Here is a 72,089-nt window from a genome sequence, read left to right as displayed (position 1 = left end):
AATTAAAATATAAGAAAAATATAAGACTTACCCCTCCATCGAAATAGCCATTGTCTTCGACCCCTAATAATACGCCCCACCAAGACCGATCAAGCAACAAATAGATATCATCATTGAGCTTGCATATGTTAGTGAAACACCCCTGGCTTCGCTCATGTAGATAAAAATCAACTGCGGTCTTAGCCCAAAGGGTGTTATCCAGAATTGTGTCCGGTAGTTGTTTCCTCTCCTCTTCAGATACCGGTATGGTACTGGCCGGTAACTCATACGAGAGCCAACTTGAATCCATCATGTCCGGCACGTCAGAGGGTTTCTCAAGAATCCTACATATGACGCCATGTGAATCGGGCTCTTGAATGGTGGGAGGGACCTCTTCAACGATGACAGTGGCCTCTTGAACGGTGGGAGGGGACTCTCGAGGAATGATAGGGGCCTCTTCAACGATAGGAGTGGACTCTTGAGGGATGACAGGCGAGTCGGGCTTCTTCTTGCGGTGTCTTCGCACTATTGGGGTATACGGAGACTTAATAGCACGTGCACGCCGTCTGATGAGTGAACTCTGTCGTGCAAGAAAAACCCGACGTAAAGCATCCATCTTATCGGTCCGCTAAATAATTAAATACAAATATCAGTAAATAAACAGACATGATATTTAAACAGTGAAAACAAAGATAAATATATTTCAAACTTTCAACCAAAAGACAAAACAAAGACAAATACTAACTTCACAGTGTCAAAGTAAAAAGTTTAGCAGTTTTGGCAGCAACCGAATAAATTTACTAAGCAATCTAAGTGAAATGGTTAATTTAAGTGAAATTACGAGTAAATTTATCATCAAGTTAAATATGGAAAATCTTAAACTTACCTCGTTGCGTAGAGTATGAACCTCATTCTGCAACGATACTACCATCTCACGTAGAGCGGCAACCTCACCACGTAAAGTAGACACATCCACACGCCATGCATCATCGTTATCGAGTAGAGTACCGATCTCCTCACGCAAGGCATTGACCTCATCACGTAACTCCCTTGACTCATCCCGTGGAGGTGGAGAATAGGGAGATAGAAGTCGTGGCATCTTTGTCGGTCGCCTATCATGAGGTGATTGTGGAGAAGAGGCTCGATGATGTGACGGGATAGGCGATGGCTCTCGTTGTAGAGGTGTATAGTCGGGTCGATCAGGTGATGGCTCTGGGTGAGGTGATGGCTCTCGAAGTGGAGGAAGTGGAGGCTGCTCATCATTCGTGCCATCAAGAAAACGCTGACTAGCTTGCCACCAATCAGTGGCAAGCTCAGCCTCCGTGGGTGTCAGTCTCATTAATGGAATGTTGGCCTCCTAAAAATATAAAAACTCAAACAAAGTTAAACGTCTACTATTAATAACTTGTTTATATATGATAGTATTTGTGTTAACTTACATTATTTATTGTCGCATATGGTATTAAGTCTTCCCAATCCAACAGACGTTTCCTCTTCCAGGAAATAGCCCTGGGAATATCATTTGAAGTTTTTATTGCATATGTCTTCATGGCGGGAAAGGCCTCGAATATCCAAATCTACAAACAATATAATAACAAACATTAGTAATTGTTAAATAATTAATTATAATTTTGAAAACATTATATAGAAATTCTTACCTTAAAGGCCCAAACAAAGCCTGACAAAGTGTATTTCGACCCATCGCCCCGCAAACTTTTGCGGTCATCAAAGGCAGACGACAACTTAGTCCAGGTAGCTTTCCATATATACGAACCCCACGGAAACAGATTCCATGCATTTAGGTCCTCTACCAATAATATTAGCTCCTGAGGAATAGGTTGTCTGGCCTCTCTGCCTAAAAAGCCGGCATACAAAAGTAGTAGAAGGCATACTCGGACAACATCGACGTCATTCATCCGAGTAAAACCATCTTTCTTATTAAACAATTTCTTCATGTCGTCGACGTGTAAGTTCGGCTTCTCTATTGACTCATCAGGAAAAACCCTGGATAACCATGATGGGCGGGTGATATGACGAGTGTACCGGCCTACATCATCGTGTCCGAATCGTAGACCAGTGATTAAGCATAACTCCTTCCGCCCAAAACAAGTATACGCCGGTGGAAAATGAAACGATATCTCTTCCTCACCACGTTGTATATTGTCGGGTAGATCGCTAGTCATGGTTTGAAGCCACAAATGGGTCAAACTAGCATCTCCACCCGGATGCTGTACTCTCAGCCATGGCCCGAAGCAGGTTTCTTCAAACAATTTTCTTTGTGCAGGTGAAAGCTTCGAAGCAATTGTAGTGGCTAGGCTAACTTTATTCCTTAATGTCAATGAAGCCGAAAAAAATTTCTACAAAAAAACAATAAACATACTAAGTTAGATATACCAAAAACTACACTGTCAAGATATACCAAAAACAATAAACATAAATAGTAGTTTATTCTTGAAACTAAAATTTGCAACACTGTTTTGTCTTTTGGTTGAAATGAAAATCGCAACGAGATAATGAGAATCGCAACGCGGAAATGACTATCGCAACGCGAAATGACTATCGCGACGAGAGAATCGCAACGCGAAATAAAAATCGCAACGCGAAATGAAAATCGCAATGCGATTTTTGTTTCGCGTTGCGTTTTTTATTTCGCGTTGCGATTCTCTCGTTGCGATAGTTATTTCCGCGTTGCGTTTTTCATTCTCGAAACTATTCTTCTTCTGCATTACTTCAACCAAAAGACAAAACAAAGGCAAATACTAACTTCACAGGCTAAACAGTTTAGCAGTATTGGCAGCAATCGAATGAATTTAATAAGAAATCTAAGTGAAATGGTTAATCTATTATTGAAATTACCAGTAAACTTATCATCAATCTCAATATGAAAAAACCTAAAATAATGCAAAATTTTCAAAATAAAAATAAAAAAAAACTAACCCTCGGAGGTTGATTTTCCATTTCTGAATGATTGTGAGGGATTTTTGACTGTAAATGGTTGTGAGGGATTTCGCCGGCGATGGGGACGGAAATCTTCGGAGATGGGGACGGATTTCGCCGTAGAGAGTGAGAGATGGAGATGAGACTGAGTGTTGTGATTTTGGGTTTGAGGTTATGAGTTGCGATTACTGTGGACGGTTCAGTTTCCGATTTATTAAGAAAAAATTCGTGTTTGGAATTTGAAAAAAAAATACGCGTTAATACGAATGGCGCTATGTAAATCGCGTTGCGAAAGTCAGAATCGCGTTGCGAAAGTCAGTATCTCGTTGCGATTTTGTATTATCGCATTGTGATAGTAAGTATCGCATTGCGATAGTCAGTATCGCATTGCGATTTTTCCAATTCGCGTTGCGATTTACTTATTCGCATTGCGAATTGGGAAAATCGCAACGACAGTGTAGACCATCGCAACGCGATTTCCAACTATCGCAACGCGAAATGCAACGCGAATTTGTGATAATGGAGATCGCGTTGCGAATTAGCGATCGCATTGCGATTTTGTTGGTCATTTTGGCAAATCCGAAAAAAGTTGGTTAAAATCGTATATCATAAGGCATTTTTGGTCACTGAGGCGATTTTCTCATTTTGTTATTATTTTTTTTAATATTTCCGGTAAAAATTTACCTAAAACATTATTATTTCTACCGAAAATATTATTAGGCGTTTTACTGAGCTTGATAATATATCTTATAAAGTGTTACCTAAAATATTATTTTTTTATTAAATATATTTTCAAACCCATTAAATCATCCAACAATAATATTTTCGATAATTTTTTATCAATTTTATTAAAAAACTAATAACAAATTGATAACGTTTTACTTAACAGTATATTAGACACTTTCTTGTTGGAAAACAGACAGCTCCGTCTATTTTAAACAAAAAGCAATGGGCTCTTCACCTGAGCTTAATTTGCTCCCCTCTTCCCTTAACCTTTACCTTTTCTTTTTCTCTCCAGAAAACTAGAAATCTCTTGAAAAAATTATAATAATTTGGTGGAAAATTTCGGAATCTAGGGTTACAATAAAAGGAAGATGGGGTCTTCGGTGGATTCTAATTCTCATGGGAACCTCGACGAGCGGATTGTGCAGCTGATGCAGTGCAAGCCCTTATCTGAGCAAGAGGTATTGCTTCTTTTTGTCACTTTCTTAATTAGTTGAGAACGGATCTGTTTGGAATTTATTGTTTTACGTCTTGATCTGGGCCTTCTTTTTGCTGCCGATCCATTTTTTATGTCGTATTTTGTTGATATTGGATCAGGTCTGTTTTATTTTCTGGATATTGGATCTTTTTGGATTCAATTTTTTTTATTTCCTAAACTGATCCATTTTTTTGTCCGTGTTCTTGCTTGGTTTTCATTTCCGGAATTGGAAGTTTAGTAGTAGTAGATGTAGCCGTTGGCAATTAGCTAAAGAAATTGGTTTTGAGACTTGGACTTGATTGCCGTTGAATAATTGAAGTTCATGGTTATCAGCTGTCTCTTTTGATATATTTGGTTATCCTTGCACAAAAAGGCCTTGATTATCTACCTCCAAAAGTAGCCATATTGGCACAAAGTGGGTGGGTTTCGTCCTTCTTCAAAGGACAAGGTGCAATAATTTGGATTGTTGTAAATTTATTTCTTGCTTTTAACTTGTATCTTATTTGGATGACTTTCTTGGCAGCTAAGCAGCCTGTTTAGGGGACAAAGCAGTGTATTAATCTAGCAAAAACAAACCTTTATTGGCTCACATATCTATTGTGCCTATGCATACACCTTGAAAGGCTGCTTCTTCAATATTTTATCTTTATGTCAGAACTCAGGTGCATTTTCAATCAAGAAAAGAAGAAAATTGATGCTTTTTTTCTACCTGTTGTGATGGAATTGTGCGGAACTTCTTGGTAGAGTGTAATAATATTATCAATGCTTGATCTTCTTGATATATTTGGCGATGAAGTGGAGTTAACATTTCAAACTATGCCAAGAGAATTGTTGCTTACTAGAACTCATTGTTACTCACATCTCCTTTTAAATGATAATGAATTTTCTTTTGAAGTTATTGTTACCTGATGTTATTCTGGATGTCTTTATGAATTAGGTTAGGGTGTTATGCGATAAGGCTAAGGAGATACTGATGGATGAAAGCAATGTTCAGGTGTGCCTTAGCATCCATTACCTCTGTCAACACTCACTTTTATTCTATTTGTTCTATCTCAAGATAGTGTTTCTTTAATGGTGATGTGTGCCTTTTGATTTGTTATTGTCAGCATGCATTTCTGAGTTTATGCACATAAATCCATTTTGTTTTCATATTTGAGTTTCCTAATACATTTTTCCTCAAATATATGGTTAGAAATTAGTTGGTTTACTACAGATTTATGTTGTCTATTTTCTTATTCTGATAAAGTTTTGTTTCTACTGATGGTAAGATGTATGTTTTCTTTTACTGAATTCAGAAATGTATGGTCTCTTATTTTTAGTCTCTGCTTTCTTATATGATGACTTATTACACAAGAGTAGTTTGTGCTATGGTTGATAAACTGATTATGATTTGAATGTTCTTATGTTTGGTGAAAGACAGCCTGTTAAAAGCCCTGTTACAATATGTGGTGATATTCATGGGCAGTTTCATGATCTTGCAGAGCTTTTTCGAATTGGAGGGAAGGTAATTTTTCTGGTTCAGATTGTGATTTTGTGTTTCAAATGTGATGCCGCCTGTGCTGAACTATTTGCAATGCATGTTGTATTTTATTCTTTCTGGTCTGCAGCAGACATTCATAGAATACAATCACAAGTATCATGCACATCCAATTATAAATATGTGCAATAGATTTCCATACTTTGTGGGATGGGGTTAAATGGACTGGCATTATGTTTCAGAGATTTTTTATTTTCAATATTTAGTTTTTGCTGCAATTTTTTTTATCAGTGTCCAGATACAAATTACTTGTTCATGGGAGATTATGTTGATCGTGGTTACTATTCGGTTGAAACTGTAACTGTAAGTATGAGCTTCTATCTTTGATTTCCATCTTTTTAGATGGTTTCTATTCAGTTGAAACTGTAATAGTTCTATATATGAAACCTTAGCATATCAACCCTTTTCTAATTAATTTAAGTCAGTTATGTTTTGTTGTGGTTGCAACTCATGATTTACTTGTGATTGGCTTTTGTTCAGCTTTTGGTAGCACTCAAAGTGTGTTACCCCCAAAGGATAACTATCTTGAGGGGAAATCATGAGAGCCGTCAGGTATCCTTTGTTTCTAAATGATTGTTCGTGATGTATGTTTCAGTCTTTAATTGCTTGTGAGAGCTTATTAAGCAGGAATAATTTGTCAGTGTTCTTTTTATAAGCTGTTATGTGTGTAAGGAAAACATGAATTGTCATCATCATTATCCATTCTTCCTTGAAACTTATTTGTCCAGTTGAGATATATATATAATTTAAACTCTGATTATTGTTTTATGTTTAAAATGCAGATTACTCAAGTATATGGGTTTTATGATGAGTGCCTGAGGAAGTGAGTGTCTTAGAATCTTTTTATAGGCTTATTATTGCCAATGTTGGTATAAATTAATTTTGAAAGTTTAGATTAAGGTTGGATTTTCCTTATTTCGACTGCAAACCATTCCTTGTGATCTTTCATCCTGTTATATCTTTTCATCAATAATACAGGGTGTTCTGAATGTCGTATTTTGTTGTTTGTTAGCAGATTTGCGTATTTTGTTGTTTGTTAGCAGATTTGATGCATGAATCTTCTGTGGCAAACAGATAAAACAAAGGGAATAGATTTATAATAGGAACAAGTTGACATGAGAAATTATTTAAATTGGTATTAGTTTGGTTTAGACTACTAAAAGTAGATTAATTTTACAAAAACATTTTAGTAGTTAAAAGAATAGAAACTACATTATCTGTTACACTATGATGTATACACGCGCACACACATGCTGATCCTATGGTTATTATTATTAGTAGTAGTAGTAGTAGTAATAAGCTTCTCTTTAATTAATATTTTGGTCTTTGAAGATATTTTTTCTTTTTCCATTTTCAGGTATGGCAGTGCCAATGTTTGGAAGATCTTCACGGATCTGTTTGATTATTTTCCACTAACAGCATTGGTTAGTATTGATTATTTACCATTTAGTGGTGTTTCGGATGATCTTCTGTAATGGTTCCTACCTGCTGGGTTTCTTCTGTTTTGAAGGTTGAATCTGAAATTTTCTGCCTCCATGGTGGGTTGTCTCCATCCATTGAAACACTGGATAACATACGTAACTTTGACCGTGTTCAAGAAGTCCCTCATGAGGGTCCCATGTGCGACCTTTTGTGGTCCGACCCCGATGATCGATGCGGTTGGGGTATTTCTCCAAGGGGTGCTGGATATACCTTTGGCCAAGTATTATTTTGTTTTTGCTTTTTTGGTCCTGTGTCTTGGAAATGGTGAAGGACATATTTTTTTTATCTTGCCTTATAACTTCAATGACATCTTCAGGACATATCTGAGCAATTTAACCATACAAACAATTTGAAGCTGATTGCTAGGGCTCATCAGCTGGTCATGGAAGGATACAATTGGGGTCATGTAAGTACTCAACCTGCTTTGATGTTTCATCACGAAATCCGATTTCTTATACGAGATTTGTGTAACTGATATCATTTCTTACACAGGAACAAAAGGTTGTTACTATATTTAGTGCGCCTAATTATTGCTATCGATGTGGAAACATGGCTTCCATCTTGGAAGTTGACGACTTCCAGGGTCATACATTCATTCAGGTAAGCTGTTCTCTAGCATATATATGCATCCTTGCATCCTGATCGAGCTATTTACGTTTTGCGTATGTATAAACACTTGTATGGACATGTTCAAACAGTTTGAGCCAGCTCCGAGGAGAGGAGAGCCAGATGTAACTCGAAGGATGCCTGACTACTTCCTATAAAACAATCGATGAGTCTCTGGCAGCTGGTCCCTGTCAATGGTTGGCAGCAGAAAAGGCCATTGTATAAGGCTAATCACTGATGAGAATCCATGGTAAGGGTTGTTTACTTTAATTATGCTTGAGCATCCATGGCTGAAGAGCCGGCAACACCCTGATAAAAGGCATATGTACCATTTCCAGAAGACAATGTTGACCCTTCATTTATTTATTTTAATTTTTGTTTTCGAAATTCCAGAAATCTGTAGAAGGATGCTGAGTAAATTATAATCAATGCTTTGTTTTTTCTATAATTGAACAATATTGTCTCTCCATCTAGTGGCATTTTTGAACATATTCTCTTTGGACATGATAGGGGATTGGAATTTGACCCAAACCCAACAGTTCTTATGAACTTATGGGGTTGTTTATTTTTTCTAAATCAAATTCGGGTCAGGTTTGATTTTCCTGAAGATGAGGTCAGATTCAAGTTTAGGATGAAAAATACTGGACTCAATGTAATGGCCAAAAGTCAACAATAAACATAAGAACAAAGTAAAAACTCAAATGTGATGGCACTTGGAACGCATGATAATCAAAGAAAATAGATGGAACGCATGATGGTTTTCTCCGTTTGTCATGCAAAGAAAATAGATGGAATGCATGATAGTTTTCTCCGTTGGTCTTTTAAGTTTGATTTGTGATTTTAGGAAAGAAAACGGCGGTGTTACGACCTCAGAATGACTAACCGTTTCTTGATCTAAAGATGATACTAAAATGGATGATGCATGACCTTTTCTGTTTCGTACGATTTTCTATCGGATTTAACTTATAGAACTTTTCCAATGATCCTGGTTTCGAAGTTGTGTGATTAGCTTGATGCCTCGACCTTGATTGCTGGGATTGTATGATGTATTGTGTTTGTAGTTTTAACCGTTAATCTCTTATTTGTTGCAATCTCATTTAGTAGGTAACGGTACGAAATAAATAAGGTAATAATTTAAATTTCAAGGGACAAAACGTCCCTGAAAGTATTTTAGAGGTGACTCGATATAAAGTGTATAGGTTAAAGAAGATTTAAGCCTAACATTCTTTGATATGGTTGTTTTTATGCCTTAAACATGGATAGGTAAAACCGGTGATGAGAATGCTCGTAACACGAATAAGACACCTGCGCCAGCAGCTGCCAGGAAGCCCAAAGTTCAGGATTCAGGCGGCAATGCCAGGGAGGCTGATGGATCAGAATCGGATGACTGATGATTCAATGTGAATTCAAGTTCCATACCATACACGGCTCTTATCCGTCAATGCGATTCGACCGAGGATCTCCATAAGCATTGGCTTCTCGGATTTGCGTTCGAAGATAGTCAGGAGCTTTATAATGCATCATGTTTTAACGATCCATGAACCCCGTATATACACCATTGTAATCCTTCTCTTCTTTTCTGATAGTTCTTTTGACATTATTGTGTTATACCTATTATTTATTTTGGATAAAATACACATTTAGTACCTAAACTATTAATTTTGGTTTATTTCAGTACTTAAACTTTCAAAATTTTCAAAATCATACATAATGTTTAGGCTTTGTTTCATTTTAATACTCGTTAAAAGTTTAACGTCAAGTTTTGAAATAAATTGAAAGTTTAAGTACTAAAACATGTCAAAATTGATAGTTTATGAGCTAAACGTGTTAAGTTTTTATCTGTAAAGATATTAAAATAAAACAAAAACTAAATATTAAGTATAGTTTTTAAAAAATTAAAATGTTACGTACTAAAACGGATTAAAACTAATAATTTAAGTACTAAACTCGTTTATTTTCTAAATTATTATCAGCTTTAGACTCTAAATTTACCTTATAATTATTTGTCTAAATCAAAAGAAATAAACTATAATCATATGACAATTTTTGGGGTACTTTGAAAGATAGCACGTCTCGAAAATTCAGCAACATTTGTCTTGTTTCTTTTGGATTATGTATATGAATAGTTACGAGTTGTCGAATCAAGTAAGATCGAATTTTTTGTTTATCCGAAATTAACGAAAATCAATATTTTTAACTCCATTCGATTAAGTTTGAGTTTAAAAAGATTTCAACGAACTCAAAATTTAACTCGATATCTTATAATAAAATATGTATTTGACGCGATACAATTATATATATATAATTTGTATTTTTATTAAGTAAAATCAAGACCTAATTAAAATAATAGTATAAAGAGTGATATTGTTATAATTATTCCTAAATATATTAGGGATAATTAAAGTATCAGTTAAAAAATAAATCTAATTAGACCTTACGATTATCCTTAAATAAGGACTTAATTAGAAAATAAAGAAATAATAATATAGAGAGTGATCACTTTTGTAATAAAGAAAAAAAATTAGATAAGATATTTTCATATTAAATTCAAATATGATTAGATTTTGAACTTGTCATACCTTAGTAGTTAAATGTCACACCCCAAGATGGGGTTAGATTTCTTTTAGTTTAAAATATATGAAATGATATGATGTTGGTTGGCTAATAATTATTTTATTAGACCATTAAGTTATTAAATAAATTGAAGATAAGGAGATAGGTTGAATGTGTCCAAATTGTTGGATGAGTGATTGATTAAAATACATGGATTGATTTGTTTATATATATATATTTTAAATATTTGGGAACCACAACTTGAAAAGATATATTTTTAAATAAGGATAATGGTATGGCAGTGGAATCCATTTCTTTAAGCTTTCACTTTTGCAAGCTTTTGTATCCACTAAATCCCACCGAGAAAGTTGCTTTAGTTTCAATGGACGCAGCCACTATAACCGCTTCATCTCTGCAACTTTCCTCAGCTTCCACTTATGGAATTTTGGAGCGGAAGCTATGTCTGCCTCGCATGCAGTCGAGTTGCTTTGGACATGGGTTTCTCCCGAGTGATTCTTGAAGGAGACAAGAGGTAGTGCAAGGAGTCTACATGCATGGTATTGCCGCTTCATCTCTCACGATGGAAACCGAGTGGTGTACTTTCTGGTAATTGATGCATCACTGGGACTCTTTGACCGGTTATGGATTTAGGAAGCTCCTAGGGGTGGCGAACTTAGCTATGACAGATCGATGTTGGCTAGAGACCCTCCATAACTTCGCTTTCTTATACCTCGTTCGTGATATAGAATCTGATACAATGACAAAAGATTTTGATCCAAAAGCAAGTTTATACACTGAGCCATGCTCTATAAACCAATCGTACAAAGAGAAGGAAGTGAGAAAAAGGTGGACGATGCAATCACTCGAGCAAGTCCAATGTGACTTTCGGTTCTGTATTGCCGTGGGGGCCAATGAATTATCAACTACTTTTGTTTATTGAAATTGCCGCGGGGTCCAATGCATTTTCAATTGTTGCATTTGCCGTGGAGACCATTCCATTATCATTTTATTTATTTATTGCAAACACATGGCTATTCAAATCATTATCAATCTCAATGTCAAACGTGGAGCCGCATTTATTTGATTTCCACGTACAGCTTGGAATTTCGAAGAAGCATATGGTAAGAATTTGGCCTTGTCTCCTAGTTTTCATTAGTTTTTGTTTATGGCCCAATAGTGTAAATTATTTCGGTTCAGTCTCTATTTTTAGTGATTAATTATTAAAGTAACACCACAAGTATTCTATTATACAAATTGGATTTCCAAATTATTATTTAAATTCTAATAAGCTATCTTTATGGCGAAGGAAATTATTTGGATACGAGTTAGTAGTTTTGATGGCCTGGATCGTGAGGAAAATATAGGAATTTGAATTAAAGATCGAGGGCGTTCGAATGGAATTTAATGGTCGACCAGTATGACACGGAAAATGAGGTAATACTTTACTACCTCTTTATGCTTTATGGAACATGTTGATATTGGTAAATGCATGAATAAGATAATGTTGGTCACTTTTGTGGAGTTGAATAATTTATTCACTCGATATGAATGTGGTAGAAATTCTGTAACTGAATACGGATCGAATGACTAAGATAAGAGATTGATAATTGTTAGAATTAAATTACAAGTTTGTGATTGGTGATAAAGAAATCAGCTCTGGATTTGTAACTTATATTTTATATCATCAAGGGTTAAATGTTAAAGATACTTAGATGAAAAATTATGAGAATACTCCGATATGGTAAAATTACGAAATTACCCTTATGTTGGAAAATGATAAGAATTGCCCCTGGAAGTTGGTTAATAACTCTGAAAAGACATATTGATCCAATATAACTACTGATGTGCATAAGAAATGTTAGTTTTATTTGGAAATTATGGATAACCGGTTTTAATCCTATGAGAGTTTGTGAAGGAATATTTCAAAATCAAAGAATGTTCGGGAAAGCAATTGATCATAGGATCTCTAAATTATAATTATTTTCGTTAAGTGCTAATATTGAAATTATTTGGTTAAGAAATTACGAAAATTCCCTTGAGAGATAAAATAGTCTGAATTGACCCTGAATGAGAGTACTTTGAGGATTTGTACTTAACTCGATTAAGTACGAATTTAATTGTTAAGATCCTGTCTTTGTACAGAAAAATTTATAATATTCCGTTTGTAAATCTGAGAAGACACTTGACCCGAAAATATTCGAATAAGGAGTAAATACTTGAAGAGTAATTATTGGAGGTATTCTGCTGATAGAATTGTTCGAAAGGACTGAAGTAAATGATAAGATTGAATTAAATAAAGATCGGATGGAAGGAAATGATTGAAATATTCTAGAATTATAAAATGACCAAATTACCCTGGAATGGAAATAACTCAAGATTGTCACCAAGCTCAGGAATAAATGGATATACTCAAGCTTTGAAATGAATAGAAAAAAATGTTAAGCACCACAAAATGACCAAAATGCCCTTATGACCTAGAATAAGTAAATGTCTTGGATTAGTTAAGAAATCCAAATAACATGGATGTACCTGAATGATATAAGTATCACTTGAATGTTTGTTCATCTGCTCAAATTTGGATCGATGATAATTCTGGAAGTACTTGGCGCAGCTCAACTCTAGAGCGCATACAGTACTAATAAGTGGGTAGTCGTTAGTCAATCAACCACGAATACCAGAATGACTTTATTATGTGAATAATTGAAATGAAATGTAGTACAACGTGTATGCTTACCAAACGAACTAAGTAACATCAATGAGTAAGGATTAAATAGGTGATTTGATGAGTTTGGAAACACTGTTGAACTTACATGATGAATGTCATTATGGGTTATGAGCCATGGATCAAGTACGTCAGTATTTCTGATATTATTGAAACGTGGAAATGAAATAAAGACCGTTGGAAGATTTATTCAGTGATGATATGGGAATGATCTATGGATGCACTATGTATTAAAGAGTGAATACACTGGAAGGATAATGAATTGACTTGTTGACATGCATCAGTTTGAGAGTTGTGTAACTCGAGTTGTTTGATAATATGATCGATAGTCGTAGATTGTAAATGACTTGAATCTTCGATTCTATATTTCATCTATTATTGAAACGTGGAAATGAAATAAAGACCGTGGAAGATTTATTCAGTGATGATTATGGGAATGATCTATGGATCGGCACTATGGTAAAAGAGTGAATACACTGGAAGGATAATGAATTGACTTGTTGACATGCATCAGTTTGAGAGTTGTGTAACTCGAGTTGTTTGATAATATGATCGATAGTCGTAGATTGTAAATGACTTGAATCTTCGATTCTATATTCATCTAAAATCACTTCGGTCATGTTTGAAAAAAAAAAACAGTAACGCAGATGGAAAAGATTCTGAATATCTCATTTGGTTCAATTGGGCTGAAATCCTATGATTTAAAGTATATTCCTGAATACCCCTGATTGTTTGGGTAATGGAATCACTCGCAGTAAATCTGAATTTAGAATTATTATGTATAAAGGTTCCTGAACGTTTTCCTAAAGCACACGAAAATATAGTGGGATTCTAATGTATCAACATTAAATGTCTGGCTAGATCGGTTAGTAATCGATTCTCCTCAATAGGACCTTGTTCCAGAATTCGATCAAATTTCATAAGTTTCATGTTATCCAAAATGATAATACAATGGCCTCTGGAAATACTGGATTCTCTAGTGTGTTCCCTACTTATTACTGAACTGTTTTATTGGTTTTAATATGTGGTACACCGAATTCATTGGTTATTGTTTTATGGATGCACCAATTTAATGTGACAATTTATGGAATATGGCTGCTATCTCTAATTTTTGTTTTGAAATGGTATATGATTACCATGTTTTTGGATTTATGGAATTTATGTCACGGTGCAATTGAATTTTGGAATTGAATTACGATGGAATAGCTCTGATCAAGCTAAATGGGCCTAATGTGACTCTTGAGGCCCCAAGATGTTTCATTAGGTCGGCTTTCCTTTGCTGTGTGCTTAGGGTAAGCTATGGATTATGACTTGGGCTTAAGGATACAAGCTTCATAGCCTATCCTTAAGTCGGCTTTCTTTTTGCTATGTGCAAAGTAAGCTATGGAAAATAATTTTTGGGAACTACTGATGGTGTACCAGAAAAGGGTTTAAACTATGATTTCAAAAGTTAAACTTTTACGAATTGTGAGATTTACTGGACTATGATTTGTACCTATTATGATTTTATTATACTGTTGGAACACTAGACATCCTATTCGATCTCCTGAAAATGTCATACTTTGAAAGGTTTCTTATGAACTGAGATTCATGGCTTCTACTCGATGAACTCTAAGGAACCCCAAATTATTCTGTAAGCTGGTATACATATGATTCAATAAGGAAATTATATGGCTTTCCATTTATCTACATGTCATGTAGCATCATCTGGTAGTTCTGTATTACTGAGCTTTCCAAAGCTCACTCTATTACTCACCTTTTCAGGTTAAAACAATTGTATCAGTGCATCTATCGACTTCAGTAAGGGATTCTTCCGGCGTGGTTGCAGAGTATGGTACTTGTGATTAGGGGGCATGTATTGTATTTTGATTATATACGAGTTTGGAAATCTGTTTATTTTTAAATAGTGATAAATGATTTATAAGTTTACATGTTCTGATAAAAAGTTTTAAAATTTCCGCTATTTTTACGGTGGGTCGCTCCGGTGGCCCTAATGTGACTTCCCGAATCGGATCGGGCTACCCGCATCGGTTTGGGGTGTTACATTAAAGCTTATATCCACCATCTACCCACCATCCATGGTGAGAAAATTTTCTGAATCTACATACGTGTGCATTCTCAAATCTACTCCCACACCTACTACCCAACTAGATACTCATCACCTATTTTGTACCCGTCTATACCCGTATGTACATACCTGATAACAACCTCATAGATTACATGAGCAACAAAACACAAAACAAACACATTCATTAAAAAGTATAATAAAATAAATAGATGATTAATTAAGTTTATTCCCTAATATTTGGTTAAATTACAAGTGATAACTTATAAAATCTTAGAATTTATAGAATAGTCTCTGGAATTATAATTAAATTCGTAATGGTCCAAAATTTATATGATGGGTAATTGGTAGGCAGGCAGAAGTGGGGTGGGTTGATACGAAGTTGGTAAGGTCTCAAACCCATCACCTACCCACTACTCATGACGAGTATGACTTTTTACATCCAAATCCGTCAACTATCCACTAAATTTATATTTATCTCCACATCAATTAAAATAGATGTGATGCGAAATCGACAAAATTATATTGTATTTTATTACTAACCTTAACGTTAATATATTTAATAATAATTATTTTTTACTTAAAAGTTTAAAAGTAAATAAAAATAGAGAGAGCAACAAGGGGAAAGGCAAAGCCAGCTAAGAAAGTGATTGGAATGCTGGAAAATCTTGGAACATTGTTCATTAATTTGTCAAAAATAATTGTAATTTACATGTGCATGCTGCAGCAGGACTAATCATATTATTTTTTTTATAAATAAATAAATAAAATAAAGCTGAGATTTAGAAATTTCCGGAGTACTGTTTGATATACGAGATTATATGCCCAAATTTCGATGCATATGATAATAATAACAAGAAAATTTAAAAAAATTTGTAATGTCTAATTTGGAATAATCTATTATAAATACGATTTTGATTTTGTAATAAATAATTTAAGATTTTTAAATTTAGAACTTATTGTTTTTGTAGGTTTCGTAAGTTATATTCCTTTTCTCTTTCGATTTAATATAATAAAACCTCTGTTGCAGTTACAAAACTACTAGGTGGTTATCACAAGCTTTTCATCAAGAGCAACAGTGGTGGTCTCCTTCAGTCACTTTCCTGTTATTTTTATTTTATTGATGTTCGATTTTATTAATCTTTAGAATAATGTTTCCTCTTAGTTATTTTTTTAGTAGAGAGTATCATGGTTACCGGTATTTTTAGACTCCCTGTATAGATTTCTTCCATTGGTCTTTTTTTTTGTCTATGGTTCTTTGAGATTTCATGGTTGCTTAATTTTTCGATATCCGGTTCCTTTGTTCGTTTACATACAACATTATGTTGGTTCTCAGATATATATGACAAACGAGACTGCGGCTAAAGGATGATTCATTTTTCATTTGTTCACTTCGAATATTTTTTTAGGTTTTCTTTCTCTATGTTTGATGTTTTGGGAAGTCAGAGTAATTCATCTATGTATGTTGTTGGCTCAATTGTTCATGCTCTTGCTCATCAGGCTGTCAATAATCGATCAGCGATATATTTTACTTATGATAGACATGAATGTATTTATTTTGCATGCATATGACAAGACATTATTGATGATGTTTTATTTGACCAATGAGTATATTATAGTTATACTTTAAAAAAATATTAATTTAATATTTATTCTTTTTTGAAGTATTTTGGTTCACAATATTTTGTTATAGGATAAAAAAATCTTTAATATTTGATGAAATAGTTAATTTGACCCTTATTTTTTAAAGAGTATTTTGACCTTTAATGTTTTATTTTAAGATAAAATTACTCTTATTTTAGAACGTTAATCATATATTTAACTAATAATTTTTATCTATAAGACTTTTTTCACTTCAAAATAAAACATTAGAAGTTTAAATACTTTAAAAAACTAAAATGATCGTTTTATAAATATTAAGGGTTATAATTTTAAATTAACACCGCCGTGTCATCTCTGTCTGGCATTTCATCAAACACGTGGTGCACTGTGGAAGTCGGCAACTGGAGCTTAAAAAGTTGAGCCCCCGGCACAAAGCGAAAGGAAAATCCAGAAAGTAAATCGAAAGCATCGTCAAAATAGTCAGCCGTTGACCGCCTTTGTTTAAGCGTTGTTTGGTGGTGTGGCGACCGGGCGGTGCAGCACGATATCACCACCCACACGACACAATAACCAAAACGCGTATCTGTTACTTTACTAACATCTAAGTTGAGCTACCACACTACCCTTTCTCTTCTTTGCTGCTGAGTTCGACAGGGAGGACACAAGAATTTATACTAAATTACAAATTTATAAAGTTATATTAAAAATTATTAGTGAACCAGGTTATAAAATTTAAGGGATATAAAATTAAATAATCGATTAAATATAAAATAAACGTACAAACTATAATATTTTTCACGAATATACATAAATTGTTTTCTGAATGATTTTGGTATCTAACATTATAAAAGTTGTCACATTAGGTATTTAGGCAGTCAACAACGTTAATTTTCTCTTTTAAGTGTCACATGTCATAATTTAGTAATTTTAAAAAATTCATTTAAATTTTTAAAAAATAATATTATATATTAAAAAAGAAACAAATTTAGAAATAATCTCTAAACTTTGAAAACCTACATTTCAATCCCTAAACCCACGCCGATCGTTGTCATTTTCCATCGACGAAGTTTCACCTAATCTCACCTCCTCGACGACCAAAGTCCCTATCAAATCGTGATCGTTCGACAATAAATATCTGTTTTATACCATTAGAACCCAAACCCAAACTTTTACCCCAAACCCAAACTCAACATCACCCCTACAAAATCTAAAATGGACTTAGATATTTATAAATAATAATCGTATAAAATCAAGTTAAAATTAAAACCCATTAAATTCAAATCAAATTTATCATTCCTATTCAAGATTGATAATTAATATATATACCTGAATAAAAATAAATCTAAATAAGACTTGCACATTATAATTAGAATACATATGGACAGAACAATAACATTAATAAAACTATGTTTTTATAACATAATTATTCTTAACCAAAAACAAATCTAGGATTCAAATTCTAACAATAATATATATATATATATTAATTTTTTTTATTAATCTAGGGTAAATGCAAGACAATATATGTTCAAAGATAACTCTTAATTTTTTGACATTGAATGGTTATACCCCTAACATCTATGGTGCTCGAACTCGAGTCCTCAAAAAATAACAATAATTCATTTACTATGAAGTCCACTTGGTTCTTACATCTGCATTTTAATCTTTAATTAATATTTTGAAACAATAAAATAAATAAATTATATTAAAAAACTTAAATAAAGTGTGAGAAAATGTCAAAGTAAAACTTATAGGGTAATATTAGTAGTTAGTTGTTAAGTCCAGCTTACATTAATATTTAGTCACGTTACCTCGTTTTGACTTTCCTAAACAGTGTGGAAATACCATGGGATTAGCTTTCAACCAACGCTGTGATCCATTAATATATGTGCAACTATATAGTCATATGGCTTGTGGATATTGACATCTCTATCATCATTTACTTTATGTAAAATTAATAAATTTTATATTATTTTATAGTCACTAAGTTTAAATAAATAAATGATTTAGATTTAATTAAAATTTATTACTCATACATAAGAATATTTTAACTCATAGTAAAATAATTTCTTTTTACTTTAATCACAAATCTTAAACCTTAAGCTCCAAAATCTCTACCCCAAACCTCAAACTCTAAACCCAGAATCTCATACCACTAAACCCCTAAATCATAAACCTTAAACCTAAACATTAACAGTAGAAAAGAAAAAATAATAATGTTTTACTGCGAGTTAAAGAAATATTTATATATGAGTTATAAAATTTAATTAAATCTTATATATATATATATATATAAAGCAAGATTTGTTTACATCCAGTGTAAAATTAACCTTTTTAAGACATTAGATGAGAGAAATCAAAGATTGGGATTAACAGTATGAAATAAGAAAATATTAACTAAAAAATAATAATGAGTTAATCTCAACCTTTGATTTCCCTCAGTCCAGTGATTCTAAAAAAGTGAAAAACTTTTAGTTTTATACTAGGTGTAACTAGATCCTAACTCATATATGTTTATGAATATTGTTAATTTCAGTCTTTGATTTCTCTCCTCCTATAATCTTAAAAAAGTGTAAAATTATTAGTGTTATACTGGATGCAAACGGATCTTGCCCTATATATAATTAGAGTCATAATGTGGAGATTAATTTAGAATGAAATTATAATTTGAGATAAAATTAGAATAATAAAAAATTACATATCAATTTTGAATGAGAGTCATAATTTGAAAATGTATGATACAATTAACTTTAAACTTTAAATATTATCATTCAGGGACGGAGCTCTCTTAGGGCCTAGGGGGCCCCAATTATATTATATAAAAATTTATTAAATATTTAATCAAGTATGGGTCGAACTAAAGAATGATAAGCATGTGTTCTCAAATTTTTGGTCTAATTACAATTTAAGTCATTGTAAGTTTAAATATTAGACAAATTAGAATTTGTCTTTTGAGTTTTGAGTTTTTTTTAATTTAGGGTGAATACAAGATAATATATGTACAAAGACTTTCAATTATTTGACAATGAACGCTCATACCCCCACATACGTGCTTGAACTCGGGACCTCAAGGATAACAACAATCCCTTAATCACTAAGGTCGCTTGGTTCATGCTGAATTTTGAGTTTAAATACCTAATAAGTCTTTATATTTTTCTTAAATAGTCTAATATTTCAACCTCAGTCAATATTTAATTATGGCTCCGTACATATTATAAATAAATATTAAAATTTTAATTTGAACATCTATTTTCTTTGAAAACTTTAAATAAATTATCGAATTATTTATCACTAAATAATAGATCAATGTTGAGCCTTAAATAAAATATATATATATTATCTTAATTTAACCCGATCAGATCCATATATAATTAGGTGTAAATCCGACCAATATATATATATATATATATATATATATATATATATGTTTTATTTATTTCATGGGTTTATATTATAGTACAAAAGGGTTGAATTAAGTCATGTACGTAGGCTGTACATGCTACTTTCCGACACAAATTGGTTTTATTGCTATTCTAATCCTTCTACCTTTTTCTTTTTTATAATAAAGTGTTGAACTTTTCGACTACGCGTGCGTGCGTGTATATATATATATATATAAATAAAGACATTTGCATGGTTTGCAGTAATGAAGTGTAAAGTACATGGAGGCTTTGACTATATGTTCATACACATTTTCATGACGGTGCTTCTCCCATGTGAATCTTCATATTTTTCTTTTATTTTATTTTTACCATTTGCATTAATCCCAAATATATTAATGAAAATTAGCTCGATTAATTTTTTCTAACACGAATCGAGATCAAGTATTGAAAGAGATTAAATTATTTAATTAAAAAATGTAATGATCTACTTAGTAATTAATTTAAATTTTAGAAACACAAGTATATTTACGAAGTTTTTTTAATAGTCTAGAGTAATTATAATATAGTATATGTTCAGGAAAAAAATTAACCGTTTATAGTTCGCACACACCTTACAAACATAATTACTCGAAATCGGATATTTTAGGAAGAATAACATTATCTTTTACTATTGAAATCACTCAATGAATTCCATTTACATAGACTTAAAATGTTATTAGACCTAAAAAAATGGGTAAAGTATACAAATGGTCCCTCAACTACAGAGTATTACCTTATTGAGTCATCCGATTAATAAAAGTTATAAAATGGTCCCTTGATTATAGTACGCTGCTTTTTAAAGTCCCTCGACTATTAAAATTGACAAAAGGATCAGTCGACTATTCATTGTGTTCCAAACTCGTCCTTTTTCATTAAAAAAATAATGATAGTTTGAGCTAGACGTTAACATGCTAACTGAGATATGATAGTCATTTTAGATTCTGAAATCATATTATATCATATATTGGTCAGCAGATTAACGTTCAACTCAAATTACCATCAATTTTTTAACAAAAAAAGATTAGTTTAGAATATAATGAATAGTCAGGTGACCATTTTGTAACTTTTAATAATCAAAGACTTAAAAAGTAATACGTTATAGTTGAGAGGCTATCATATAATTTTTAATAGTCAAAAGACTTAATAAAACAACACCCTATTTATATAATTTATCCTAAAAATATAAAGAGTTAATCTCTAATTCCCATAAAGGCGGTGACTTATGTACGCCTAGTTTAAGATAGACAAGTATACATTTTAAAATCCAATTTTAAAATAATAATATATTTTATTAATTATATATATATATTTAAATTTTATTTATACCTATAAATCTTTGAAAAATATTTCTGAATTCATTATTATATTTATAGATAAAAACTCTTATCGGTTTCGGCTATCATGTACGCATAAATATAAATGTTCAATTCTAAATAGGAGAATTTTTAAATCATTGCTATCTTATATTTATCTCGTATTAAAAAGAAGTAAGATATAATTAAATTAATACAATTGACATAATAATTTATTTTTATTTTTTAAAATTAAACCCATCAAGATTCAACCCTTTTCTGGGATTTAAAAAGTCAACCAGTGGATCATTTCCCCATGAAAGCTACTCATGCATGGAAGTTTCAATTCAACCACCTTTTTTTAAGCTTTCGTTTTAATTAATGAAAACAACGCTGTTTTGGGTCTTAATATATTATATAATCATGTATACACCTTCATTTAAGCAATCCCAGGTAGAACTCATTACTGCTAGTTTCATTTTCCCGAGAAACAAACAAAGAGAAAAGTGAAGAAAGAAACCAAAATCCAAACTCAAGCATTAACCCAACAGCACCCCACTTTTTCATTTACACTACATTCCCAGATTTCGTACAGTTTAAGGGTAACGTTCTTCGTCTATCTCTACTACAGTCTTCCCAGATTTCATATGTATATGTATATGTATATGTATATGTATATGTATATGTATATGTATATGTATATGTATATGTATATGTATATGTATATGTATATGTATATGTATATGTATATGTATATGTATATGTATATGTATATGTATATGTATATGTATATGTATATGTATATGTATATGTATATGTATATGGAAACGCTGATGAATCTGAATTCAGTTTGTTTGACAGAAATGGGTGTGGGATATTCAAGGCCATTTGGCAAATGCAGCAGCACGGTGATGGAGATCAATGGCGGCTTAGAATCAATCACTGTGAAATCCATTAGTTTCGGAGATGAAGGAATCAAAACTCCACTTAGATCCATCAGTTTCAAAATCTCAGATTCAGAGCCCACGATTCTAAAATCATTAGGTTCTGGGAAGATGATATTGGAAGGATCTGTTAGCTTCAAAGGAACAGATTCATCACCAGAGAGTTCAAAGATCAAAGCAATGTACACTCAATCCCCAAGAGGCCAAAACCCAGATTTTTCCTCGGAATCTCCGAGAAAATCCCAGATTTCAGATCCAAACAACCCACAAATGGAGGCAGCAACAAGGTTGCAAAAAGTTTACAAGAGCTTCAGGACTAGAAGAAAGCTAGCAGATTGTGCAGTCCTTGTCGAACAGAGCTGGTATGCATTTCAATTCGATATATATTCGAACACGATATCCGAATTTGAATAACATAGATTGTATGTCGTAATGCAGGTGGAAGCTCTTGGATTTTGCCGAGCTGAAAAGGAGTTCGGTATCGTTTTTTGACATAGATAAACACGAAACGGCTATTTCGCGGTGGTTGAGGGCGAGGACCAGAGCTGCGAAGGTCGGGAAAGGTTTGTTAAAGAACGATAAAGCTCGAAAGCTTGCTTTACAACACTGGCTTGAAGCTGTAAGTTGAATTTTGCAGTATACACAATTGATAGTTGTTGCATTGTTTTCCATTATTCGATACCGATTAGAAAGCTTCCTCGTGTTATTCAGATTGATCCAAGGCATAGATATGGACATAATCTACACTTTTATTACAATCAATGGCTCAATTCTCGGTGTCAAGAACCCTTCTTTTACTGGTAATTTTCTTCAATTATGTGCAAACACATTTAGGTTTCTTGTGTAACAAGTTAGACCTGAAAAGAAAATCCCTGTTTTTGATTATGCAGGTTGGATATTGGGGAAGGCAGAGAAGTGAATATCGAAAAATGTCCTCGATGGAAGCTTCAACAGCAGTGCATCAAATATCTCGGTCCTGTGAGTCTTTATTTCTCGGTCCGGTAGTGTTTAACACATATATGCACACCCGAATCGAGTAACATATGTTAACTTGGACTAGAATTATGCTAAACTAAACGATTTTCGTTATTCATCATACAGATGGAAAGGAAGCCTTATGAGATTGTCGTGGAAGATGGGAAGTTCATATACAAGCAAACCAGGGAGCTTCTTCAAACGACCAGAGAAAACAGCGATTCGAAGTGGATTTTTGTCCTCAGCACATCGAAGGTCTTGTACGTCGGCATGAAGAAGAAGGGTACATTTCAACATTCTAGCTTCTTGGCCGGCGGTGCCACGATTGCCGCCGGTAGATTAGTTGTTGACAATGGTGTCCTTAAGGTACTATTTCATATCTTTTCTAGTTTTTCTTGAAGTACATAAGCCTAACACACGTTCTGTGGCATGTTATCGGGTTGGAACAGGCGGTTTGGCCTCACAGCGGTCATTATCGTCCTACGGAAGAGAACTTCAACGACTTCATTTCGTTTCTAAAGGAGAATGATATCGATCTCACCGATGTCAAGGTAAAACACTGAAATATGTTCCTATAAGTTCATATCGTTTTCTGCAAATGGAACCAATGACTGACACATGATGCTTTCATTTTCGTTATATTCAGATGGCACCGGTTGATGATGAAGAAAGCTTCCATAGAACAAGCAACCATATTCGATGCAATTCATCCTCTGAAGACAGCATAGAGTCCGAAGAAATAGGTGCCAAAGATTCGACCAAAACTTTAGTTGATTCAATGGAAGAAGAAACTGGTGCAACAGTAAGGAATGAACCATTTGAGGATGTCATTGCTTCAAACAAAGACTCGAATCACTCGAATCCAATGGTTCTAGACGGAAAGATCGATGAAAACAATCATGCTATTGAAGCCATCGCCGAAGAATCGATCCTTCAAAGGATTAACTCTAAGAAAGGGATGAAATCATATCAATTGGGCAAGCAACTGTCATGCAAATGGACTACAGGGGTAGGTGCCCGGATAGGTTGTGTTAGAGATTTTCCATCGGAGCTCCAATTCAGGGCATTAGAACAAGTGAACTTATCTCCAAGAAGTAATGGCTACACGAAATCGTACTTTTCGACTCAAAACACCAGTGGCCTAAACTCGAAATTATCCGAACCCGAAACCGGTATGAGTGAAGAGATGAGAACCCAAAAGTTTATCTATTCTCAAAAAAGAAAATTTATCGCAGATAGGTCTCCATTCAAGAATGTTTTGAAGCATACAAATACATTGTTTTTTACAAGTAGCTTGATTCTTTTTAGTGTGAATAGAGAAGATGATACTAGGTATTCTTTATCATTATTTTCCAAACCCAGAAAATGCAAACAATTGTTTTATTTGTTCGTTTAGTATCATAAGTTGACGTCACAATTGTAGGAATTTATTTTTTCAAAGGAAAAATAATAGGGTAAACTACATGTTTAGTACCTAAACTATCAATATTAGTCCGTTTTAGTACTTAAACTTTTATTTTTTTTCAAAATCATACCTAACATTTGATTTTTGTTTCATTTTGATACCCCATTGTTAAAAACTTAACACATTTAGTACCTAAACTATCAGTTTTGGCCCATTTTAGTACCTAAACTTTCAATTCTTTTCAAAACTTACCATTAAAATTTTAATGGGTACTAAAATGAAATAAAAACTAAACATTAGGTATGATTTTGAAAAAACTAAAAATTTAGGTACTAAACGTATAATCTACCAAAATTAATAATATTTTTGGCTGTTTTAATGGAATTTCATAATTTTTGGGAACAAAATTTGTGATTGATGTTTAATCACTTAGTTTTTTTACTTTTATTTTGACTATTAAAATTTCAATTAACTCATTCAATTGATTTGCTCCTATTTTAATCATTCATAATTAAATACAGGTGTTATAATTGATTTTTTAATATATATATATATATATATATATATATAATAACTTTAAAATCTTCTTTTATTTTTTGTGAAAAAAATTCTAGATTTTTGAGTTTTTTTTTATTTCTCAATGATGAAACATCTTTTTTCCTTTCAAATCTCAATACTGGAGAAGTGGAGAAAGATAAAGGGAGATGTATATCTTGATTCTACGTTGATCGAATATTGAATATTATATAGATAAGAGTAGTTTGAAATTTTATATTAGAAATAATAAAAAATATCACATCATACGAAAAATAATAAAAAATAATTTAGAGTGATCAAAACATGAATAATTCAAAAGTTCACTGAGTAAATTAGAAAAATTGAAAGTACAACGAGTAAAATAAGAGAGAGAGTAAAATTCAATGAAGAATGATGTATTTTACCCAAATATTAAATAATGAAATTTATAAGTTATCTTATAAGATTTTATATAAAAAATTTAAATTTTTAAAAATTATATAAAAATTAAAGATATTTTAAGGGTAAACTATGTGAATAGTCCCATTTGTTTTTTGTTTGACCGACTTGGATCACCAATTTAAAAATTAAGGGTACATGGTTACTAACGTTATCGATCTGTTCGATTTTAGTCCCTAACATTATCAATATGTTCAATTTTAGTCCCTCATCTATTAACACTAATTCGATTTTAGTCCCTTAATATGTCACATATTCATTTAGGGTTAACGGAGAGGGACTTAAACCAAACGGATCGATAATGTTAGGGACCATTTTCCCTTAATTATTAAATTGGTGACCAAAGTCAAACAGACCCTAAACAAAAGGGATTATTCACATAGTTTACCCATTTTAAAACAAATAAAAATAAACCATTAATAAAAATATTTTAATTTTATTAGAATTTGGGGTAAATTACATGTTTAGTATCTAAACTAATAGATTTTGTCTTTTTTGTATCTAAACTTTTAATTTTTCAAAACTATAGCTAAAATTTAATTTTTGTTTCATTTTAGTACCCCGTTCAAAATTTAACGTTAAGTTTTGAAAAAAAAAGTAAAAATTTATGTACTAAAACATACAAAAACTGATAGTTTAAGTAAACACGCTAAGTTTTTAACTACAAACACTAAAATGAAATGAAAATTAAATATTATGTATGATTTTAAAAAAGTTAAAAGTTTAGGCACTAAATAGATTAAAAGTGACAATTAAAGCATTAAATGCATAGTTTACCCAAATATTAATTACATGCACTTTATTTACGTGTAGTCCATTTATATTCCGAACGAATGACACCTCTTTCGTCCTTTATTTTCAGCCTCATAAAGCTCAGTCAGTGCTGTAGCTGTTTCATTTACTTACACGCTCATCCTCTCTCAGCCTCAAGTTCCTTCACTCTTTCCTCTTTGCTTAAATCTCTTATGCTAATAAACAGTTTTAAACCACACAAAACAAACAAAAAATCGGCAGCATGGAAGTTCGCGCAGAGCTTCTTCAGCCATCGTACCTTCATCATTCATTCCAACAAGCAAAACTGTAACCCCTGACCGATGCGGGTAATCAGATCTAATTTAGAGTGTCATATTTGGGTCATCGGAACGATTCACTGTAAAAATAATAAAAAATTTAAAACTTTTTTATCAGTACAATAAAATCAGTTGTCGCTATTTGAAAATAAAACAGATTTCCAGACTCGTATATAAATCAAAATACAATTACATGCCCCTTAATCACATTTACCGTACTCTACAAACAACACTGGAAGAACTCCCTTACTGATGTCGATAGCTGCACTGGTACAATTCTTTTAACCTGCAATGTTGAGTAATAGAGTGAGCTTCAGAAAGCTCAGCAATATAGAACTACCAGATGATGTTGAAGAACGTGCAGATACAGATAAACATATATTTCCTTATTAGTTCAGATATCTACAGATTTCTTTGGCTGAGCTGAGGTCTCATTGATATTTCAGGTATTAACAGATAGCATTCAGTTCTTATGGAAAATATTTAGGATGTTTATGTTCAGGAGATCAGAATAGGTTATCTAGTGTGTTCTAAAAAATCATGTAACTTTTCAGATCTTTTTAAAACATATATATATATACCACATCCGTCAAGTCCAAAATGTGTAGGTTCCCCAGAACTATACACCCACCGTCAAGTCCAGTAAGGCCCTGAGCACATAGCCGAGGAGCCGATAAGTAAGGCCCTGAGCACACAGCCGAGGAGCCTCCAAGTATACTTCCTCCAACATTACCCCCAAGTAAAATATGTCCGTCCGTAAACGAATATATCAAAAATCAAAACATAAATCAGGTCAAGTATCATATCAAAATCCAAGTCAAGTATCAGATCAGAATCCATGTCAGATATCAGATCAGAATCCATGTCAAGTATCAGATCAGAATTCAAATCGAAAATCAGATAAAATATTCATGTGAGTAGGGAACACACCAGAGTTTATGGATATTATTTAGAGATACTGAATAATCTTAGCAGGAAGAGAAACACTGATTTTTAGTATACCGATAAAATACCGGAAGTTAGAAATACTATTGGAAAAGTTCATTAACTGACGAAATATTAGTTATTCAGAATGTGAATTATCAGGATCATATCTTATTCGGACAGTTTTCAAAAGTTGTACGTAATCAGAAGGGTATTCAGAATCTTTTACATCCATGTCAATTGATCGGATAATCGAACAACTTGAGAACGAAGATTCAGAACCTTAACAATCTATGTCGACTAGCCAATTCATTTTCCTTCCAGGTTATTTACTATTTAATACCACAAATTATTGTTCATAGATCATCTTCAGAATCATCGCTGAATAGATCTTCCAATGGTCTTTATTTCATTTCCAAGCTTCCACGATATCATGAAATATTGACGTACTTGATTTGTAGCTCATGCTCCATAAGGACAGTATGTCTTATAGACTCATCAGAATTTTCAAACTTATCCAAATCACTTACTTAATCCTCAGTCGTTGAGGTTACTTAGCGTATTTAGCAGTCAAGTCCATTTTAGTTACTTTGGGGTTTTCCAGAGTAATTCAGACGTTCCTAATTTCAGATACATATTGTACTTCCGATCCATTCAATTTGGTCTTCGTAGTTGGTTTATCGAACAAACGTCAAATTCTTAGTACTGAATGTGATCTAGAGTTGAGCTGAGTTGAATACTTCCAAAATTATCATCGAGCCAAACTTGAGAAGAAGAACACGCATTCAAGTAATATCTATGCCATTCAGGTATTGATATAGATTTAGGGTTGATCTACTAACTTCAATTATGTTCCATTACTTTTAAATGTAATCCAACACCTATGTTTATTTGGATTCCCTTAATTAATCCAAAATATTTACTTAGTTTAGGCCATAAGGGTATTTTGGTAATTTAGGTATTCAGTTTTATTCCATTCACTTCAGAACTTGATGATATCCAATCATTCCTGAGCTTGGTGATATTCTTGGGTCATTTCCATTACAGGGGTATTTTGGTCATTTTACAGATTCAGTGTATTTTAATCCTTTTCTTCCGTCTGATCTTACTATTAAATTCAATCTTATTATTTATTTCAGTCCTTTCGAACAAATTCTGACAGCAGAATACCCCGATAAATTATTTTTCAAGTATTTACTCATTACTTGGATATTTTCGGGTTAAGTGCCTTCTCAGATTTTACAAACGAAATATCATGAATTTTTCTTTACAAAGACATGATCTTAATAATTAAATTCGTACTTAATCGAGTTAAGTACAAATTCTCAAAGCACTTTTTTATTCAGGGTCAACTCAGACTATTTTACCTCTCAAGGGCATTTAACCATATAATTTTGATATTAGCTATTAACGAAAATAATATAATATAGAGATCCTATGATTAATTTCTTCCTCGAACATTCTTTGATCTTGAAATGATTCCTTAAAAGACTTCTAGTATCTAGCAAAAACCCTCTTGGGGTTAAAAATCGGTTATCCATAATTTCCAAGTAAAACTAACATTTATTATGCACGTCAATAGTTTTAGCAGATCAGTAATTCTTTTCAGATTTATTAATTCACTTCCAGGGACAATTCTTGTCATTTTCCAACATAAGGGTAATTTCGTAATTTTACCTAATCGAAATATTCTCATAATTTATCATCCAAGTACCATTAATGAGATAAATTATAATCTACATATCTATGGCTGATTATTTTATCACTTAATTCCAGAACTTGTAATTTAATTCCAACTGTCCTTCAATTTCTTATAATAGTCATCTGAGCCATATTCAGTTACCTACTTTCTACCGTATTCGTATCTAGTGTAGATCTTCATTAATTACACATATGAGACCAAACATTTCCATTCACGCATTTACTAATACCAACATGTTCTATAAAGCATAAAGAGGTAGTAAAGCATTACCTCGATTTTCGTGCAATATTGATTGACCATAAAAATTCCATTCGAACGCCTTTGATCTTCAATTCAACTTCCAATAATTCCTCAGATACATATTAATATAAATTATATAAAAAACGAAGCTTAATTACAATAAACGGATCAAATCGGGTGATAAATCAGTGAAAAACAGCTTACCGGGTTCGAATTTGGCGAAAAGAACTTCGGATTCGGATTCAAGACGTCGAAAACATAAAATATGACTTTTCGGAAATTTAGAATTTTCGGTTAAAATCAAAGTCAACGGGTTTGACCGGTAATTTCGAGGCCTTTGGGTTCGAATTTTGAAAAACGAACTGCGAAATCGGATTTGAAACGTTGAAAAATGTCAGAATAGGTATACTCGGTCAAAGTCAAAGGTCGTTTAATGCCCGGTCAAAGCCAGTCGAAGTTTTGGTCAATAGTGGTCAACGCCGGTCAACGGGTCAGGTCAACGGGTTGTGACCGGTTAAACCGGTCAAAACAGTTCCAAAACCGGTCAAACCGGTCACTTTTTCTTTCCCCACGCGCAGTGGCGGCACGTGGGGGCGCGTGAACAATGCTAAATTCCCGGAAAAATTCCTAAAAATTATTTTGAGCGATTTCGAGATACTTACAAAGCTCGGTTCACAATTTTGAACGGCAGAGAGCTCGATTTCAACAAATCGGAAACTTTGACAGCTTCACCTCCTCACGCGCCACCGTCGACGGAGACCAAGGATGACACTGGCAGACTCGGAACGATGCAAGGAACACGATGGTGCGGGAGGTGTTATAAACGGATGCTCGGATCGTCGTGAATCGACGAAAAACCAATTGAAATTGAGTTATTACCGACGATACTTCCGACTGAAATTAACGACGAACGACGACGATTCACGACAAAAGTTTTGAGGGGTTTTGTTCCTTGCTCGACAATGAACACGATGGTGGTTTTGGCTCGTCGATCGGAGGTCAGACGACGAGTAGATCGAAGTTGAAAGGAGGGTTATTGAAGAGGAAAATCTGGAAAAGTTTTCCAGAAAAACATATAGGGGGAGAGATTTATAATTCTCTCCAAAATAAAAAATGGGTAAATCATGGGTTTAGCCACTGAATTTCCTACACTTTTTAAAACGGTCTGCCAACTTTAAAATTTTATAATTTAACCCACTGTTTCTTTCAAAATACCAAATTAAATCCATCACTTTATAATTTCTTAATTTTAGCCCCTAAATTGGGGTGTTACAAAAACCCAGTTTCATAAGCTCATCTTCCACAACTTCCAATCAAAACCCCATCAAAACCCGTGTTCAATTCAACAAAAACCCATCGAAATCCAGGTTATTCACGGCCTTATCATCGTCCCCAACGACGGAATCTATCGAGCCACCTCCGTCAGAAGTTGACATCGAATATAGTGGGGAAGAGGAATTCGATTGGTACTCACAGTGTGTTAAACCATGATCATGAAACGATTTCGCTGTGCATTTCTTTTCTTTCTTTCTTCTTTTTTGCTTACTGTGTTTCAGTTCTCTTATTTCTTCGAGATTGATCATGGTTCAAGTTACGTCGATGTCAGAAATAGTTGAATATGAGCAATTTACAGATGCTAGCTCGCATACTTTTGCTAATAAAAGAATCAACGTATGCTTAACAGATTCGAACTATCTCTTATGGAAGCAGCAAGAAATTCTCACGATCCAAGGGCTTGGACTTGAAGGCTTTCTTGATGAATACATGACGGTTCCGGTGAACCTGGTTCTTAGCGATGTTGATGAACAGGTTATCAATCCAGTTTATTTGCATTATGTCAAGCAAGATAACTCTTTGGCTTCTTGGCTTCTTTCTACTGTCAGTACCAACATTCTACCTCAGTTGGTTGGTGCTGAATCCACAGCCGTATCACCAGGTTGTACTCCAAGCTGTCTTGTAACATCCTAAACTATAGGTTAGTGACTAAATCATAAAGTTTTAAAATTTGATGATGAAAGTAGAAGAATGGAATAGTTCAATGATTATTTGGAAATATTACTTGAAAGATGTTAGTAATTATTAGATGAATTGAAGGACAAAAGGGTCATTTGCAGGGAAAATAATTAAAATGGATATATATTAAATACGTGGAAAAGAAGAGGAAACAAAGTGGTTTCTAGAGTTCTCTTCATCTTTCTTCTTCCTTCACACGTGAAAACCAAGAGCTAAAGGTGAGTTTTCTGATTTTTGAGTTTCTGGTTAAATTTAAGGTTGAGTTTTGATTATTAGGTGATAATTAAGCTTAAGGAGAGCTTGAATTGTTTTGAAACAATAAGATGAAGAGAATAGAGGGAATTAAAGAAAAGAGAGGAATAAGTGAAATCTTGAAAGAGGGTTCTTTAATGAGGTTTAAGAGTGAATTTGATTTGTCATCAATCTAATTAACATGTATGAAGTGTTAGAATTGGATTTGTAACATGTTAAAATTTGGGTATGATTCTTGAAATTCATAAGGACGAGAGGATATGGAGGTTAAAGAAGCGATTATTGAGTAGAAATGAATGCAAGTATGTGTATGAAAGTTAGGAATATTAAAGGAGGTGAAAGATGAAGATTTGAGCTGAAAAGAGAGTGAATTTCGTGCTCAAGATGTAATTTATGGGTAGTGTGCATCGATGTATCTTCAATGTGTATCGATGCACTCTCAAATGAATGAACATCTAATGCAATTAGTGCATCGATGCATAAGGAGTGCATCGATGCACCCCATTGAAATATAAACATCGAATGTAAATTGTGTACCGATGCAGGGGTAGTGCATAGATGCACATGTAAAGGGATGCATCGATACACTATAGAGTGTACCGATGCACTTCAATGGAAATGGAATAAATCTTTATTTAAGTCTTAGAAATGATAGATTATAGTATATCAATTGGATATTTATAGTATCAATACATGATTGTGTAGACATCGATCGAAACCAAAGTTCGGATAGGTCGGCAGAATAAGATACGCAAGGAAGAACAAGAGCTCATGAGTGTTCATTGAGACCAGGTGTGTACATGATATTAAGTGTATGTTATGTATAGGGAATTAAGACTTGCAATGAGTCTAATTCTAATATTATGTGATCAGGGGTACTGAATCATAAACATATAGTTATAACTGAAGCATAAACATATAGTGATATGGTGCTAAATGTATTGTATATGAGTAAATGCATATGTTTAATTGATTGAATTTATCTTTATATGTGACCTATGTAAATGTATGTATGTATGAAAATAGGTTATGTGATCCTATGAGATGAAATATATATGTAAAAGTGATATGACTTATATGTGTTTCTACTAGAATGTTACGTGATATGCTATGTATGCTAAATGAGTGATGTGAATACATGTTCATATAAAAAGATAGATTAGATGTTATAATTGAATGAAGGGATTGTATGAGAAAATATATGTGCAAAAATGTGTTGTATGATAGTGATCTATGAGATATTGATAATAAGTCATAAGATTACATGCAAATGTAATATAAGTTAAAAGATAAGAAATAATATGTTATATGCATATGAGAAAAAGGTATATGTGAATTATATGAAATGGGATAAAGAACTATGTGAGGTGACCATGTGTGAAAAGGATGAATAATGTGAATTTCATGGAAAAATGCTACGTGAAAGTAAACTGCGTGACTATGTGATCATATGAAATGTGATAAAGAGCTATGTGAAAGAACTATGTGATATGAATATGTGAATGTGTAATGAGGTAAAAGATAATGCCCATGTCATGTGTTATGAGAACTTTAGTTATAGTTGGCATGCCAAGAGTCGAGGGTTCTACGTGGTCCTATGGGACATAGTGGTCCTACGGGACATATGCGTTCTAGTGGTCCTATGGGACATATGTGTTCTACATGGTCCTACGGGACATAGTGGTCCTACGGGACAAATTCTACGCGTCCCTAGTGGGAATTATACGAGCTGTGGTGACAGCATAGTGCACAACCTCTATGTACTCACATACCTTAAGTTCTCAGTAGTGTGCATGGGCTAACCAAAAAGATAACGATAAAATATGAGTTGTATTGAGAAATGAGTTACATGTTTTATATGATGATATATGTGTATATGTTACAGGAAAAAATGTGTGTTATGGGTTATGACATTTGCTATGGGATGTACATGAATATATGTTAATGTATATATATGAATTTAATATTAATGACTTATATGATGATGTAAGAACATGTTATAAGATATAGAATATGAAAATAAGAGATCATATGAACAAGAGATAAGACATAGAAAGGATAATCATATAAGAGTATGAGAAAATATAAATGGTGACATGCATGTGTGTATGTAATTGTTACATGAAAAAGTATATATATCAGTATGACGTTATATTACATGATATGTACATGCATTTGATAATTTACATATGTATTTATATGCCTCACTAAGTCTATGACTTAGCTGTGAGTGTTTCACACGTAGGTTTAGGAAAGCAGGAAGAGAAGCTAAGAGGAGCAAGACAGGTTAGTTTCTCCTTACCGAAGGTCATATCAGAACCTAAATGAATAACATATATTTATTATATATAGAATCTAGTTGGCATATAGTTAAAAGATTTGTATTAGATACGCTCTGATCAGTTTTGTAAAAGCATATGTTTTATATCATAGAAAATAAATGGTTTTATTAGAAATATCAAACTGAATCTTGGGTATTTTGTAAAAGTAAATGTTTTGATAAGGCAATGTGACACCTCAGACTCGTATCCGGGTCGGGTACAGGTTGGGGGTGTTACATGTCTACTACAAAAATTATGGCTTTGCATTGTCGTCTTAGGTCGATGTAGAAAGGCTCTCATTCTATGAGAGACTACACTATGACTATTAAAGAAATATGTGATCTTTTAGCCATGTGTGGTAGTCCTGTTTCGGATATTGATCATATCGCTACCATTATTAATGGTCTGCCAGTTGAATATGAGCCAACTGTTGTTGCGATCACTGCAAGCAGAGAACCGTTTACCCTGGACAATGTGGTATCAGTTCTTATTGATGTCGAGTCACGTCTTGATGATTCATCGAGGTTTCCAATAAGGGTAAATTTCACACGCTATGGTACCAATCAGATCTCTAATGCTCAGTACTAGAAGAATCGTAGGGCTTCTATACCTAACAATACTACAAGTAACAAATACAGGGGAGGCCTAAGTAGTAGTGTCAACTTTGTGGGAAAATAGGTCATCTAGTTGACAGGTGTTGTCACAGGTTTGACCAAAACTTTAAAGGTGTAACTGTTCAAAAAAGTTCTTCGACTTCTGAAGTGCATGAAAACTTTTGTTCATGCTTTCCTCATGCATCTGACTGTCATTACAGTCCTTTTGTAAGTACAAGTGCAGGAGATGAAGGCTCATCTGACATCGAGCCAAGTGGTATTGTACAAGTTAATGCATTAATGGTTGATGGTCCTTTGGCCTATGTTAAACGGTTCTCTGATTCAGGAGCCACGCATCATGTGACTGGTACCACCTTTACTATCTCAAGAGACAAGCTTACACTGGCAGTGGTAAGGTTCATTTAGGGGATGGTTCTACTATTCCAACTACTCATATTGGTATAAACATTTTAAAAACTGCCTCTAGAAATCTTTTGCTTGATCAGATGTTATATGTTCCAAAAATTAATAAGAATCTCTTGTCATTCTCAAAATTTACTCAAGATAATTTGGTTTACTTTGAGTTTCATGCAAGTGTTTGCTATGTTAAGGATGAAAGCACAGGAGTCACGCTGATGGAAGGAAGCTTGATGGAGGACTGTATAGTTTTGACTGCCAAGCTCTGTAAGAAACATCAACAGTTCATAGCACTGTCATTAAAGATACCCGTGAGTATTGGTTGTGGCATAAAAGGCTAGGTCATCTTGCAGCTGAGGTGGTGATGACAACTCTTAATAAAAGGCTAAATGTAGACAGAACTGAAGTATGTGCAGTCTGTCAGATGGGAAAAAGTAGAGTTCAACTATTTTATGTGTCACAAACCGTGTACAAACAACCATTTGAGTTAGTAAAAGTTGATGTATGGGGTCCTGCTCCTATTGTTTCTAGTGGTTTTAGATATTCTGTGAGTTTTGTGGATTTGTATTCAAGGAACAGTTGGGTATATATGTTAAGAAATAAAAGTGAAGTTGATGTTTCCTTTGAAATATTTGTTGCTTTAGTTTCAAATCAATTTAAGACAACTATTCTTGCATTACAAATAAACAATAGAGGAGAGTTTCGATTCCTGGAGGCTGACTCACATCGACTTGGTGTTAAGCTCAGGAAGTCATATCCTCATGCCTCACAACAAAATAGGGCAGTGGAAAGAAAACACATGCATATAGTAGAAACTACTCTAACTTTACTAGCACAAGCATCAATGACTTTAATATATTGGTCTCATGCAGTTCTTAGTGCAGTTTATCTTATTAACAGGATGCCCTCCAAGATGCTTGGTAATATTTCTCCTTATCAAAAGTTGTATGGTAAGCCTCCTGACTATAGTTTTTTTCAAAATCTTTGGATGTCAGTGTTTTCCTCATCTCAGGGTGTTCAATACACATAAGTTGAATTTTCGATCCAAGGCATGTGTCTTCCTGGGCTTTTCTCCACTGTATTATGGCTATCAGTGCATGGATGAAAATGGCAGGATCTATGTATCACAAAGTGTGGTGTTTAATGAGAATGTTTTTCCCCTTGCTCACAAAGCAGCATCCTAGAGTAGAGATGCTAATGAGATGTTTCGATCGAGTATCATACCAGTTATCTTCAGTTAACAAAAGCATGTCATGTCTGTGCAAAGATCAAGTGACAATGTTGATCAACGTCTAGGAGCAAGTAATATTGGTCAAGCTGCATCCACAAACAATGAACCAGATGTACAATCTGTAGAACAAACAGATAATGTATCTGGTATTGCTTTCATTTCTCCTGGTCTTGAATCTGCTGGTGATGCTACTCCTGGTCCTGCACAGTCTGGTTCTGGTGAACAAAATCAAAATCAAGAAATTTCTCAGGGTACTAGAATGAGAAATACTTATGTTATGATTACTCGAAGCAAGCATGGGATCTTTAAGCCAAAAATTTCTCTATTCAATGCAAAGATGTGCCTAAAGTTATTAAAGTTGCACTCAAAGATGATGACTTAAGGATGGTTGTTATGGCTGAATACAATGCTCTTGTCAGTAATAACACATGGGATATTGTGAAGCTGCTAGTTGGAAGAAAAGCCATTGGTTGCAAATGGCTCTTCAAGGTAAAAAAAAATGTTGATGGATCAGTAGAAAGGTTGAAAGCTAGACTGATTACCAATGGGTACTCTCAGATACCATGATATGATTTTATAGACACCTTCAGTCTTGTGGTTCAGTTTTTTACAGTAAATATATTGGTCTCATTGGTTGTTTCATGTCAATAGCAAATAAGGGAAGTAGATGTGAATAATGCCTTTTTAAAAGGTGACTTAAGTGAGGATGTCTACATGCAACAAATTCTTGGCTTTGAAGAACAATCCACTGTTGGAGCTGTCTTATGTGCAAGTTGAAAAAGTCATTGTATGGGTTAAGGCATGCTCCAAGGAACTGGTTTTCTTAAGTTGAGAGAATTCTTGCTTAGCTTGGGGTTCAAATCTTCAAGGGCAGATTCTTCATTGTTTATTCGTCAAGGGGTACATGGTTGTGTATGTAGATGACATCCTCATCACAAGGAGTTTTCAGTTGGAAATTGACCAAATAATTCATACATTGTATGAATAGTTCTCTTTAAAGGATCTTGGGCAGCTTAAGTATTTTCTTGGTATAGAGGTGCATAGATCAGTTTGTACCCGGTGATACCGGTGTGCGATCTAGATAAAATAAAGTCGTACACGAAGAGGATATTGAGGATTGATCTCGTGGTGTGGTGGGATCGGAATGAGAATGAATGGAAGGTGTTTGATGATATGTGTCCTAATAGATTGGCTCATTTGTCTGAGGGGAGAATCGATCAATGGGGAAGATTGCAATGCATTTGCCATGGTTGGTGCTTTGGTGGCAATGGTGACTATAAACTCATTCTGCAAGCTCCCTCCGATGGACCCCCGGTAAACCCTTTTCTCATACATCATGTTCATCATGTTTATCTTTTTTCTTGGGTATTTAATTATTGGGTAAAGTACACAAATAATCATAGAGTATAGAATAATATTTTATTGAGTCGCTTTGTTAAAAGTTATAAAATCATTGACTACAAGGAGTTGATTTATCAGTCATTCGACTATTAAAAGTTACAAAATAGTCATTCGACTATTCATTATATTTCAAAGTCGTCTGAATTGGATGTTAACATGTTGGCTGAAATATGGTACTAATTTGATATTATAAAATCAAATTTTATCATATTTCAGTCATAGGTCAATGTACATCTCATAATACCATCTAAATTTTAACTAAAAAGGAATAAGTTTTGAACATATTAGGTGACCATTTTGTAATTTTTAACAGCCAATGGACTCAATAAAATAACTTTCTATAGTTTATTATTATTTTACAACTTTTAATAGTTAAGAAACTCAATAAAATATTATTCTATGATTAAGTGACTATTTGTATACTTTACAGTTGATTATTATATGTAATACTCTTGAATAATTTTTTATTGTAACTTGCATTAGTGTTTATTACTAAGATTTTTTCTAAAATTTAAACGAGCATATTTAATTAGTTGGTCAAATTTTTTATCTTTATTCTCTTATATTCTTTTAAATCACAAATTTTAGAATCATTAAGAGTATTATTCTTCCTTCCCTTACCTATCCGTAACTTTTTGTGTTTGATTTTCTATATGAAAGTATTCAAACTTGTTATACCTTTTCCAAATATTGTCTCTCCATTATATTTTTTTGGTAAATTATACATTTAGTATCTATACTATTAGTTTTGATCTGTTTTAGTATCTAAACTTTTAATTTTTCAAAATAATACATAATGTTTAGTTTTTATTTTATTTTAGTACATGTAAAAACTTAACCCATTTAGTATCTAAACTATTAATTTTTGTCCGTTTAAGTACCTAAACTTTCAACAACAAAAAATAAGAACTTAACTTTAAATTTTGAACGGGTACTGAAATGAAACAAAAACTAAACTTTAGTTATGATTTTGAAAAAATTGAAAATCTAAGTACTAAAATATATCAAAATTGATAGTTTAGGTACTAAACTATCAATTTACCCATTTTTTATCGCTCGATAAGATACACACTTTAAAACCAGGTTACATGCAAGATCTTTGTCCTCTGCAGTACTTTTATCCCCAACATCTGTTTCATACAAATTAGGACATAGTTCGGATGTTCTCCCCTGCAAACGTATGGAAAAATTTATATATATAAAGCATGTCTGTGTTGGACATATGATATTTGTCGTAACCGGTTTTCATCCGGACACGAATTTTTTACTTGGCGGGAAAAGTGATGTGAATAAATGGTTTTTTTTTAATAATATGGGAGTCGCCATCGGCCTTTTGGGTCAGGTAGGTCGAATACCTAAAAATCATCTTTTAAAAGAGTTTTTAAGAAAACATCGATTAAAAGATAAACTGATCTGCGTTTTAACCAAAAATTCATTATTTTTAATAATAAAAAGGGATTCGTGGTCGGTTACGTTTAGGGAAGGATTAGCACCCCTACAACGCCCAAAATTGGTACTTTTTAATTATAAATTGTCTCTTATTATAGAAATTTAAAAATTTTAAAAAATATATTTAATTTATAATCCTATTATTTTAAAATTATAATTATGAAAAATATATATTAATTTATATATTTATAAATAAAATATTTATATATTTAGAAATATTAGAAAAGGACTTCTACGTGCCTTAAGACAGCTCTTTTCCTTGATATTAAAAAATAAATAAATAATTAAAACAATTAATTTATAAAATAGGATATTTATTTATTTAAAAATATTAGAAAATGGACATCCAGTTGTTTTAAGACTGCCCTTTCTTAATATTGAAAAATAAATAAATATTAAAACAAGATTAAAATAAGTTAAAAGTAATTAAATAAGATTTTAATAAATAAAATAAATATTATAAATATATATTTATGGCTAAATAATAATAATAATAGTAATAATAATTAAAAGTAAACATATAAAATTAACATATAATGAACAAAATTAAAACTATATATTTAAAATAAATAAAACTTATAAAAATTGAAAATAGTGACTAAATTATAACTTAATAGAATTAAATACCTAATTCGTAATTAATTATTTAAAATTACAGGGATTAAACATGTTATTTTATCCATTTATTAATTTGGTGACTAAAATAAAATTATATTAAATTCGAATATCAGATTAAAATAAATTAAAAATATGCACTCGGGATTTAAAATATTAATTATTAAAATTAAAGGACTAAATCTATTATTTACCCTAAATATATATATGTACAGATACAGATAAGGATTAAAATAATATCAAATAAAATTATGAGACTAAATTAAAAAGATCAGAAAATAGTTCCAGCGACTAAATTGCAATGTTACAAATATATGGGGATTGCGGGTATAGTTTACCCTTTATGAAATTACAGAAATACCCTCCCCAAAGCGGCGCCGTTTGGGAGAGGGTGCCGGAAAGTTTCGTTTTATATGAAAATAAAGGCCTTCTCTTCCTAAGGCCAAATCTGGCTTTAGCTTACCCTAAAAAACTCCTAATCGGAGTAAATCTAAGAAAATACCTTTAGTATTTTCTGTTCTCCGGCGATGTTTGGCTTCCGGTAATGATCGAGGCTCCAAGGGTAAGTTTCATTTCTTCTCTCTTTTTTTAGTTTCTTTTGTTGCTTCCTCTCTATCTCCTCCTTTGTAGGTGGGTCGAGGCTTTTATAGCCTCGACGAGAGGCGCCTCGGACCGGTCACAAGAGTGAAGGCCAGTGAGTCACCAAACCTATGGTGGTGACTCACAAAAACAAGCGACATGTGCGATTGTAATGGATCTTCTAGAAACTTTGACGGGGCATCGTGGCAGCGGCGGAGCGACGTGGAGCAGCTGGAAGTAGAAACGACGCCGCATGGTCCCTAGGGTATCATCACCCTAGGGTTTGTGCTGGATGCGTATGGGTCGTTGGATCTCTCAGATCCAACGGTTGTGATGCTGAGGCTGCTAGGGTACTGAGATGGAAACCCTAATATGGTTTTAGGGTTTAGCCGGGCCATCTGGATTTATAATTGGGCCGTGTAATCTGGGCCTGTTTGTAATAATAATAATATTAATAATAAAAATATATAATAAATAATAATATAAATAAAATTGGGACAAAAAATTTAGTGTCTACAGCTGCCCCTCTTTGCTCATTCTTGTGCTAACAAGAATAGAGCAAAGACAATAAATTTTTGTTCAATTGACTTCTCCTGATTAAGATGGAAATGTTGAACAAGTTCTCCTCTGGGATTAGTTCTTCTTATTATGAACTTTTCCACTGGGGATGATTTTCAATCTCATTCTGTGATAAAATCTAGCAAAAGGTTAAGCAAGTTCTTCTTATTATGAACTCCTTCTTCCTCTTCAGATGAGTTCTTCTTATTATGAACACCTTTTGGAAACATTGATCCGCAAAAGAGGTGTCGTTGATTCAACTTCATATGTGATGAATTAAGGCAAGGTTGAACAAATTCTTCTCATTATGAACTTCTTCTCCTTCTTCAGATGAGTTCTTCTCATTATGAACACTTCTGGAAATATTGATGCTGATCTATCTCCTTCTGGCAATGTTGATCCATCGATCAAACTAAAGTCGAACAAGTTCTTCTCATTATGAACTTCCTCTAGAAAAGTTGATCCATCAAGTGATGAATTCGAGCAAAAAGTTGAACAAATTCTTCTCATTACGAACTTCTTCTTCTTTCTTCAGATGAGTTCTTCTCATTATGAACTCGCCCTGGCAATGCTGATCCATTGAATAATGAATTCAAGCGAAAAGTTGAACAAATTCTTCTCATTATGAACTTCTTTTTCCTTCTTCAGATGAGTTCTTCTCATTATGAACTATCTGGCAATGCTGATCCATCGAATGATGAATTCAAGCGAAAAGTTGAACAAGTTCTTCTCATTATGAACTTCTTATTCCTTCTTCAGATGAGTTCTTCTCATTATAAACTCTTTCACTGGGGATGCTGATCCATCAAATGATGAATTCAAACAAAAGGTTGAACAAATTCTTTTCATTATGAACTTCTTCTTCCTTCTTCAGATTAGTTCTTCTCATTATGAACTATCTCTGGAAAAGCTGATCCATCAAGTGATGAATTCAAAAGTTGAACAAATTCTTCTCATTATGAATTTCTTCTTCCTTCTTCAGATGAGTTCTTCTCATTATGAACTTTTTCTGGAAAAGCTGATCCATCAAGTGATGGATTTGAATCTTTGCTAAAATCTTTGAAATTCCTGTTAACATTTAACATGGATAAAATGAATGAAAATGCTCCTATTTTGCAAATGTCTAAATATGATGCATGAATGTTGATGCAATCTTCATTTGACTTCAAAATGGTGAACTCGGTTTTCCTCCACTTTATCATTTATTGCCAGGGTCACCTCTGGATATCAGTGTAGCAACTTATGCTATCAAGCTTGCATTTCTGAAGAACCATCTAATCAACTTGTATCTTTATGTCTTCTTTGCTTCATGAAAGTCTCAGAAGAATTGTTTCATTTGTGGAACTCTTGTCGTAGTCAGAACTATGACCTTGATGCCCCATTTTGTCTTGGATAAAACCAACTTTCTTTGCTTGGAGTTGTGCAGAAATCCGATAAAGCTTTCATCTTTGAAACGAGAATCTGTCATCTTTAAAAAGGGAATATATCATCTTTGAAGAGTGTAGATGTAGATATGCCTGACTCAGCAGGGATTAATTAGGAGAGTAGAGTCTGTTCTGATTTGACTCTTGAAACACATCATAAGGAGAATTTATCTCAATTCCTTTCATGTCCCCACATTTAAATGGTTCTTGAACAAGAAAACTTGGATCATATCATGCCGAGATGATTAACCACAACCTGTATTTTAACTAATTTCTTGTGGTTAATATTTCAGCTCTCCATCTACGGAAAGAAATCTTCATTATATCTCATCTTATAATCTTGAAGTTAAAGAAGACAAACTTCATCTTGGATCAAAAATGGAAACCATATGATCACAACATTGGTTCAACATCAGAATAACTGGTTCGTAAAACATTTGACAACATATTCTTCATCTCATGTGGTTTTAGCTCATATGTTCGTAAAGCATTTGACAACACATTCATCCTTTTCTGTGGCTTCTGCTCAGATTTCTCAATTATTGAAGCTCTTTGCCTAGTGTTCAAAGTTTTTGTATGATATCACAAGATCACTTGAGAACAAAACTCAGTGGGGATACAAGTGAGATGTTGGTATGACAAAAAAGTTGGTCAAATTCACGATATATGCTAGTGTCGAGTTAAATAAAAGATACCAACTGATCTCGATATCATCTCGGGCAAGGGCAAGTGTGATATTGATCACGTTTTCTTCTGTAATGAGCGTTGTAAAAATTAGAAACACATCAGCTATAGGGGCCATGTACAGAAAGAGGTTCATGGAATTCTTGCCGTTGGGGATGAAACACCCATGATAAAACCAAAATAGATGAAAACTCAGTTCACCCTGGCTAGCAATGATGATCCCAATAACAACGGGAATAACAGTAATATAAGTGAGAGTCGAGTCTCCCTTTTCAATGTTATCAAGTAAGCAAAAACTGATGTGAAAAACAGCTTCATAATCTCAACATTATGGTTGAAACTAACTGCCATGAATCTCAAAGAAATATTTCCAATCATCACCGACACACAGAATGCAAAATTCAAAGTCTAGATCTTGAGGAACTGAACCCTGGATCGAACGGTCTACATGGGGACCAAATTTATCCATGCAACCATGGTGTAGCTTAATAAAGAACACACTGTTATATGACACATGGTTAAAAAGATTAGGTATTTGAAACCATACTTGCTGAGTAGATATTTGTTCAACAACAGGACCCTAATGCAACTGCCTGATGAACGAAGCAATTATGTATAGTTAGCTCGATTGTTACTGTTTCACCATTTTCATTCTTCATATCTTTATGTCTCATTGGAAATATTTGTTCAAGTCAATGATCTTGACACATGTTGATGTGGGCCTTCAGTATGCCCCAACAATTGCTGATACGAATGTTCAAAATACATCAACATTCCTCATTTTGAAAGGGGTTTTCAGCATGCCCCAACATTTGCTTCTTGTTAATCTAAGCCTTCAAAATGCCCCACATGGATCTGTCTGAAGGAACTTTAAAATGCCCCAACAATGGCTGATACAGATGTTAAAAGTGTGCTCAACATTACTTCTTGTTGAGATGAGCCTTCAAAAATGCCCAAATATTCATACTGACGTGAGCCTTCAAAATGCCCCAATATTCTATTTCTGGTTGAAATGGGCTTTCAAGATGCCTTAATTTTCTATTTCTGGTTTATTCTCGACGTCTGTTTGACTTGAATCTCATGATCCCTATGAGGTCCAATTTTGACAATACATTGTTATGGGTACATGTGGATTTATTCGTGCCCCAAATCTGTTTATTTTGAATGCTCTCATTATGGTGTCACTAAACAGCAGTGTTATCAAGTAACTGGAGGAATTCTCTTCACGTTGTCACAAACTTAAGAAGTACTCAATCATTCTGACAGCAACGTCTGAGATATGTGTCTTCTGAATGAGGTGACCATTTTCTGTATCTGGAGGGATTTAGTCAGACAGAGCAGTATAAATTGCTTGGTAATCCATTACAGGCTGACACAGTGGCTTATCATCTTTCAGTGAAGGCCATCTTTGAAATATATTTTTCTGTGGGAGAGAAACCAATTTATGCAAACAGTAATCTGATGCAATAGCAAGACTACATATACAGTGGTACAGGCTCTTGAAAAATCCACACCCATGCAACATGTTGATTCTGATAACAACTCATCTGATTATGAAGCGATCTTTCAGGATGATTTCACAGATATTGATAGTTCTTTCTGATACCGAGGAAATCCTGAATTTTGATTCTGATAAGGAGAATAAACTGTTATACTTGACAAAAACAGGATATTCAGAGGTTGAGGCTTCAATAGACATGGAGAGATGTGGTTCAGATTCATCAATTGCAGAATTGACAGATTTTATATGTGCTGATCATATGGCTAAGGCTACTGATGCACTTCTTATGGTAGAAGATAGGAAGCCATTATGCAATGATCCCAATTATAAGAAAAGGTGAAACTTGGGCTATGATTTTTGAAAAGGAAGAAGCAGAGGAAGCTTGAAAAGAAGCTTCTTAATGAGGACGATCATGCAGTTCATCTTTCAATTCTAATGATTGGTTCTGGGGTTCATATCAAACCAGATCAGATAACTCAAAGAACACTTTCAGAAAATGCTATGGGGTCTTCTTATTTCTACTATGAGCAAATTCATCTTTTAAATCCAATGATTGGTTTTGGGGTTCATACCAAACCATATCAGATAACTCAAAGAACACTTCCAGAAGATGTTATTGGGTCTTCTTATTTATACTATGAGAACATGGCACTTGCTCTAGTTAATGTTTGGACTGGAATATCACAGTACTTATTCGATGTAGAGCCAGAATTTGTAGATTCGAAGCATTTTCATGCTACTATACTGAAAAGGGGCTATATTTATAATGTGCCAATTGAAAACAGATTTTCTCTTATTCTGCCTCCTCCATGTGCCATACATGATGCTTTTCCATTGACAAAGAAATGATGGCCTTCCTGGGATCCAAGAACAAAGTTGAACTGTTTATAAACATGTACAGGAAGTGCCAAATTGACAGAAAGGATCTGTAAGGCTCTTGAAGCTTATGAAAATGAGCCACCTTCGAGTGTCCAGAAGTATGTTCTTGATGAGTGATGAAAATGAAATCTGGTATGGTTTGGAAGGAATACAATTGTTCCACTTGAACCTGATGAGGTGGAAATGCTTCTAGGTTTCCCTAAAAACCATACACGAGGATCTGTATAGGGACATGTTCCATGGTGGTATCAATGTCCTGTCTCTTTTCTCTAGGATCAATGATGCAGAAGTTGCCTTTTACTGTCTTGGCATACTTTTGAAAAAATATGTGCAAGAACTGAATGATGATCAGTTGGAGCAATTGATGAGTAGTTTTGTCGAATTCGACCTTGTTGTCAGTGGCATCCAGCGTAACAACCTTACTGGAAGAAATAAACATCATCAGGATGAGCTAGACGATTTTTGTTGGGCATTTCCTTGCAATGATTGCTACAGTGACTGTCTCTTCTGCTGTTTCAATATATCCCACTCTTTTCGAATCATGGAACAGTTTAGTTAACAGTAAAACTGGTCATCTTCAACTTTTGGAATCCTGTAACCAATGTTACCCTATATAAAAGGCCTATAAGGGTAGATTCTGTTCCAATGTCTTATTCTGTGCCATAAGTTCTCAAATTCAAATTCAGCAATCTTCTGAAGGACATAATGAATATCATCTTGACAAAGAAAGTGATCGGTATAGAAGAAGTAGCAATGATGTATCAAGACTTGAGCCAGCATCACGGTATAACCAGAGTGCAGGTAGTGACTTGTTCATGGCTTTATGATGTAATCTTCTAGAGAACATGAATTGATGGTTCAGGAAAATAATCTGTCTGGTGATGCTTATCGCCCTCAGCATGAGATAAACGATAATCTTTCTTGATGAGCTACTAATAATGTCATAAGAGAGTGACACAAGTTTAATTCTCCAGACTTTCTGGCTTCTTGGACCACTTGCTTTAAAAAATGTGAAGTGCTTCATTATTCTGGCCTCGTTCATTCTTTTTCTACAACAGAGGTAGAATAAGCAACAATTGCTTCAAGGACCTTCCTCATTTGAGACTGTCCTGTTTGAAAATGTTTTTTCTCCTTTCTTTATTGAAGAATGAAAGAATTTTGCAAAGTATTACCCCTTTCAGGTTCACAATATAATCAAATCATAAACAATAAGTTTAATGAATATCAAATAAATCAACTACACTTTTAAATCATTCAAAAATCATAGTCCTATGGCAAGTGTCAAAAGTATTGACTGATTTAAGGTGTAGGTTGATTTTGGTAAAGTAGGTTCTTTTAAGTTGGTTCAGTATGTCGCTTCGGCTTCCACTAACTTGAAGAAAAGGTTGTTATGCTCATCTTGTAAAGATGCTTCTCGTTTCCAAAATCTCAGGAATGTCTTTGGGATGTGCGGTGCTTCTTTTAAGAGCTTAAAATCGTCTCTTATGTCGTTGTTGCACCATTCAATATTCGAGCCGCCTTTTTAGGTTTTCAACTCGAATCCTCCTTTGGTTCTAAGATGTTATTTAAAAATTTACATCTTGAACCCCCCTTTTATCATTTTTTATATCATGCATTAAAGATTTTAAAAACCAATTTTTGCAAATAAAAATCAATCTTGAGAGGCGGAATGAATTCTGAAGATATTCTCTCTTAATTGGATGCCTTCAATCTTTGTTTGCTTGACTTGGATCTGCCTTGTTGGGGATTTTTCCATCATCTGGATCCCTCTAGACTGCCAAATTTTGGATTCATTTCCATTTTTTCATATCTTCATCATTTCTTGCTCTTCTTGTTGAATATGAATATCTGAATTAATTGTACTTGATCAATTTTTTAACTTGAGGCTCCCTGGAGTCACCCATCTTGATTCAATATCCCCCCTTCTTCTTTTTTTCCTTTTTTTTTCTTTTTCCTCATTTTTCCTTTTTCATCTTTTTTTTTCTTTCTTTGCTGGATTTTTCTTTTTTCTTTCTTTGCTGGATGAGTATAATACTTCAACTGTTTTGAATACCTCTTTTTCCTTTTTGTCATTTTTCCTTCTTCAAGTATAATATTTCTTGACAGAATCTAAGTTTATTTTGTTTATCAGAACTTTCCCATCCATTTCTGCCAAGATCAACGCTTCTCCGAAAAAGGTCTTTTTTACAACGTATGACCCTTCCCAATTAGGCATCCATTTTTCCCGAAAATCTTTATGTATAGGCAAAATCTTTTTCAGCACTAGATCATCCTCTTGGAATTCTTTTGGATGTATTTTCTTGACCATTTCTAATGCATTTGCTCATGGTAAATAGCTTTCAATTGATTCTCATCAATAAGGTTTAATTGATTAAATCGAGCTTAGATACATTCAGTATTTTCCAATTTGTCTTCCTTTAGGATACAAAATAATGGGATCTCAACTTCAATTGGTAATACTACTTCCATCCCATAGACTAAACAATAAGGTGTTGCCCCAATAAATGTTCGCACAGTAATTCAATATGCATATAAGGCAAAAGGTAGCTTCTCGTGCCAATCCTTGTAAGCTTCAGTGGTCTTTGTAATGATCCTCTTAATGGTCTTATTTTCTCCTGCAAATGCCCCATTCATCTTTGGGTGATATGACACTGAGTTGGTGTGCTTGATCTGTGCGCGAAGTTAGTCATCTCATACATATAAATCTTTGTAAAAAGATGTATCTCCAGGGGGATGAATATTCAAGATTAATTTTCATTTACATAAAAAAATGTAATTAATGCATGATATATTTATTTAAATCAATCATTTTTTCTTCTCTGAGTATGCTCAAATCACTCGAAATTATCTTCGATAAGCTGGTCCATAATGCCTCATCTCGTCTCCTCTTGCAGGAAGATTCACGGATAATTGAAAGTTTGGTTCTTTTGTGGTTATTTGGTTTATGGTGGTTTTGTATTTGGAAGGACAAATGTGTGACTTTTGAAGTCGTATATATGGTGGAATGTAGTATCATCAATTAACTCTACCCGAAAAGGTAAACATATGGAGTAGGTGTCTCAAAAACAGGTGGAGACATTTCTTCGGAATCTTTGTAGTGTCAGGATTTGGTTTGAGTAATTGGCATTGGATGGGATATTGAAGATATAATTTTACCACTTGCCAATAGATCTATAACTCTTGAAAAATTAAAAGAATATTTAATCTACTTGATACTCAATAATCTCAAGATTAAAATTTGACTCCTTGCTCATAACCATAAAAGAAACACATATTTATTTATTGCACAAAAGGCGGAGAAAGGAACATAAAACATATTCAAACAAGATGCTGAAAATAGAAACTACTACAGTGGTAGATAACACTTCCACTTATTTATCTTATCATGCCTCATTACTCCGATAATGTTAAGTGTGCAATTAAACCAGAGTTCTTGTCCTCATTTGCCCCCCATTTCTTGATCATCTTTTGTGTCAAATTCTTTGGATAAACCCTCAAATGCACAAATCTTTGCTTTTTCCTGATCAGTCTCTATCATCATCTTATTCTTCCCCGAGTGGAAATTGGGCTCAATTTTATATTCAAAACAGCTTCCTTTGGTGATGAAAGTTTTGTTCTGATTCTGAATGCATCTTGTAGCTGTGATTGGAGTAGTATTCACTAGACTCTTTATATTGCCCATTGCTTCACTTGTCCTCAGAACATCTGATACAAATGTTTGAGGTTTCTTCAGAGTTACATTTTTCCCATTCATTCTTAAACTGGTGGGCCAATCTCGAATTACCTCTCTTTTCATTTCTTTTTCATTCTTTAGTATCAGAGAAGTATCAGGAGTTGAATATGTCATACATACTTCATATTCCTTAATTTTGCCTTTTTTCTTTTCAATATCTTCTGCTGTATGATCTTCATTTGCCTTGATCGTGTTAATTTCATTTTGGGGTTTGAATCCCGGTTGTTTGATCAAAATGGATTGAATGTTAACATCCACTCTTATGATTTTATGAACCAAAAGGTCTTGAACTTGTCTTTTGAAGTTACCGCAGTTCTCGATGGAGTGTCCTCGGATTCCAACATGATATTCACAAAAGACTTTCTCATTATACCATCTCGGGTAAGGAGGCAACAAAGGCTTAGCCTGACATGGGCCAATAAGATGGGCTTTGAGTAACTCAGGATATAACTTGCTGCATAAAACTGAAGGAAACTTGGGTAGAATTTCCCCTGACATCACTGTCACATTACAATTATTTTCTTTGCTTTCTTGAAGACCTTGTGACTTACGATCTAGATGTTTGCTTTGTTTAGCTTTCTTCAATGGTACTGAAATTTCTTCTATGTTTCTCTTCAACTTGATCTTTGTCTCATCTTCTGGGGTCATACCCAATTTTTGGAGATTTATCGAATTTCCACATTCCTTGACAAAGTTCTGGTCATTTGTTTCCATTGTATCATCTATATTATTCATAATCCTATTCCAATCTTTCACAACAGGATCCTCTAAGGGTTTCTCTCCATGTATCACAACATTCATCAGGTTCATCAGCTTGGTCATTTGCTCTTTTGAATCATCCTGAAACTTTTTTGCATGATCAGTCATTTCTTGTTGAGTCTTGATAAGTTGCTCTTGTAATTTCTCAATTCTACCAACCCTTGCTAAAATCTCATTCATGGCTATTATCCTTCTTTAGGAAGACCAAGTTAACTCCACTTTGATTCTGTCATGGAATTCTCCACGAATTATTCCACGTTGTCATGATTAAATGCATGTAAAATAGTTTGAAATAAAATGTAATTATGGAAATATGAAATACAAACGTAAAAATGCAAATGTAAATGCAAATATAAATATATGAATGTAACAATAAAAATGCAAATTGTATAGTATAAAAGCAAATATAAGAGTATAAATGCACAATGAAAAATGCAAAGATGCAAAATGCAAATGTATGTATGAAAAGGTGTTACTCAAGAATGATCATCTTAGAACAGATTTCATTGAACACAAAAGTTTCGGTACATCAAACAAAACTTTTACATGTATGGGACATCTTTCAGCCCTAACTTCTCTAAAGCCCAGTTAGCTTCCATTGAGTCTTCAATCTGCTTCATCTCCTTGTAAAGTCAGCTAAATCTATCATTTAAGAACCATATTTCTTGTCTGGACTGCAACTTCTTCCATGACATTCTCTTTCATCTTCTGCGTCACTTATCGGAGTTGCTCATTTTCCCTTGTAAGAGATCCTTTCTGTCCAAGAAGTTCTTGAACAAGATCTTCATACATGTTGCAGTTCTTTTTCAGCTTGGTGACCCCTATTATCCACTCTTCTGGGGTGTTTCCTATGCCAGCATTTCGAAAGGCTTGACTGATCTTCTGAAAATCTTCATGCATGGTTTTCATTTATGTGCTCAATTTCTTGTTTTGGTCATTCAAGTCCTTCAAATAACATGCTTGAGCTTCATAAAAACATCCACTACTCTGAATGCCCTGACTGTTGTTCTTACCATAGACTGCTTTTGGTATCAATCTAGTATGATCCTTGTGTAATACTTTTGGTATTAATATAACCGGTTCTCTATGTACAGAACTTCCCTTGATCCTCGTAGTTTCTTCAGGATGTCTTTCCTTGGCCGCATCATATTTTATTTGATCATAAAACTTTTTGTCCATTTACGATTTCTTTCCAATTTGATGAACAGTCTTTCAAGTCAACACCTTTTGGTTATGCCATGATCATGCAATGCAAACAAAAGAAATCAATATGAACAGATTAGAGCATTGTAACATGCATGAAAAAAATAAAAAATAGAATAGTTAATACCAACTAATGGAAAAAAATCTATCTATCAAGGTATAAATCTTAACCTTATGCTTTCTAGTTCCATTCTTTTTTTTGGAAAATTTAACTTAACCGCATGATTTCTAGTTCGCATGCATTTATTCAGGAAAAAGAAAAGGAAATAAAATAAATTAAAAGCTATAACTTATTTCTCCTTTGTGTATACCTACTGACAAAATTTTGGCATGGTTTCAGATTGGGAGAGTTTCTAGGGTTTATTATATGCAGGTTTTCAGTTCTAGGAGTAAAGGTACTCGAACTGTCCTTGTTGATGCCCCCTTGGGCTGTCAACCCTCAATCCTAGTCCATTACAGACTTAAGCGGATCGAGTTCAATTCGAGGGGATACATTTCTCTATACCTGACACGGAGAATAAATTCTCACGAAGACATAGAGCATATGAACCCCGAAAGTTACTTGCTAGGTCTGACACGGAGAATAAATTCTCACGAAGACGTCGCTTTCACTCACACTTAAAAGGGACAAACTCAATTATAGAGCTTTATGTTATGCAATGCAAGTGTTGTGTGTGAGGAGAAATGTTCAAACCTCTAACAGACAAATAAAATAATTAATACCTGAATAAAATAAAAAAAAATATTAATAAAATAATATAAAAATAATAAGTAATAAAAAATTTGAAAGAAAAAATTAAATATATGAATTTTTAATTTCCAACTGATAGAGACAATTTATAATTAATTTTAAAGTTTGACAGTCCCCAACGGAGTCGCCAAGCTGTCGTAACCGGTTATCGTCCGGGCACGAATTTTTTACTTGGCGGGAAAAGTGATGTGAATAAATGGTTTTTTTTTAATAATATGGGAGTCGTCATCGGCCTTTTGGGTCAGGTAGGTTGAATACCTAAAAATCATCTTTTAAAAGAGTTTTTAAGAAAACATCGATTAAAAGATAAATTGATATGCGTTTTAACCAAAAATTCGTTCTTTTTAATAATAAAAAGGGATTCGTGGTCAGTTACGTTTAGGGAAGGATTAGCACCCCTACAACACCCAAAATTGGTACTTTTTAATTATAAATTGTCTCTTATTATTAGAAATTTAAAAATTTTAAAAAATATATTTAATTTATAATCCTATTATTTTAAAATTATAATTATGAAAAATATATGTTAATTTATATATTTATAAATAAAATATTTATTTATTTAGAAATATCAGAAAAGGACTTCTAGGTGCCTTAAGACAGCTCTTTTCCTTGATATTAAAAAATAAATAATTAATTAAAACAATTAATTTAAAAAATAGGATATTTATTTATTTAAAAATATTAGAAAATGGACATCCAATTATTTTAAGACTGCCCTTTCTTAATATTGAAAAATAAATAAATATTAAAACAAGATTAAAATAAGTTAAAAGTAATTAAATAAGATTTTAATAAATAAAATAAATATTATAAATATATATTTATGGCTAAATAATAATAATAATAGTAATAATAATTAAAAGTAAACATATAAAATTAACATATAATGAACAAAATTAAAACTATATATTTAAAATAAATAAAACTTATAAAAATTGAAAATAATGACTAAATTATAACTTAATAGAATTAAATACCTAATTCGTAATTAATTATTTAAAATTACAGGGATTAAACATGTTATTTTATCCATTTATTAATTTGGTGACTAAAATAAAATTATATTAAATTCGAATATCAGATTAAAATAAATTAAAAATATGCACTCGGTATTTAAAATATTAATTATTAAAATTAAAGGACTAAATCTATTATTTACCCTAAATATTTATATATACAGATACAAATAAGGATTAAAATAATATCAAATAAAATTATGAGACTAAATTTAAAAGATCAGAAAATAGTTCCAGTGACTAAATTGCAATGTTACAAATATATGGGGATTGCGGGTATAGTTTACCCTTTATGAAATTACAGAAATACCCTCCCCAAAGCGGTGCCGTTTGGGAAAGGGTATCGGGCCAGCCTCTCATTTCTTCCTTTCTCTTCTCTCTCAAGCAGAGAGAGTTATAAAACTCTCTCTTGCCTCTCTCTAGCTTCCCTCACCAGAGGGAAGCCGGTCATCGGCCGGCAGCCGTCTGCCGCCGTAATCCCCTCCGCTGGCCACCGTCTATGGTGGCCGGAAAGTTTCGTTTTACATGAAAATAAAGGCCTTCTCTTCCTAAGGCCAAATCTGGCTTTAGTTTACCCTAAAAAACTCCTAATCGGAGTAAATCTAAGAAAATACCTTTGGTATTTTCTGTTCTCCAGCGATGTTTGGCTTCCGATAATGATCGAGGCTCAAAGGGTAAGTTTCATTTCTTCTCTCTTTTTTTAGTTTCTTTTGTTGCTTCCTCTCTGTCTCCTCCTTTGTAGGTGGGTCGAGGCTTTTATAGCCTCGACGAGATGCGCCTCGGACCGGTCACAAGAGTGAAGGCCAGTGAGTCACCAAACCTATAGCGGTGACTCACAAAAACAAGCGACGTGTGCGGTTGTAATGGATCTTCAGGAAACTTTGACGGGGCATCGTGGCAGCGGCGGAGCGACGTGGAGCAGTTGGAAGTAGAAACGGCGCCGCGTGGTCCCTAGGGTAACATCACCCTAGGGTTTGTGCTGGATGCGTGTAAGCCGTTGGATCTCTCAGATCCAACGGCTGGGATGCTGAGGCGGCTAGGGTACTGAGATGGAAACTCTAATATGGTTTTAGGGTTTAGCTGGGCCATCTGGATATGTAATTGGGCCGTGTAATCTGGGCCTGTTTGTAATAATAATAATATTAATAATAAAAATATATAATAAATAATAATATAAATAAAATTGGGACAAAAAATTTAGTGTCTACAATATTCATCACTGGTCACTTTAATCCGATTAACTTAGTGTGTGTATATATATATTACGACATAGTTTTGGTGTTCTCTGGAGCAAATGTATCAAAAAATTTATAATCACTGATCATTTTGTTCATTTAAAATGGCTTGTATGTGTATGTATATATGTTTATTTATATACTGTTTCTCTTCTTACAATGTCAAACTTGTGTCGTGATCTTGTGTCGTAGTTTATGTCCGCTGAGTTCGTGCGATGCGTCGTGTTGTTGGAAAAATGGGTAACTCGTTTTAACTTTGCTTTCAAGTTTGCATGTGCATACATTCAAGAAAGCATGTGTTGGTGTTTAGCTGACCACAGTGCAGCATGATATTGTGTGGGTTTGGCCAAATGTTGATCCTCAATACAAAGATATTATAACGAAGAAAAAGCCCCCTTATTTTCTTGCATTGGATGATCCTTCATACACAAAGCTGATGGGAAACAGAGATATTCCTTACAGGTATGTGAGTTATTTGGCTCGTCTTATTCGTTGAAAATTTCTCGAACATGTGCGGAACACACATACTTTAAATAAAACGAAGACTCCAAGTGACATAGGGGACACGAAAGTCATCGATGTTCGGTGAAGTTTGTTCGAGAAACTAACTTTGCATTTTTCAGGTATAATGTGTTAATTGACAACCTTATGGATCCAGCTCATGTTCCATATGCACATTACAGACTAATGCGCACTCAGACCCCTACTGGTAAGCAGTTATCGATGAATTTCACGATACGAGATTCATAAGTTCTAAAATTGTACGTTTCGGTTCGCAGTGAATGTCGACAGAGAAGGGGGCAGACCACTCGAGACGCGAGTGAAGAAGCTGAACGTAAATGGTTACACTGTGTTGAATAATCAGGTAAAGAAACAGAAAGAACACAAGAATTTTAACGAGGTTTAACAATGTGCTTACGTCCTCGGTGCCCTAGGCGGCGCTAGATTTTTTATTCAAGGTTTTGGTTACATCTCCTTTTATAATAAATAAACGCTGGTACATATTTACAAAAATAACCATGTATCGTTACCGGTATATTTATGAGCCATACCTAACAAATCTCCACCTTGACGAATATTATGCCCCTTAGGAAACATTCAATGTGGGTTAGGTTTCCTTACTTCTTTAACAACTCGAAACATTCAACAAGTCCAAGCAATGCATGAACTTGTCTGTCGTAACTGGCTTGGTGAACATATCAGCGACATTCTCATCAATATGTACATTTTGAAACAAAATCTCTCCAGATGCAACCAACTCTCTGATCTTGTGAAACCTTACATCAATATGCTTAGTTCTAGCGCGATATACCTGATTCTTAGCCAAGTGAATAGTACTTTGATTGTCACAAAGTAACTGAACTCCACCTTGCTGAACACCCAACTCCTTCACTAAACCAGTAAGCCATAAAGCTTCTTTTGCTGCTTCAGCCGCTGCCATGTATTCAGCTTCAGTTGTAGATAATGCCATAACAAATTGAACATTAGACTTCCAACAAATAGGCCCTCCACCAAGAGTAAAGACATACCCTGTTGTAGATCTTCTATTATCCAAATCACCCTCATAGTCTGAATCCACATATCCTACAACCAAAGGATTATCCCGCTGACTACTAAAAATAATTATATGTCCCATAATACCCTTTAAGTACCTAAAGATCCACTTGATTGCTTCCCAATGTTGCTTACCAGGTTTAGACATGTACTTACAAACTTGACTAACAGCATGAGCTAAATCAGGACGAGTACATACCATTGCATACATCAAGCAGCCAACAACATTAGAATATGGAACCTTTGTCATATCTTCAGCTTCCTTATCTGTCTTAGGGCAATGTTCTGATGAGAGCTTAAAGTGATTCGCCAATGGAGTGCTCACTGGTTTTGAGCTGCTCATCGCAAACCTTTCTAGCATTTTCTCCACATAACCCTGTTGAGATAGCCACAGTTTCCTTGAGTCTCTGTCCCAACAAATTTCCACTCCAAGAATTTTCTTTGCAGTACCTAAATCTTTCATATAAAATTCCTGACTCAATAAAGTTTTTAAACCAATAACATCATCCATGTTCTTCGCAGCAATTAACATATCATCAACATACAATAACAGAAAAATAAAAAAACCATCATCAAGGCTCTTAACATAGACATAACAATCATACTCACATCGCTTGTAGCCAATCTTGATCATATATGAGTCAAACCGTTTGTACCATTGTCTCGGAGATTGTTTCAACCCGTACAAAGATTTCTTCAATCTGCAAACTAAATGCTCGTTTCTAGGTTGAGTTAAACCTTTAGACTGCTGCATGTAGATCTGCTCCTCTAAATCACCATGCAAAAAAGCAGTTTTCACATCCATCTGCTCTAAATGTAGATCCCAACTAGCCACCAATGCAAGTACTGCTCGGATTAAAGTGTGTCTGACCAAAGGAGAAAAAATTTCATCATAATCAACTCCTTTCTGCTGTGAAAAACCCTTTGCTACCAAACGAGCCTTGAATTTCTCCCTCTCTTTTTCTGTTACTGATGGTTTCTTCTTATACACCCATTTGCAACCAATAGGTTTCTTACCCTCAGGAAAGCGAACTAACTCCCATGTGTGATTATGATTCAAAAACTCCATCTCCTCAACAATGGCAGCCATCCACTTGTCGTTTTCCTGAGTAGTAACCGGATCATCACTGCTAACAGTAAGTGCAAAAGAGACCAAGTCTTCAAAACCCAATCTGTTCGGAGGCTTTATTGTCTGTCTCTGGCGAGACTATAATACTGCAAATCTACCATAGAGAAACCACCAGAAGTCGGTTGAGAAGTTTTTATTTTCTCAACTAGAAACTGCTCGAAATCCACCATTGTCGTGTCTTTCTTTTGCTGTAACATGGGTTGTTCATCAAAAACAACATCTCTACTGATCACAATTTTCTTCGCAACTGGATCCCAGAACTTGAATCCTTTGACACCTGTCTTGTAACCCAAAAAAATTCACTCCTTCAATTTTGCATCAAGTTTGGATCTCTCATCAGTAGATACGTGCACATAAGCAGGACAACCAAAAATCGTAAGTGATCAAAAGTAACATCATGACCAGTCCATACCTCTTCTGCAACTTTCCCAGCCAATTATGCCCTTGGCGATCTATTGATAAGATAACACGCTATGTTAACAGCCTCAACCCATAAGTGTTTGGGAAGCCCCGCATTCAACCGCAAACATTTGGCTCTTTCATTCAATGACCTATTCATCTGTTCCGCAATACTATTCTGTTGTGGTGTCTTGCACACTGTAAAATGTATCTTAATCCCATGCGCCTTACAGAAGTTTAGAAACTATGAATATGTGTACTATGTACCTTTGTCAGACTGCAAACACTTGATTTTTGTCCTGTTTGGTTTTCTACCTCAGCTTTCCATAACTTGAACTTCTCAAGAACGTCAGACTTCTGTTTCAAAAAATACAGCCAAACTTTCCGTGAAAATCATCAATAAAAGTAACATAATACCTAGATCCACCCTAAGACGATGTCGTGGAAGGCCCCCATACATCAGAATGCACATAATCAAGAATCCCTTCAGTTTGTGCTTCCCAGTCTTGAAACAAACTTTAGTATGTTTACCAAGAACACTATACTTGCAAAAATCGAGCTTACAGCTTTTAACACCATGCAACAAATTTCTTTTATATAATTCGGCCATTCCATGTTCACTAAGATAAGCAAGACACATATGCCACAGTTTGGTAGTATCATTACAGGACTCAACAGAATGAACTCCACCTATAACGGTACTCCCTAACAATTTGTAAATATTCCCTGCAGTCATCTTTCCTTTCATCACAGTCAAAGCTCCTTTAACAATCCGAATGGTTTCCATATCCTCATCAGCCTTAGGGATAAAACCATTCTTGTGCAAAGTGCCCAAAGAAATCAAATTCTTCTTCAAATATAGGATATGACGAACACCACACAACGTCCGAACAGAACCATCATACATCTGAATTCTGACATCACTAATACCAACAATATTGTAATATCAATCATCACCCAAATAAACAGAACCAGAATTAACCGACATGTATGTCGAAACTGCACCAATAGATCATTCACCCTTGTTTGCCATAATCCAAAGTTACCCTAACCATCGAATTTCGTAACTTTGAATTTGGCTCATGACATCCGATACCAATTGTTGAATAATCGGGTAAAGAAACGAAAAGAACACAAGAATTTTAATGAGGTTCATCAATGTGCTTACGGCATCGGTGCCCTAGGTGGCGCTAGAATTTTTATTCAATATCTCATAGGTTTTGGTTACATATCCTTTAATAATAAATAAACCCTGGTACATATTTACGAATGTTTCAAGGCTGATAATGGATAAATACTCAACTAATGGCATGCCAAGTGTACCAACAGTTCTCACTATAACACACAATGGGTTGATGTATCATAATAAATCCATAATCAAAATATCATCCTTGGGCAGTTGATACCCTAAATCATTCATAAAACTGATATAGAATATTATAAAAAATATTATTTATAAACTTTATAAATCATACTATAAATTGAAATGAGGTTGACTTATCGCAAGTCATCCTCGATCAAAATAATTAAATAAATAATTGCACTCACTTTTGCCTTACTATAGATTCCTTTAAGCAATATTTCTAATGGTCCTGATTGCTAGATTTGTCGTGGTCTGGCAATACCAAATAATAACACAAAGTGTTCAAACTACATATTAGTATCGTACTAATATAAACTATAAGTTGTGAATTCTTTTTAGAATTCACCTCAACCTTTCCATTTTGTTCATAATGGTCCTTCACCATTAAAATCATTGCACATTAAATATTAAAATTCCAGCACTTTAAGAAAATGCTCAAATCAATACCTCAACATTTCAAATATTTATAATTTCAACTCAAACTTCCTAACTTACGATTTTCAACCACCAAACTTAATAAATTTATAATTCAACCTTAACTCAATATTTAGTTCAAAATTCAGCATACTATTAAATTTTCCAGCACTCAATAATTTACTCAAATAATAATTCTTCATTTAATAACTTTCAAACAAGTCCCCAAAGTTTTGGGACCTTTCGAATTCCACCATATAAACATTAAAATGAATTCTTTTAGAATTATTCTCAAAATTTCCAATTTATTCAAAATGTTATCTTGCCATTTAACTTCAATTACAAGCATCCAAAAATATACTCAAACATTTAAACATTACTCTTCAGTTTCTAATCTATTTCCACTTAAATTCTAAAATTTCCATATTCAGATAACTCGCACTACCTTTAAAGAATCAGTATTTTGTATTGATATACACACTGAAATTTAATTTTGTTTCTTTCACTGAAAACAAAACTCGAATACTAATATATCCATATAAATAAATCTTTCTAGTTCATTTTTTACAATTTATTGTAAATTTTTAAAGTTGACCGGCAAAATCCGTTTTGTGCAGAATCTGCTGCCCTGTTTTTCTGACCTTTCCTCGGTTAAAAATTCATATCTTTTTGTATATACCTTGAAATTGATCTATATTTGTTTTAAACAAAAATATATTGATATACAAACACAAATATATAAAAATAACCTCCAAATCATTTTTATAGAATTTCTGGTGAATTTTCAAACTCACTGCCAGATTCAGAAATCTAAAATGTTTTCCTTAGTTTGCATCCTTAGGTTCTTCATCAATTCTTACAACCAATTCTTTAAAATCACTTAACTCTTCATAAATCCATATCATAAAATCTCATCACCCATTTATATTCACCATGAAAATTTGGTACCAAATGATAGAAAATTTCATGTAGATTAATTCTGTATCTAATATCTAAACTCAAAAATCAAGTATATAGCTTCAAAAATCAAAATAAAAATCCTTACCTTGGAGAACTTGGACTTTCGTCCAGTTTCTGGAGAAAAGAAGAGAGTTTCATGATGATTCTAAAAAAATCTCCAATTATAAACCTTTAAAACTAATTAAATGATTCTTTTATTCCTTTTGGGCCAAATACCAAAATTACCCTTAATGAAACTTCATAACTACAACTTTGCCACTCTATGACATCATCCCTTACCTCATCAAATCCATAAAAATATATTAATTCTGATTTTTCATGTTTGTCCTTGCAATTTTTTGAAAATTGAAATTTAGTCACCTAATTCCAAATTTTTGGCTTAACATGGAAAATCGACTTTAATTTCATTAATCCATGTTAAATTTCACTTTTAAAAAATATAGAAATAATATTTCCAACCTTTATCTAGCATCCTTCACAATTTCGTGAAATTCTGATTTGATTCGATTATCCGATTTCAATACCGAACTTTACCGCTTTATAGCTTTTAACATAAATCTCGTACCTAAAATTTGATTTCCACTAAAATCTCTGTTTTAATCCAAACTGTTCATTTATAGGCTAAAATACATAGCTTTCAAAAATTAAAATTTTGATCTCTACACTTTTCAAAGTTTATATTTTAGCCACTAAACTTTCAAAACTTATATTTTAGTCACTGGTCAAAATTTAGGGTATTACAATCAGAGTTTGACATTCAATACATAATCCAGAAAGCAGTTAAAGGGAGCGTCATAGCATATTTCATCGCAAGCAGGGCTTCCGAAGAATATGAGCCCTGAGTTTTAATTTCCCATATGAAGATTTGATGGTTATTGTAGTAGAAGAAGCAACTATATCTATCAATAAACATCGAAAGTTGAACTTTGATGGTTCTTGAAATGCCTTGGGGCATGGAATTGGGACAATTTTGGTCTCGCCTAATGGAGAACTCTTTCTCGTCCTTCCAAAGCGGCCAAGTACTTTGCAACCCTGGCAGCATATAGCTCAGCTCGGTGTCCCTATAAATCATCCAAGTAGGTAACTAATTTCTCCATAAAAAGGAACACTAATGGTTCATGAAAGGTAAGAAACTAGGAATTGATATTTAGCACCTGGCAACTACCTCGAGAAGGGATTCCATAACAAGGTACTTTAGTTGTTCCCGACTGATCGTGACGTCCTTCAATACTCTCTCGCTAAAATGATTTGAGTCTTTGCATACTCGGTTTCTTTCTTAACCATTTCGAAAACTTTGTTGCTAGCTTCCTGAAATTTCATTGCGATACCGACAGTCGCAACACAATCTTCAAAGTTCATTGGAAGATCTTCACTGCAAAGGAAGTATGTTGTTATTAGTATGGGAATAGATATTGTAGAAGCTAAGAAAATAATTCCATCATATACAAAACAAGCCTTATACCTCAAGTTAATCACGATTAGATCTAATAAGTGTTCTCGTACAACGCCTTCTTCCGAATTATAAGTGCTAATTAAAAGTGGTTTACAAGGGTGCTTGAAGCTAATTCTCTCTCATTCGACGATATTAACTCCTTCGGTCTGCACATTGAGAAGCAAATTACTAATGCCCTCATCCAGAAGATTGATTTCATCAACATATAATACTTGTAACATCCTCCATACCGGGTTAGTGATCAAATTATGAAATTTCAAAATTTAGTGACCAAAGTAGATAAATTGAATAGTTAAAAGATTTAATGGGAATGTTTTGTGTAGGATCAATTAACAAAGAAGGAGGAACTAAAGGGGTAAATGAGTCTTTTAATAGGGGAAATAATTAAATATTAGATGATGATATTTAAATCCACGTGGAAAGCAAATGAAGATAACAAAAGTTTCCAGATTTCTCTTCTTCTTCACTTCTTCTTTCGTGAGACCAAGCTAAAGGTGAGTTTTCTTGTTGATTAAATTCTTGATGAATTTAAGGTTGCTTATTGATCCTTAGCTGATAACTAAGCTTAAGGAAAGCTTAGATTATCTTAAAACCATAAGATGAGAAGTATATGAAGAATAAAAGAAATGAAGTAGAAAAGTGAAATCTTGGATTAGAGTTCATAATAAGAATTAGAATTGGGATTTGACTTGTCATAAAGTTAACTAAGAAGTATGAGGTGTTAGAATTCAAATTAGAACATGTTGGAATTTGGGTTAGATTCTTAAATTCTACATGGAGAATTGGATCTCTAAGTTTTAGAAGTATGGAATGGATAATAATTAGTTTAAGTAAAAGTATGCAAGTTAGGGATATAAAAGAGGGGATATATAAAGTGTTGAGAAGCTTAAGACGTGCTTAAATGACATTTCTGGGCTATGTGCATCGATGCACATTCAATGTGCACCGATGCATCAAGGATAAATCCCAAAAATTGTTCAAGGTGTACCGATGCACATGAAGTGCATCGATGTACTCTTTTAAAATACAAACATCGAATGCCATCGATGCATCGATGCATAAGGAGTGCATCGATGCACCCCATTAAATACAAACATCGATGCACCCCATTAAATACAAACATCGAATAGGATTTATGCATCGATGCATGGTGTAGTGCATCGATGCATACCTCCATTAAAAAATGAAAATGACTTTTCTTTTAGCCTAAGAAATGATAGTTTAGAATATACTAATTAGTATACTGATAAGTATCAATGAATTACTATGTAGATATCGAGCCTAAATGAGTTCTGGAATAATCGACAAGTAGGATTGATCGAGGGAAAGACAAAGAAATCTAGGTGAGTGCATATGCATAGCATGAATATAGTATTATAATCAGTTCTAGACTTATGATAAATCTAGATTCAATATTTTGATACATGATTACATTCCATTTTATGAAACATGATATGAGTTTATACCATATGCATTATGTGACATGAATATGCAGGAAAAAGTTATATGAGTTATGTGATAAAGGTATGGAAAATAATATGTCTACGTGATACAAATTATGTGAATTGTGAAAGCCCATGTTGTGTAGATGAGAACTATAGGTATAGTTGGCATGCCAAGGGTAGAGGGTCTACGCGGTCCTTCGGGATATATATATATTCTTTGGAACATGTGTGAAGTCTTGTGAGACGCATACTTGATCCCTAGTATATGTATATGATTCTTAAGGAATGATATGTGGTCCTTATGGACATTATTATATGGCACTACGGTGCAATTCTACGCGGCACTCCGGTGCAATTCTACGTGGCACTTTTGTGCAATTATACGAGCTGTGGTGACAGCATAGTGCACAACCTCACAATACTCACATACCTTAGGTTCTCAGTATGTTATCATGGGCTAATGAACTTATGAATGTGAATTTGATAAGTCTATGTATAAGAAACATGGTTATGGTTATTTCATTGTTTACAAACATATTATCATTGCAACCCATCTCATTTTGATAATTCCTTTATATTTTATTGTTATTATTATATTGCCTCACTAAGTCGATGACTTAGCGTGTGAGTGTTTCACATGTAGGATCCGATAAAGTAGACGATCGAGGTTAAGCAGTTGGACAACATTACCCCTGCAACTATCAGATCAGAAGCAACTTAATCAGTAGGTCATTTTGTTATGTAAATTGATGTTGGCATGTAACTAAAGGGTTAAGTTGTGTATGCTCTGAGTATTTTGGTAAAAGTGTATTATTATATGTATATTATCGTATTTTCTTAATATAAGTTCAAATGTTGTTATTTTGTTAGAAAGATGTTTTAAAAAGGTAATGTGACACCTCAGACTAGTATTCGGGTTGGATACGGGTTGGGGTGTTACAATACTCCTCTATGTGCTTCTGCTAAAAGGTCGGGTTGAAAAACTGTTGTACTCGTTTTCACATACTTCTCGACATCGACGGATCCAATGAGTCTGACCTCTATGACTCCAACTAGAATCTAGAGCAAGAGTGACGAAAAGGGCATTAAGACGATAGACCAAACTCGACAACAACGGCTATCTAGCACGAAATCTACCTGAACAAAAGGAGATCGAACAACTTGAGTCTTGACATTGCCATCAGAATCATATTCAGCTTATTAAGCTAAACCATCTTCCCACCTTTAGAGGTTATGAAAACCATGTCACTCTCTTGAAAGTAATGAACTATTATTAAACCAGTTAGCCCTCGTATCCATTATCTTATCACATAAACGATGCAACCTAATAGTTTAAGGCAAAAGTTAGACTATTTAAGCCCCGAAACACATTTTAATACTCAAAGGAACACTGATATATTTTCAAAAGCAACTACAACAACAAGATTATTGATAAGACTATTGACAAATCAAGAATATACGACAAAACCTGAATCTAGTAATTGACGGCTACATTTATTTAGGATGTATGTTCAACATATAACAATCATAATCTCAGGTATGACACCAATATATAAATCTTATGTCTATGAAAAAAATAGACTCCAATTTACTTACTCTCAAGAATAGACTCGGATAGGTGGACACAGTCGTTTCTAAAAATTTAAAATTATTATATATTTTAAATTTTTTAAGTATTTTTATTAAGAATCTATTTTATCCCCTAAAATTTTATAAGTTTAAGTTCGTTTATTTTGAAATTTTATAATTTACAATTCACCCTACTCCTGACTTAAAATCTTGCATCCATCCATAGAGGAAGAGAAGAAATGAAATTAATCCTGGCCAACGACGGCAGCCAAAGAGAAGAACTGTCGACCGTAAGAAGAAGGGTCATCAGATTAAACAGCAACGGCTGCCCCATTGCTTAAGTCTAGAGCGGGATTCGAGACAGCTAGAACGTGACGAAAACGAGTGGTGATTCGGGTTTGAAACCGTTTCTTTCAGTTCAAACGAGAAGAATAAGGGAAGAAGAGAAAAGGGTGTGGTTTAGATATGGTGGAAGATGATTGAATATTGTTAGAATGTTGTAGAGTCATCACGTGTATGTAAGGGTGGTTAGGTTGTTAGGATGGTTAGCCAAGTTAGTTAGTTTGTTAAGCGGTTAATGGTTAGCTAAAACTCTGTATAAAAGCAGTGTACTCAGCTGATATGAATTAAGCAATTCTTTACTGAGAATATCTTTATGTTATTTCACTCTTCCTAACATGGTATCTTTCGCCGAACGTTCTGGGGATTTCTTGTAAGCCTTTGATGTTGCTCTCTCTTGGTAACGATCATGGAGTCATCCAAGAACTTTGCATACAAGAAAGTGAGTGTTCTCCTTAACGAGATGAACTTTCTATTGTGGAAGCAACAGATATTACTCACAGTCTGAAGCCATCGCCTCTAGTGACTATTAACCGGTGTCTTGAAGCCACCACCGGAGACGGTTCTTGATAGTAATGGTGAGATGACAGTCAATGACGCCTTTGAAGAGTTCGTGACATAGGACAGTGCACTAGCATCGTGGCTCCTTTCCACCATCAGCCCGCACCTTCTACCGTAATTTGTTGGAGCAGACTTGGTTGCCGCAGTATGGAGCACGGTGCAACAATTGTTTTCCAATAGATCGACCACCGTTGCTATGGGACTTCACTGCAAGCTGCAATCGCTAAGAAAAGGGAATGACACTATGAGGACCTATCTTTCCCGAGTTAAGGAGGTACGCGATGCACTCGCCTCCTGTGGTAGTGCAGTACCACATGTTGGCCATATAGCCAGTATACTTAAAGGATTACCCAGGGAGTACCAGTCATTCATGGCGGTTATCACTACAATGAAAGAAACGCTCTCACTCAAAGAATTACATACAATGCTTCTTGATGCTGAAGCTCAGTTAGCCGGATTTGATGAATCCTTGGATTCATTGCCTATGAGTGCGAATATTGTTCAACATGAGGCAAAATACTCCGATGACAATCGTGGTACCAGGACCTCTCGTCCCTCCTCAGGCAATCGCTCTGCTGGTCGTGGTCGAGAAAGAACCATAATTCAATGTCAATTATGTGGCAAGCTCGGTCATCTCGTTGACCGTTGTTGGTATCGGTTCGATGAGGATTTCATGTGTGTTACTGCTGAGCCTCGATCTCACAAAGGTCAATCTGCTAGTGCTCATCACTTGACTGTTGAAATGCCCAATTCGGGGTGTGATTATCGCAATGGTAGGTCCCAACGGTTGTGCGATCACCACAGGCCAATGTGGCTTCTAAACCAGCTTACCTCTGGGTAGTGGATTCGGGTGCAACTCACCACGTTACCCCCGACGTTAGTAACATCTCAAATTTTGCTGACTTTAGAGGCCCAGGTAAATCAACTGTGGGAAATGGAGTGTCACTTGACATTCATAACATTGGTAATACGATTGTTGAGTCTTCGAGAGCTCTATTGTTAAATGATCTATTGCATATGCCCCTGTATAACGAAAAAATTGATTTCTATCTCCAAGCTTGCTAGGGATAATGCAGATTATGTTGAGTTTCATGCTGGTAAATGTCTTATTCAGGATGAATCAACCAGAAATATCCTGCTGCAAGGTGAAGAAAAGGATGGTCTGTACACCTTTGCCCTCATGGTAGAATCTAGTACTGCTGCACATGTAGCTGTTGCAGATGTAACTCGAGATCAGTCTGAACTGTGGCACCGTCACTTAGGACATCTAGCTCGATATGCTCTAGATAGAATAGCTAATCAAGTCAATGTAAAGATTGATCCTGAGATTAATAAAACTTGTGTGGCCTGCCTTATGGGCAAGAGTCACAAACTTCCTTTTGAATCATCTAAAACTGTGTATAAGGATCCATTTGAGCTTATTTTTTCAGATTTATGGGGACCCCCACACATGTCATCTAACGGCTTTCGATACTATGTATCGTTTGTAGATGCATATATCAGGTTTACATGGGTCTATTTACTAAAAGACAAGGCTCAAGCCTTATCTGCTTTCAAGCTGTTTCATGAGCTTATATTAACTCAGTTTGGTGTGTCGGTTAAGGCAGTTCAAACCGACTGGGGAGAAGAATATCGCCCTCTCTCTATGTTACTAGCTCAAGCCGGTGTTGTGCATCGTCTATCTTGCCCTCATACATCATAGCAGAACGGTGTTGTCGAACGCAAACACCGTCACATAGTCGAGTTTGGCCTGGTTTTGCTAGCTCAGGTGTCCTTACCTATTCAGTACTGGTCCTATGAAAATGACAGCAGCTGTTCACCTCATCAATTGGTTACCAACCAAGGTGCTTGAAGGGAATTCATCATTTGAGAAGTTGTATAGCAAGAAACCTGTTTATCTTGACCTAAAGGTCTTCGGGTGTCAGTGCTTTCCCCACCTAAGACCTTTCCAAACTCATAAATTGTCCCTTCGCTCGCAACCTTGCACGTATTTAGGATTTAGCCCTAGGCATAAGGGGAACCAGTGCCTTGCAGATGATGGAAAGGTTTATATTTCACGTCACGTGGTGTTTAACAAAATGGTGTTTTCATTTGCAGGTAAAGAGGCAGACAATACGCAACACAACGCCAATGTCTTTCGCTCACAAAATATTACAGTTATTGCTGATACACAAAGATGGCGCAATATGCTTGGTTTTAACCGTATTGAGGATGGTTTGGCTGAAGATGTTCTTCCAGGTCAAATGCAACAAATTCAGATTGTGCCTGAAATTGCACCTCTGTTAGAGTTCGCTAATGAGGTTTCTCTTGTCTTAGATGCAACCTCAAACTCCAATGTTAATACAAACCCTGATATAGCTGACACAGATGAGCATGCTAATGCACACACGAATGCATGTGATAATATTTCAAATGGACCTGGTGCTATAAACTCGATGAGGCAAAGTTGTCATCCAATGCTGACTCGCAGCAAGTGCGGGATATTCAAACCCAAGTCATACAGTGCTTATTTTGAGCATAATATACCTGCTTCTATACATGAGGTGCTGCAGTCTGACAACTAGAGTGAGGCAGTCCAAGCCGAGATAGATGCACTTCGCAGAAACAACACGTGGGCGTTAGTAAAACTACCAGCAGGACGTACTCCCATAGGATACAAATGGTTGTTCAAACTCAAACGGAATCCAAATGGTACCATTCATCGGTATAAAGCCAGGTTAGTTACGAAAGGCTATTCTTAGGTACCATGACATGACTTCACTGCCACCTTCAGCCCCGTGGTCAAGTTCTCCACCTTCTACGTTATGTTGACTCTGGCTGTGACAAACGGGTGGGAGCTCAGGCATGTGGACATCAATAACACGTTCCTCAACGGGGACCTAGGTGAAGACGTTTTTATAGAGAAACCACCGAGCTTTGAGATGTTGGCAGCAGATGGAACTAAGCTCGTTTGTAAGTTACAAAAGGCTCTCTATGGCCTCCGAAAAGCGCCTCGAAATTGGCATACCAAACTTAAAGACAGTTTGGTGGAAATGGGATTTAGCTCATCTCGTACGGATTCTTCTTTGTTTGTCAGTAGGAAACATGAAAATGATACTTATGTGCTGGTTTATGTTGATGACATTGTCATCACCGGGCAGTCTACTGATAGAATACAAGAGGTGGTACAGGCGCTTCGATAATGGTTCTCGCTCAATGACTTAGGTCTGCTCAGTTACTTCTTAGGCATTGAGGTGCATCGGTCACGAGAGTCCATTGTATTGAGCCAAAAGAAGTTCATCCTCGAGCTACTGGAAAAATCTGGTATGACAAAAGCAGCCAGCTATGGAACACCGATGATTTTATCTTCTAAACTTTCAGCAAATGAAGGAGAGCGCTTCCTAATGCCACTGAATACCGTAGTATAGTTGGCTCTCTGCTGTATGTGTGTCACACTCGTCCAGATCTAGCGTATAGTGTTGGTAAGGTCGCCCAATTCATACATGCTCTGAGAGAAGCACATATGGTACCTGTCAAAAGAATATTAAGATATCTAGCTGGATCGGTTCATTATGGGCTGGTGTTTTAACCGGGAGATGATTGTTTGTCTGTTACAGCGTTCGCTGATGTAGACTGGGGAGCAAATGTCGATGATCGACGGTCGATCTCAGGCTATGGCGTCTTTGCTAGTAAATGTCTTGTTGCCTGGAGCTCGAAGAAGCAAAAAACAGTGTCCAGATCGACAATGGAAGCTGAGTATAGGTGTGTAGCAAACATTGCTGCTAAGGTGACTTGGGTTGGTGCTTTGCTTAATGATCTCGGACTACATCAACGTCAAGAACCGGTGATCTGGTGTGACAATACGGGGGCTGTTGCGATGAGTGCCAATCCCATCTATCACTCTCAGTCTAAGCATATTGCTATGGATGTGTATTTTGTCCGAGAGAAGGTCGTAGATGGGCAATTATTAGTGAAGTACATACCAGCTAAGCATCAGATTGCAGATGGCTTCACCAAGGCATTGTCAAAATCTGCCTTTGAAGAATTTCGAAAGAGTGTGTGTGTAAGGAAGAGCAGGGGGAATGTTAGAATGCTGTAGAGTCATCACATGTATGTAAGGGTGGTTAAGTTGGTTAGCCAAGTTAGTTAGTTTGTTAAGCGATTAATGTTTAGCTAAAACTCTGTACAAAAGCAATGTACTCAGCTGATATGAATTAAGCAATTCTTTACTGAGAATATCTTTCTGTTATTTCACTCTTCCTAACAAATATGAAGATGAGAATGTGACAGAGAAGAAGTCATGGCTGAAAACGCCATTGATTTCAACAAACAAACAATGAGAGCTTTTATTTATCTTTATATATATATATATATATTGAATTTACTTCTTTATCTTTTACATAATCTCGTAATCTAATCCATCTCCTTCATTCTGCTGCTTCCATTAATTCCTTTTAGCTCTTCCCTTGGTTCTACGGCTCTTCACGAGCTTATTTAGGCGCGTATCCATTATCGTTAATTTTAGGGTAAACTACTCATTTAGTATTTAAACTATCAGTTTTATTCTGTTTTACTACCTAAACTTTCATTTTTTTTTCATAATCATACATATTGTTTAGTTTTTATTTCATTTTAACATTCACTATTAAAAACTTAATGCATTTAGCACCTAAATTATTAGTTTTGGTTTATTTTAACACCTAACTTTTATTTTTTTCAAAATTTAACATTAAATTTTGAACTGTGTCACTAAAATGAAATAAAAATGAAAATTTTAAAAGTTTAGGTACTAAAATATATCAAAATTGATAGTTTAGGTACTATACACATAGTTTACATTAATTTTATTTTGGGGTAAAGTATACAAATGGTTCTCAACTATAGAGTATTGCTTCACTGAGTCCCCTTACTATTCAAAATTATAAAATGATCCCTTAATTATAAGGTATTGTTTTATTGAGTCCTAGTCTATTAAAAATACAAAATGATCATCTCACTATTCATATGTTTCAAACTTATATTTTTTTGTTAAAAAATTGGCAATCGTTTGAAGTGGACGTTAACATATTGACTAAGATGTGATAAAATATGATATCATAATCTCAAATAATTATCATATCTCAGTCATCATATTTAACGTACATCTTAACTGACTGTCAATTTTTTAACGAAAAAAAACAAATTTGAAATATATGAATAGCCAAATGATCATTTTATAACTTTTAACAGTGGGAACTCAATAAAGCAGTGTCTTATAGTCGGATATTTATTTTGTAATTTTTAATAGTTAAGAGATTCAACAAAGTAGTACCTTATAGTCGAGGACCATTTGTTTACTTTATCATTTTATTTTCAATAAATTACATGTTTAGTACCTAAACTATCAGATTTAGTCTATTTTAGTACCTAAACTTTTAATTTTTTTAAAAATCATACCTAAAGTTTAGTTTTTATTTTATTTTAGTACCCATTCAACTAAACGCGTTAAGTTTTTAACAATGGGTACTAAAAGGAAACAAAAACTAAACATTGGATATGATTTTGAAAAATTGAAAGTTTAGGTACTAAAATATACCAAAACTTATAGTTTAGATACTAAATGCGTAGTTTTTCCTTTTATTTTAAACAAGGTAAGAACGTCCATGCTCCTACCCTTAATACATGTCGGGTAAACTTCGATTATATTCTTGTTTTGATCATTAAAGTTTAAAATTTTCAATTTGATTACTTAACGTTTAAATTGTTCAAATTTTTTCTATCACTCGAGTGTTAAACCAAAAATATAAGACTGATATGATCATTGAAACGTTAATTCTCGTTAATTTAACTAACATGATATCAAACATGAGTTCGTCGAACAACAAGTCAACATCATGTTGTCATCAATGTCCGATCTTGGCATAGAGGATAAAGTTAGCAGTGCAGAATACTTGGCTTCTGCTTTAACTTCAAAGCTTGAGCATTTCAGGAACGTACAAATAAGTATCTAGCTCAACGGATCCGATCGATCGAAACGCTTATTTTTCCTTCAATCGATCGATTCAATTCAATATTGAGTGTAAAAGTTGTTAGAACGAAGATAAAAGATCCACCTATAGTTGATAAAAGATGGTTCGATATACATTTTATAATCGTAATTGTAGACTTAACGAATTTCATAATTACGAAAGATGAAAAATAATGTATGTAAATTATTGTCTTAGAAACTATTATTATCTTCTATTATTGCTTGTCCGATAAATCCTCTAAACCTTCGTCTATAAAACATGTCGGAATTTAAAAACATTATCCGAAATTATCATTTTTAATCCTAAAATTTAGCTGCACATTGTCTCTCTTTTTTTCTACTTAACCTTGTTTCCTCGACCACGATCATGGCTTCGATAATTCATGTTCTCCGATACGGATTATCGATTTGTCTCGAGAGTACTTTATTTCCCCGTCATAAATGGGGAGTTGTTGCTCTCGTTGTAGATTCGAACGAACAAGAGGCCTCGATTAAAAATGACAACATTGATTCCAGTGGTTCGTCTTGTCAGGATAGTTTCTCAAACACCCCACCGGAACAACAGGATGCTCCGTCGCAAGAGTCGCCGCGAGGGTTATCGGGTTCATCCTCTAAGCGTAATAGGCCTAGCATCGGGACGGTGTTGTGTCGTCCGATGGAAGATGTT

The 72,089-nt window shown here is 34.1% G+C and overlaps 2 protein-coding genes and 2 pseudogenes across 3 annotated transcripts in view; 3 read left to right on the top strand and 1 right to left on the bottom strand.

Moving 5' to 3' along the window:
- The first annotated feature begins 3,889 nt into the window (after positions 1-3,889).
- LOC120142381 (serine/threonine-protein phosphatase PP2A catalytic subunit-like) lies at positions 3,890-7,905 on the top strand. 2 transcript variants are annotated; one of them, XM_039157088.1, is made up of 11 exons: positions 3,890-4,100; positions 5,055-5,111; positions 5,538-5,621; positions 5,886-5,957; positions 6,135-6,206; positions 6,437-6,477; positions 7,012-7,078; positions 7,165-7,356; positions 7,453-7,542; positions 7,629-7,736; positions 7,835-7,905. In XM_039157088.1, the coding sequence occupies exons 1-11, from the start codon at positions 4,011-4,013 to the stop codon at positions 7,898-7,900; spliced, it is 939 nt and encodes a 312-aa protein (XP_039013019.1). In that variant the 5' UTR covers positions 3,890-4,010; the 3' UTR covers positions 7,901-7,905. The 2 variants fall into 2 exon arrangements, with proteins under 2 accessions (XP_039013019.1, XP_039013020.1); XM_039157089.1 differs by lacking the exon at positions 3,890-4,100 and having other exon boundaries at positions 5,089-5,111; positions 5,534-5,621.
- A 14,356-nt stretch (positions 7,906-22,261) lies between these two features.
- LOC120142332 lies at positions 22,262-60,911 on the top strand (annotated as a pseudogene).
- Positions 60,912-61,049: 138 nt separating this feature from the next.
- Positions 61,050-65,389, bottom strand: LOC120142331 (annotated as a pseudogene).
- Positions 65,390-72,062: 6,673 nt separating this feature from the next.
- LOC120142330 (calcium-dependent protein kinase 34-like) overlaps positions 72,063-72,089 on the top strand; it is a 1,946-nt gene continuing 1,919 nt past the window's right edge. Inside the window, exon 1 of the mRNA XM_039157048.1 lies at positions 72,063-72,089. This exon is cut by the window's right edge and continues 475 nt beyond it. Within this exon, the coding sequence (XP_039012979.1) occupies positions 72,078-72,089 (12 nt within the window). The 5' untranslated portion in view covers positions 72,063-72,077.

Source organism: Hibiscus syriacus, unplaced genomic scaffold (genome assembly GCF_006381635.1).
Source record: "Hibiscus syriacus cultivar Baekdansim isolate YM2019G1 unplaced genomic scaffold, ASM638163v2 tig00110828_pilon, whole genome shotgun sequence".
Lineage (NCBI taxonomy): Eukaryota > Viridiplantae > Streptophyta > Magnoliopsida > Malvales > Malvaceae > Hibiscus > Hibiscus syriacus.
This window is presented reverse-complemented; position numbering and strand designations above follow the sequence as displayed.

Coding starts and splice junctions, on each gene's coding strand:
- LOC120142381 (XM_039157088.1), top strand. CDS start 4,011: ATGGGGTCTTCGGTGGATTCTAATTCTCATGGGAACCTCGACGAGCGG. Junction 5,622..5,885: donor TTTTTCGAATTGGAGGGAAG/GTAATTTTTCTG, acceptor TTTTTTTATCAG/TGTCCAGATACAAATTACTT. Junction 5,958..6,134: donor ATTCGGTTGAAACTGTAACT/GTAAGTATGAGC, acceptor GCTTTTGTTCAG/CTTTTGGTAGCACTCAAAGT.